The sequence below is a fragment of the Cupressus sempervirens genome, chromosome 1, assembly GCF_028749045.1.
Source record: "Cupressus sempervirens isolate cs-2001-9-10 chromosome 1, ASM2874904v1, whole genome shotgun sequence".
Lineage (NCBI taxonomy): Eukaryota > Viridiplantae > Streptophyta > Pinopsida > Cupressales > Cupressaceae > Cupressus > Cupressus sempervirens.
Genome location: NC_143118.1, coordinates 511,821,331 through 511,893,419, shown reverse-complemented (window position 1 = coordinate 511,893,419; position 72,089 = coordinate 511,821,331).

The following is a 72,089-nucleotide window of genomic DNA, read 5'->3' as shown; positions in this document are numbered from 1 at the left end:
CTAAGTAGTGGGTTGAATTAGATTTTAATTGCAACAAACTATTTCATTAAGTGGGTTGAGGCAATCCCAACCAAAATATCTACCAGCAATTTTTTGATTAAGTAAAAATAGGTTTTGAAAGGACCCAAAACCTTTTACAAAGAGTGAAGCAAAGTATCAATAAATTTCTAAGAGAAATTGTGCATTAGCACCAAATCAATAAACTAGATAGAACAAAAAGCCCTACAATAGTAGATAGATAATAAAGGTAGAGAAAAATAGTAAAAGGATAACAACAGGACAACTATAAAGTCTTCAGTAGGTCAGCAACCTGATCAGCCAAAATTTTCATGTTCACAATAGAAGCCCTCATCTCGTCAATCTCTTTATCATCCATGACCTCTATCTTCTTCAAATTTTCCCTTGTGCATTTACTAGGTCCATGATCCTCCTTCATCTCCTTTGTTCCTTGGTTTTTTTCTCCCCTGGTCTAGCTTATCCAGTAGAACCTTGATATTTTCAGAAATAGCTTTAATATGGAATAGCACTAGTCAGTAATCTTTTTTAAAACATTCTTAGTATTGTAAACTCTGTTATCCAAAATATCAATCTTCTTCTACATATCCTTAACCATTTGATCAACAACTCTGGTTTTAACTTTAAGAGGTGTGACTCTCTTCATCATGTTAGTGACCTCTTCAACATTCCCAATCACATCCGAGAAGTTATCCAGATGCTGGCCTAAAGTCTTCTCACCCTTACTATTTTTTTTTTTAGATGATCAAATTCCTTTCTAAGATCATGCATTTTCTCCTTCATAGTGTTAATGTCCCTCTTCATCACACCCAAGTTTCCAAAGACTCCATTCATATACCCATGTTCATTTGGGACAAAGCTCTAATTTAGGTTATCCTCATCTAGGTCTAGTTTACCTTTCTCTGCATCAACATCATTATTATCTTTGTCCTTAGCATCCCCTTGAGGTGTAATCTTCTTGCATCTCATATCCTTCTCCTTCTTTTGAGTTAGGGGATCCTCATCCGAAGGGATGTTCATGCATCTCTCAGTTTTTTGCATTTTATTGCCCTTACTCTTCTTCCCCCTTTCCCCCTCAGTCTCTTCATTAGTCCTATCCTCCATCTCGTAGTCCCTCTTATTTATTTTCCTACTCTTAGAAAATGAACCCCTATGGATTATCTTCTTTCTCTTTTTCTCCACCAACTTAGCTTCTTCCTCCTCAGTTTCCTCTTCATAAGCCTCTTCCAATTCACTCCCCTTAATTTCCCATTCCAAGGTCTTTTTACTTAAATGGGATCTATATACTTTCTTTGATTTTAATAGACTCATAATTAGAACCATTAGTCCTTCATGACAAGCACAATCCCCTTCTAGGTCATTTTGAAGGGATAAATGGTACTATACAAAGATTTTTGAAGATGAAAGAGGAAGTTTATCCTAGCCCCATACCTAAAGTGATTAACCAACATGAAATTGTGGCCATAAATCTTGGTAAAGTAGTCATAAAGGGTTATATATTCAATCAAAACAAAGAGAATAAACCTCTAAGCTCTAGCAATAGAAGTAGGGAAAAAGTAGGAATTGCTAATTTTAACCAACCTATTTCTCTCTTTGGCTAACTTTGCAAATTTATCCACAGCTCTATCAAACATCTTCCTATCCCTATAGTAGTTAATCCCTCCCATGTCCATGTCATTAGCTTCAACAATGATTTTCTCCATGACCTTCATTCTTTTATTTCCAACCAGAATGCTACCATTTTTCCAAGTTTTGATAAACTACCTAGTTATGGACGGCTCACTTCCCTTTAGTTTCTCCAAATAACCCATAAAATTTCCCTGATCCAACATGTCCCATATCTCTAGTTTTTGCTTACATTCCTTACAATTCCTAGGCTTACACCTCTTTCTCCTACCTCCCATGTTCCTAGTTTTGCAAAAAAAAATTGATCCTCCCAAAAATCTCGAGTAGGTTTAAGCTCTCAACTTTGAATTTACAGTGGGCTTTTCTTTTTCTCAGAAACACCCAAAATCTATGTGCAAATAAGTGAGTAGTAGCATCATACTTAATCATAATCCACAAACCCCTTCTCCATCACATCTCATAATTACTCCTCAATGTCATTACCTTCATTATTAAAATAAATTTTTCTACTTCCAATCCTATCATACTCCATCAGAGATAGCTTGTCAATTGGGATGTCATTTCCATTATTCCATATCATCTTCATGTTAATTTTACAAGCCATGTTTGCTGCCTAGTCAGCCACTTTATTATTTTCTCTGTAATTATGACTAACAACACATTCAGTGAAGGTGTTGATCAAATTTATAGCTTTCCATATAATATTATGTATATGTAGTGACTTTGTTAAGACAATCTATGATATTTAAAATAATCCCCTTCTAGCCATATTTTCTCCATAGTCATACTCTTAGCATATAAAATTCCATAAAGGGTAGTACTAGTTTCTGCTATGTAATTAGTTTTCTTTCCAATAGGGATTTCCATTGCACCATTAATATACCCATTTTCATTTCCGATAGTAATACCACAACCCACATTCCCTGGGTTTCCCTTTGAGGACCCATCAAAATTTACCTTATACCATCGCTTGGGTGGGTAGTTCCATCTAGAATACCTTCTAAGACTTTTCTCAATTTGAGGATAACTAGCCCCTTCCACATTCCACTTCTTAATGACTTTGGTTTCCCACTCATCTTTAGGCTCTTGGAATTTACCACTTAGCCTAACATTTTCAAACACCATCCTCTTAATCTTATGAAAGATCTAATTGGAATTTGACTCCTTACCCCTAAAGGCCCTATCATTCCTTTCCTTCCAAACACCCCAACATAAATAAGGTAAAATGTAATTCCACAAGTTGCATGTTAATCAAGGCATCACAAGATGAAAACTTCCATGTTAAGAAAAAATCTTGAATATTGTAAGAGAAAACTCACTCCATTTCCAATAATCTAAAGATCCTTTCCCACAAGTTTCTAGTGTAGGAACAATGTATCGTCAAGTGATTGACCAACTCCTACTTGTCCTTGCAGAGATAACATCTACTAACAAGACAAAGTCCCTTTTTTCTTTAAGTTGTCAATAGTGAGAATTTTATCCTATAATAAGATACATGAAAAGATGTTAAATTTTATCCTATAATAAGATCCAAGAAAAGATGTCAACTTTAGGAGTCATGCCCTTGAACCAAGCTTTAGCCTAACAGGGTTCATGGTAGTCATCAAAGGTATTACCATATAGAGAAGAGTTAGAAAATGGTCCATTAGGATTAAACTTCTAAATGAGAGAGTTTTCCTCATTGACTAAAAAGATTACATTCAACATTTTGTTAAGGTCATTCAAAGAGTCGTCCACTCTAGTAAGATTCACCCAATTTTGTCCCTCCGTTTTCATGGGAGGGATGGGCACGGTGAGAGAGAGGGATGGAGCGGGCACGAACTGCAATTTGAATCATGTTGTTTTGAATCTGGAGAAAGGTGGGAGATAGGAGAGCACGTCTGCAGGAGGGCATGCAGCAAGGCATGCAGCAAGCACAGGGCAGGAAACGAAGGGGAAAGATGAGGATGCCTCAAAGGATGGGGACCCACGGGTTATGATGCCCCATCCAGGTGAGAAGATTCCCCCTCCCCCCCATGTGGGAAGTGGGCTGTCTGGGGCATGGGGACGCTGGTCGAATCTATTCGGGATAAAACCATCAGGTAAATCATCTTTCCCAAAAGTCATTGACAAATCTGATAAGGAGAAAGGTATTTTTGCTCTGGAAATCCCTAGGGAAATTATTGACCACAATATCCTAAGCATGGCGAACACTCTAGTAGGAAAATTTGTAGGGCCAAGACCTAATATTGATGTAGTGAGGACATTTATGTAGTGAGGACATTTACCAGGAGAAAATGGGACCTTAAAGGGCATGTAGAAGTGACTGCTATGGCCAAAGGCTTCATGTCTTTCGAGTTCTCTTGCTCGGAAGATTTTTCCCATATACTATGTGCTGGGAACTGGTCTTTGGGCAGATCCAACCTAATATTACAAAAATGGACATCCAACTTGGATTTGAACAATGATTTCCAATCTTAGGTTCCAGTTTGGTTAAGACTTCCAGAACTTCCTTTGGAATATTGGCATGAGGATGTCTTTGATGGCATAGCCAGGACCTTTGGAGAGCTCCTCTCCATTGACCCTGTCACAGCAGCTAAGAAAAGATTGAACTACGCAAGAATCTGTGTAGGAGTCATCGAAGGCCAGGACATGCCTCAAGTTTTAGAACTACAATCTCGTCTGGGAAACAGATCTCAAAAGATTGACTATGAAAGTGTTCCTTTTTCTTGTTTCCATTGTAAGAAGGCTGGCCACAAGGCTGGATCATACCCACTTTTCAAAGGGAAGAGTACGGTGGGAAAGGCTTGTCCACAAGGGGGGATAAAAGATTCTCTAGATCCCAAAAAAGAATGGAGGAAAAAAGCATCGCAAGTCAAGGCAAATGGAGAGGCAGAAGGAAAAACAAATACTGCTCCTAATGCACCCCAAGAGGAATCAGGGCCTCCTCGGGTGACTGGAAACGTAGGAGGGGGAGAAGAGAAAGGAGTGAAAGATGATTCAACACCTCTCCCCAATGCGAAGGAATCTGAGAAGAAACCTGAGGAGACAGGTGAAAATATGACTCTTCCCCCTCTGGATTCTCAGGAGGATGACTTGAAACTATCCTTTGTCCCGAACTCCATGGAAGAACTAAAGGAGGGGGAACCCATGTCCTAGGACCCTAACCTGGTGTGTTGTCCCCCCCCTTCAATAGTAAACAAAATCATAGAGAGGCTGTCTGCATCGACAATGGAAGATTTGGCGAAAATTGATGCTTGGCTGGACAAAGGACTAGAGGGAGAAGAGAATCCCTGGACAGAAGTCAGGAGTAGAAAGAAGAAGAATAGCAGGGACCCTTCTCCAGTATCTCCCCCTTCTACTAGAAGCATGGCCAAGGCTGATCTCGGCCACAAATCTAACCTAGTGGGAAGGAAAAACAAGAATGAAATTAGAAAAGAGGAAGCCAGAAGAAACATTAAGGATGGTACGTAGCACACCATCCAGGAAGCATGTTCAGTAGTTAAATCATGAAGATCTTATCTTGGAATATTTGTGGACTCAATGGAATCCACAAGCAAGAAGTTATTAGAAATATGATAAGGGACCAAAGGCCTGATGTGTTTCTAATCTAGGAAACTAAAATGAAGAAGGAAAGGATGGAAAATATTAAGTTCAACAATAGCATGAAGGGCATAGCCTCTAACTCTGAAGGAGTGTCTGGAGGACTGCTGTTACTTTTCAATGATAATTATTTCAATATAGTAGCTGAGTATGATGAAGATAACATTCTTTTCCGCAGAGTTCAACATTTGCACACCAATGATTCCTGGTTTTTAGTGAATATTTATGCCCCCAATAATAAGAGAGATAGAAAAAACTTCTGGACCAAAGTTGGTAATATGGTGCAAGATTGTGACATTAAGAAAGGTATAATCATGGGAGACTTTAACACACTGCTAGAAGATAAAGAGAAAAAGGGAGGTATGCCCCCGGATTGGGAAAGTAAACAGGATCTTTCTAACTTCATAAATAATCTGGCCCTTATGGACGTAGAGCTTAAGGGCGGATCCTTTACCTGGTCAAACAAGAGAAAAGGCCATGATTGCATTCAGGTTAGGTTGGATAGAGCTCTAATATCTTTGGACTGGCTTCAATCCTTTAGCTGTAGACTATCTCTGCTTCCCAGAATTGGTTTGGACCACTCTTCCATTTCTCTTTTAGTTTCCCCTCTGGTACACAGGAGATACCATCCTTTCAGGTTTGAGAAAATGTGGACCTCTCACCCTGACCTCCTGGATAATATCAAGAAATGGTGGGGGATAGAGGTGGAGGGCTCAGCCATGTTCAGAGTCACCAGAAAACTTAGCAATGTGAAGAGGATGATTAAAATTTGGAACAAGTCTGATTTTGGTCATATCTTCCATGAAAAGAAAGAGTTATTTGATAATCTAACTATTATCCAAGATTGCATTCAGAAGGAAGGTTACACTAAGACCAACAGGGTTTTGGAGCTCAAGACCCTGTCTGAAATTCATAACATTATTAATAAGGAAGAAAAATTTTGGAGGCAAAGATCGAGGATCACCTGGCTAAAGGAAGGAGATCGGAACACTAAGTTTTTTCACCTAACCACCCTCAAGCACCGTGCTAGTAACAGGATCTTTGGTATCAGAAAGGGGCAGGAGTTGTTAACTGAAGAATCTGCCATCTCGAAAGAAGCTATTTCCTTTTTCTCTAGCCTTCTCTCTGAGGACCCAATGCTTTCCAATTTGGACCAGGAGGATTTGTTACACTGTATCCCTCAGCTCATTCAACCTATACATAATAAACAGCTCTGTGCTATTCCTAATGCTTCGGAAGTTAGAGAGGCTCTCTTTTCTCTGCCTGTTGACAAGGCTCCAGGCTCGGATGGTTTTCCCACTTTTTTCTTCCAAAGGTTCTGGCCGGTGATCATGGGAGAGGTTGTTCAGGCTGTCTAGGAATTCTTTGGAGCCAAATCTATTCTCAAGAAGCTAAACTCGACTTTTGTGGTTCTCATTCCTAAATCCCCTAGGGCGGACTCGTATGACAACTTTAGACCTATTAGTCTGTGCAACTCACTCTACAAGATCATCTCTAAAGTTCTCACTTTAAGAATGCTCAAGATCTTGCCCATGATAATCTCGCAGCATCAATCGGGTTTTGTTCCAGGGAGACAAATTTTGGATTCTGTCCAGATGGTGCACGAAGTCATCCACTCTCTTGTGGCATCCAAATGGGAAGGTATGTTTCTCAAACTAGATCTTTCTAAAGCTTATGACAGGGTGGACTAGTCTCTCCTTGGGAAGGTCCTCTCGACTTTTGGCTTTGACAGTAAAGTTTGCAAAATTATCTCTCAATTGGTGTCCACCTCCTCCTTGGCTGTTCTGGTTAATGGAGTCCCTTCTAATTTTTTCAAACCTTCCAGAGGCCTCAGACAAGGAGACCCCCTTTCGCCCATTTTGTTCATCATTTTAGCTGAATGCTTAGGAAGGATTATAGACTATAGAAAGTGTGAGGCTTGTATCAAAGGGATCCTTCCCTCCTCTAATTGCATTCCCTTCACTCATCAGCAATTTGTTGACGATACTATCTTGGGGGGGGAAGCTTCTGTCAAAGAGGCTAGAGCCCTGAAGAAGATTCTTGATACTTACTCCAGTGGGACGGGTCAGCTGATTAATTGGAACAAAAGCTCACTCTTTTTCATCAACACCTCTGAGGTTAGACAAAGAAAAATTGCCAGGATTCTGGGTTGTGGGGTAGGCTCTTTCCCCTCTACCTATCTTGGTCTCCCTTTGGGATCCTCACCCCCGGAGTCTTTTTGGAATGGTATTTTGGACAGATTCAATAGGAAGATGGCTCATTGGAAAGGGGTCTCTCTTAGTCAAGCGTGGAAATGCCTCTTAGTCAAATCTTCTCTTCAAAATCTGCCGATCTACGCCCTGAGCCTCTTCGAAATTCTGGGGAAAATAGCTGAAAGAACGGAGAAAATCCAAAGAGACTTCCTTTGGAATGGTAATGAAGAGAAGAAAAGATACCCTCTTGTTGCTTGGGAGAAGGTTTTCCTCCCTAAGAGGTACGGAGGTCTGGGCATTAGAAAGATCACCCACCTCAATAAGGCTCTCCTAGCTAAACAAATATGGTGGATCTTCAGTAGCACCGGTGAATGGAGGGACACCCTGGTAAACAAGTACCTTAGAAGACCCTCTCTTCTTTTCACCCTTTTTAATGAAGATATCCCAAAAGGATCGAACATTTGGAATGGGATCATGAAAGCCAGGGACCTGGCTAAGGCCAGGATATCATGGAAATTGGGAAATGGGAAGGACATCCAGTTCTGGTCGGATAGATGGCTTTCCCAAGATCCACTTATCAATAACCCTATTTTTGAGAGATGGATGCAAGCTTGTACTGATCAAATTGGGTCCAAAGTTTGTGATTATTGGAATGGCCAGGAATGGAGTGACCTATCCCTCATCTCTGAGGACTTGACTCCTATAATGCTTATGCTCAATTCCATGATTCCTATCAATTTGGGGGATGAGCTGGTCTGGAGGGATAATCCCAATGGAAGATACTCTGTTGCCTCAAGCTATAATTCCCTTTAGAGCTTAAAAGAGAAGGCCCCTTGGGTGGAGGCTTGGATTTTGGGTCTCACTCCAAAGATCAACATTTTTTACTGGCTGGCTCTTCAGAACAAAATCCTTACTCATGACAATCTCATGAAGCGAGGACATGTTATGCCCAGTAGATGTCCCTTGTGTAAGAATCAGGCTGAGACCGGAAATCACATTTTCATCTTATGTGACTATGCCAGGGAGGTGTGGAATGTCATCACACATGATAATGAAACCCTCTAGTGCAAACCGGATAATCTCATGGATTTTTTCCATCAGTGGAAAGGTCTTTGTAAGATTGCTGATCGGCAGGATCACTCGGACTGGATTTTACCCCATTTTTGCTGGGGAATTTGGAAGGAAAGGAATAATAGAATATTTAGAGATAGAGAGGAGCCGGCTATAATCCTTGGCAGGAAGGTCTCGAAGAATATAAAGGAAAATCTCCAAGTGCTGAAGGAGGAAGAAGAAGAAGAAGGGGACAGAAAGATAGCTAAAGAAAAAGACAGGAACCTCAAAAGGCAGGATGCTAGCTGGCTTCTCCCCCCAGATGGTTGGTCAAAAGCCAACTTTGATGGGGCTTCTAAGGGTAACCCAGGCCCTTCAGGTTGCGGTGGAATCATAAGAAATAGCTATGGGGAGGGAATAACTGCCTTTGCTTCCCCGCTGGGAATCCAGACTATTCATCTGGCTGAAGCAAGAGCTGCGAGTAAGGTGGTCAAGTTGGCTTTTGAATCCGGGATTACTAAACTCTGGCTTGAGGGGGACTCCAAAAACATTATTAATACCATTAATGGTATTTCCCCTCCCTCATGGATGATTGCAAACATAATTGCTGAGACTTGCGCCACTCTCACAAAGTTCGATAAGGTCCACGTCACTCATGTTTACAGAGAGGCAAACCCAGTCGCTGATTGGTTTGCTAATAAAGGGGTTAACGCCACCAATAATCTGACCTAGCATGCCAAAAAAGATTTTCCGGCGGAGGCAAAGTTTCTTATCGACCAAGATAAAATCTTGGGAAGGATGGCTCAAATCCAATGCAATTATGGATAATAAAGATTGCTTAATAAATGGTAAGTGCCATTATTGGCATCGTGATTTTCACCAGCAAAAGGGGTTTCCTCTAACATTTCGACATGTTCGAAAGGATGATACCATTATTTTCAAAAAGGGGTATATTCACGGGTATCATAAAAGAAACATCACCATTTTTTCGAATGCAAATAACTTGCACAGTTCAGAGTTCATGAGAATTGTGGAAGTTTATCAGGTAAACATGACGGGTGAGAGGAGCAAAAAGGAGCCAGTGGGGGAAGTTCTGAAGTGGAAGAACAAGGCCAAAGTTTGGAGAGAGCTGGAAAAGGGTGGGGTTACTAATTTCTTTGAGAAACTTCATGGCTTGGATCCTGAGATCACTAACAGCATGGTGAATTCGTGGAATAATGGTAAGGTTAAGGTGAACGGGGTCTACTTTCAAATTACTGAGGATGTGGTTGCTGAAGTCATGGGGATTCCAATGGAGGGGCATAAATTCTTCAGAGACAAGAAGATGTCTTCTAATGCAATCAAGGATTTTGTGAAAAACACTGAAGAGCTGAACAAGCTGGGCAAGAAAGAGACATTTTTTGTAACGGATACTATAAAGAAGCTCTGGAGGTATGTTCTCTACGTTGTCATTGAACATATAACCCTAGACCCTAGGTTTGATAGGGTTAGGACTCACCATTTTGTGATTCTGAATCATTTTCGCCATGGTAGTAAGATCTCCTTCCCGTATTATCTTTTTAACTCGATGAACAAGGCCATTTCTAGTTTTAAAAAGAAAGCTACCGTCAACCCGGCCCTGCATGAGGGTCTTCTACTTCTGATTCATGAGCATTTCCATGCTCAAACCATTAGCAAAAACCCTATCCAAGGGGCGGATGTTGACAAGAGCAGCTCCAGTTTTTCCTCAGATTCTGACGATGTTGAGAGCATCAGCTCTGATGAGGTTTTTGAGCATTCAGGTAAGAAGACTAAAAGCCATAAGAAGGATTACCCCTCTATCAAATTACCCAGCAGAAAGAGCCCTAGAGGTCATACCCCAGCTAAAACTGGCTCTGCTGAGGTGGAGGAGGAAATGGATACTGATGATTCTGACAAGGTTTCAAAGGAGGAGCTGGATGAGGAGAAACTGAGAAAAAGACAGAAGAGGGAGGGAGAGAGCATGGAGCGCTCCAGTAGTTAGAGAAAGGATTCTCTGCCCATTCCCCTCTCCCCTATACATCCTCAGCCTCCTTTGGAGGAAAATGACAACTCTGGATAGATTGAGGGGGAAGTGCAAGTTAATAACAGAAGGAAGGCTTGGAAGAACTTCAATGTGAGAACGGCCACTATGGGAATCTACAAAGAGGCGATGAACCCCCAACTCCTAGTGGACAACCTCGAGAAGCCTAGACTCAATGAGCTAATTAACCCGGCTATGGTGGCTATTTTTGATAATGCAAGAGAAACGGGCATGAATCTGTTGAACAATGTCTGCAATAGCATGATCGACAACTTCAGATCAATTAAATGGCTTTTCCATGAGCTTGAGGATGTCAAAGATAGGGTTTCCCAAATGGAAAAAATCAAGAGCAAGACAGGTGCAGAAAGCCAAGGTGACCGGAACAGCTGGGAGACTCTGATGGAGAGGAGAGTAAAAAATATTGAGAACTACAATCACAACCTGGCAAGTCAAATGATCTCCCTCCTCGCTTTGATCAACGACAACATCCTCTCTCTCTTGGAAAATCTCAAAGACAGGAACCAGATGGAGGAAGATGATAAACAGAACAGAGACAAAGATAGGCTGGATGTGGATAAAGCCAAGGACAGCACTATGGAGCAGGATTTGACGAACGCCCAGGATCATAAGGCAGAAGAGCAACAAGAGTGCACTGAAGCTGCCCAGACCATGCTCGAGATGGAGAAGTAGTCTGCTAGGTTGGGTCTCTGTCCTTTGGTTTTTGTTTCTCCTGGCTTTGGCTTTTTGTCTGGTCTCTGTTTTTCTGGTTGGTTCTCTGGCCTTTTTAGTGGGTAGTTGTTTCGGGCTGGGCCTTTGGGCTTATTTTCAGCCGTAAGGCTTATGTTTTGGCTGGGCATTTTTTCGCTTATTTTCAGCCTTTCTTGTTGTTAAACTTATGGGTTTCAGGACCCCTTAAAACCTGTTTACCTTATCAAAAACAATAGATAACCCAGAGGTAGGCTTGAATTACATCATAAATCCATTCCACTATTGATCAGAACTAAGGGCATGATCAAGAACCTAAATATCATGCCAAAATTAAATAGTCCTACCATTACCCACCTTCCATCTCACCCCTTTATTGATAATCTACTTCTTTTTTAAGCGTGTTTCCAAATAGATGAACCACCTTGAACATTATCAATGTTAAGGAAATAGTGGAAGCTTTTTTTCTCTATATTATATTTGTTATTCTACATGTCTTTCCATTCTCCAATATCATTATAGATTCTCAAAATGAGCTGAAAAATTAAGAAATCATTCATATTATTTATCTTTCTTAACCCCAAACCACCTTTTTTAATGGGTTTGCAAACCTTATCCCAAGAGATTAGGGCCATTCTTTTTTTTCCATACCAATCCATAAGAAGTTTCACTGGATTCTTTCTATGGTCATAGCATATTTTATAGGTATCTTAAAAATACTCAAACCATATAGAGCAATGTTTTGAATGGTAGATTTTAGCACAATTATCTTAGCAACTTGGCTAAGGAGGGAGCCTTTCCATCTAGCCAACTTGGTATGGATTTTACCAATCAAAGAACTCCAAAAAGACTTAGGAGGGTCAAGGAAAATAGGTAAGCTAAGATAAGACCCCAAAAGGCTACCCACTTCACACCCCATAAGTCTTTGGATTTCCTCTTATCTTTTCACATTAACATTAATGAGTTAAATAGAGATTTTAATCCAATTTATAATCTATCTTGTGGCCTACCCATAATCTTCATGTGCCTTCTTGATATTCCTAGCATTTTTAACTAAGGCTTCTCCCATCACAATTGAGTCATCCACAAATTATTGGTGTGAGAAATTTTGTTCCTTTGATGAAGGTCTTAACCCCAGAAAATCCCCTTTTTGAGCCATTCTCTCCACATATCTTCCCAAACATTCAACCATTAAAATAAATAAGACAGGGGATACAGGGTCCCCTTGTCTTAAGCCTTGAGAAGCATAGAAAAAAGGATTTGATGACCCATTAACCAAGATAGAAAAAGTGGTAGAGGAAACCAACATGTGAACAATATCCAAAAATCTATTATTGAAACCAAAGGCTTCTAGTCCACCCCTCAAAAATTCCCAATCCACCTTGTCATAGGCCTTAGACAAATCAAGCTTCAATTAAAAACCCTTCTTTGTTTGATTTGGTAAGGGAGTGAATATTTGTATGGAGTGAGATAATAGAGTCCAGGGTTTTCCTTCCCAAAAAAAAACTATTCTACTATCTCAAAATCAAAGAAGGTTAAAAATTCAAAATCCTACGAGTGAGGACTTTGGAAATGATCTTATAAAAAGATTTATATAAACTAATGGGTCTAAACTGATCCATACTATTTGCCCCATCTTTTTGGGAACTAGGGAAATAAAAGTACCCTTCAGTTCTTTTAGAAGTTTTCTAGAACCAAAGAACTCTTTAACCCCTTTGATAACATCCTCTTGTATGATGTGCCAATAAGTTTGGAAAAAAAGAAAGAGGAAACCATCTGGGCTAGGTCCCTTGTCTCCATCAAAGGAAAAGACAACCTTTGTAATATCCTCTTTAGAAGGAATAGCATTGAGACCTTTGTTCTAATCTTTAGTAATGCTCTTGGGAATACAGTGCAAGAACTCCTTTTGTTTCTCCTTATCAAGTTGAGGTTCTCTACCCAAAAGACCATTGAAAAACATAATATCTTCTCTTTTGATATCCTCATCATCCTCAATAATACCAGCATTTACTTTTAATCTAGAAATTTTGTTAACCATCCTATGTTTCATAGTGGTCATATATAAATACTTTGTGTTCCTATCCCCTTCTTTGATTAAATATTTTCTAGATCATTGCCTCTAGTAAATCTCCTCCTTAGTGATAATATCATGTAATTAAATCAACTTAGAAACCTCCTCCTCTCTAGAAATTTCTCATATCCCTCAACCTGAATGTTGTCTTGTATCAATTTCAATTCCTCAATGATCTTTCTTTTGCTTTCAAAGATATTCTCAAAAGTTTCTCTATGCCATATTTTAATGTTATCCTTCACATTTCTCATCTTATTTACAAATAAATACATTTTAGTTCCCTCAACTTTAACCCTCCACCATTATTTAATAAGGTTTTCAAGCCTAGGGTGTAAAATCCACATTTTTTCAAAATGGAAAGTGTCATTCTTTTTAATAGAGACATGGTCAGCCAAAAGAGAAATGGGATAATGATTAGATTCTTCTCTAACATGAGTCATTAAAGATAAATTATAACTTTGAAACCAATCATTACTAATAAGTGTCCTATCAAGTCTAACTTGTATAAGATCCTTACCCATTCTTATGTTCCTCCAAGGATAGTCTATACCTTGCAAGTCCATGTCATGAAGAATATGTTTGTCAATGAACTCCATCAAGTCCATTATGCTATCCAAATTGGGTTGACTTCCCCCCATCTTCTCATTTTCCTTTAAAGGTGTGTTGAAATCCCTCATAATTACTCAGTCCTTATCCACAAATTTCCTCCTATGGTTAGCAATTTTCATCCAACAAGATTTTTTTCCCCATTTGGTATTGGGCACATAGACATTAGTTTGCACCCAAGAGGTATTGTCCTTAGTATTCAAAAATTTGATGTTGATCATATTCCTACTCTGAGCTATAAGTTCCCCATGCATATTTTTACCATTCCATATAACTTCCATACCACTAGAGGCCTCATTTGCATCCCCACCTAAGATCTTACCATTACTAAAGAAAAGAAAAAAATTCTACTTTATCCTTAGGCATCTTAGTTTCTTGAAGAAGCACAATATCTAATTTATTATCTCTCATCATATTCCTTACCATTTCTTGCTTATGAGGATTATTTAATCCTCTGATATTCCATGAGATGATCTTCATTGCTTATGGAATTCTTTTGAGTCCAAGATAGTCCTTTAACTACCATCTGATATACTTCTTCTTTCCTCCATAAATATCTTTCTAATTTGAAGGCCTCCTTGTTGGTGTATGAGTATTACCAACATCCCCTATTTTACTGCTCCTTGTGCTTCGAATAACCATGATTTTATTTTTTATTTTTTTGGTTATACTCCTTTTTCTTATTCTTCACTTTTTTCTTACTCTCCACATCTATCTATTCTTCTCAATTTCCTTCTTCCCTAGCCTATAAGGCCCTATCAATATCTTATGCATTCCTCCATTTGGGTATTCAATCTTCTTTTGGGATTAAGATTCCAACCTTGGGTGGTGCACTCCTATTACCCTTGATGTTCATCTAAGAGCATGTAGATAGACTTGGTCAAAAAATAATACAATCTTGGGCATCTTGATAACTTTGTTTCTATTCTATTTATAGCACTCTTGCTACTAACTCTTGACATTTCTCCTTCAACAATATTGACATCATATATCTCCTTTGACTTTTCCATTTCTATCCTTCTACTCTAGCCTTCCCCCTCATAGGTACCCATTATCACTAAATGCATAGGGATATTAGTTGTGTCCTTTTTTAGAATAGGGATTTGATCCATTAAGCTCCCATTCTCAATCTCCTTTCTATTCTACTCAACAGGCTTAGCCTAAGGATAAATATTATCTTCTTTCCCCTCCTCTATTTGAGCTTGCTCTATAGACTCAAATTCCTTGGTACCTTTTCAAACCCATTCTTTTTTATATTTCTTCAAGATATTAACTTTATTAGGGCATTTTTTGCCCAATGCCCTAACTTTTGACAATGGAAATAAGAAAATGGGATGGATTCATATTTAATCTTTTTTTGTTAGGCTCCCAATTTAGATTGAAGTATAATGGAATCTAGGATTTCAACCCTCTGAATGACTCCAACACAAATTTTGGCATAATTCAATCTCCTTCTTGAAATTTTCACTAGATCCATTGATAGAAGCTCTCCAAAGGTATTGGTTATTCCTTGGAAAACATCTTCTACCCAAAACTCAAGTGGTATTCCTGGTAGTTTAATACAAATAAGGGCTTGAAGGATCGATTCATTCTAACTACTTATGTTAGGGCTCCACTTTTGTAAGATCATGGTATGCCTACCCACTAACCATAGTTTACTACATAATATATTTATATGGTCTTCATCATAAGAGAAGTAGGGAAATGCTACCTTTTGACATAGAAGAAATATCAACATGTCCCTTCAAAACCCATTTCCTTTTAACAAAGGCTCTGAATATCTCAATATTCAGTCTAGCTATCATGAATATCCCCACAAGGGTATGATACATATAGATATGTTCATATCAATAATTTGATCTAAGATTTTAAGAATAATCAAGCCTTGCTTGGTAATAGAGACATTCTTAACTGGAGGGAAAGAAGACTTACTGATTGGCTTGATGCTAAACAAACCTAAACATTTTTTGGTAGGAATTGAGATAGAAACTATAGACCTGGGTCCCCAATTACCCCACCACTATTAGATTCCTTCCCTTTCTATCTTGCATCCACAGTATCCTTGGGTTGACCTTTCTCTTCGGATTTGTCTACACCAATCCTATTTGTAATTTGGATTCCATCTTTCTTCCTCACCACTCCAACTCCCCCTGCTATAGCTCTATCCATTCTAGTTCCACCGCCATATCTAATATTATTATTGTTACATATTTTTCAATGAATAATATATTAACAAGATTTGGTGTTCCAAGAAAGATTATCATTGATAATAAGATGTGTTTCATATTAGAAGAATTCACTTTTTTTTTTACTAAATATGGAATAAATGTGTTATATTTGTCCCCTTACCATCCACAAGGAAATGGTCAAGTTGAATCAACTAATAAGAGTATCCTCAAGATCATAAAAATAATGTTAGATAAAAATAATAGGGAATGGGATTCAAAGTTACATTTGGTTGTCTAGACATATAGGATGATAAGGAAAAAGTCAACTAGATTCTTACCATTTGAGCTTGTATAAAGGAAAGAGGCTAAAATTCTTGAAAACAATTTATTACCAGTATATATATTAATCTAAAATAAACAACTTGAAGATATTGATTTTATGGATGAAAGAATTGCTACTTTGGCAAAGTTAGATGAAAAATGAAAAGATGCTTTGCAGTACAATCTTGAAAGAAAAAAATTTGTAAAATACTTACATTATAAGAAATTCTCATAAAGGAATTTTAATCTAAGAGATTGGGTTTTAAAGTGGAATTTTAAAGACCAAGACAAGGGAAAGCACAAAAAATTTGATCCAATGTGGTTAGGGCTCTATGTTATGTCAGATAAAATTAGAAAGCATTCCTTTCTTCTTCAAGAAATCAATGGGCACATATTAGAATTTCCCATTCATGGACAGTATCTAAAGCCTTTCTTCTCTTAATTGATTATTTCATTATTGCTTAAATTGAATAGGACTGATATTTTTTGTTTTTTTTTTCTTTTTTTTTTTGTCTTAGAGATAACTAGAGTTTTATCATATCACAAAAGTATAAGCATCCCCAGAACGAGCCATTGATGGAACCCCAAAAGAATTGAATTATATTTATAAATTTTGCAAAGTTGGGACCATGTCATAAGTTGCCTTTCGATTCACAATTTTGACAAGGGAGATATTTCTCATCTCTAATTTAAAAATTTTAGAACTATTGTCTTTATGATCTTCAGTTTTGTGATTTTGAGGATGAACTTTCATTTGTCTTCTAATTTTTTGATTTTGATTGAGGAAATGTGCATGATTTTTTATTATGTAATTTTGATACCAAAGGTTCAGTAGCCTTGTGTAATTTGGAGGGTTGCAAAAGGAGCATTTATTCTGTTAATTTTCTGGTAGATGAGATTGTGTCAAGGATTTATTGTGTGCATCCAAATTTCTCTCAACTATAAAATTGATTGAGGATAACTCATGCAAAGGATTTGAAGGAAATAATTTCATTAAATATGTACTACCCTGATCATTATTATAAGGGAATTTGGTAAAATTATTCTATTATAGAGAGAAAAAGATCTTGTGTGACTTTCTAAATTTCTTTTGCAAGATGGATAAATGGGTTTTCCAATTCAGTCATATGACAAGGATGGAGTGCCTCAACCAATCATGCAAGTAGGATTAGAACTATTAGAAGAGGATCAATTTTATGTCATCAACATGTATACAATAGCATGGGACTTACAAATAACTTATGTTCGATACTAGAGTAATTTTCATGACATCTTGATGGAAGAAGAAAAGGGTGAAGTCTTGAACATGCTTGTTGTGGTGTTGGATGAAGAGGTGATTGAGTGGTTGGAGGAAATTCTTGATATGATGAGAGAATTATAAACTCTTTTTGGATTTTTAATTGTAATTAATCTATAACAAGTGCAGTTAGTTTTTAGTTAGTTAGAGTGAACAAGCCTAAATATTTTTTACATCCTTCCATGTTCTATAAGAAAGGATACCATAGCCTAGATAGATATAGCAAGCAATATATAAAGGAGATAGAGATATAGAAGATATAAAAATGCATAGTTGATGTTAGATATTGCAACTTCTTACAACCCAGTTGTACCTTATTTTTTGAATTAATAAAATATATCATGTTCTCTCCTAAAATATAGGAAATTGGTCATTGATTTTATTGAACTTTAATTCTTCTTGGATTTATACTATTTGTAGAACTAAATTAAGGAAAAAAATTTGGAGGAAGAACCCATATGCTTAGGTATGTTTTTCTCAATTGGTCTTTAGTTCAAAGTTAAATTTGATTGCCTAGGGTTTGCTAAAATCTCTCAATTTTATTGTTCATTAGTTGATGGTGGCATGCCCATCTCCAAGGCATAAGGTAAAATTATTAGTAATTATCAAAGTGGACTCTATTCTCCAATTTGGAAGGCAATAGTTATATCAAATTTTAAAAATTAAGAACAACTTTGTTGAAGGTAAACAATCAATATTAACCCACTTCCATGTAATAATTTCATCCTCTCCAATTATTTATTATTCAACCAATTTCTCCTTTAGAACTTTTTCCAACTCAAGGGTATTGTTAAATCTACATTCTTAAGATATCACCACCTAGTTTTTGTAGAGCTTGAAGTATGGAGATTGAATAAAGTTTAGATTCTATCTTCTTCATTGGCTAAAATTGTGTTTACTTTTGTAGCATCAAGTAGGAAATCTCGTAGGATGTTGACCAAGAATTTTATGCACTAAAACTTAGAAAGGGGATATTATAGTGAGATCCCTCTACTCTATCTCCCACTAGATGTAATCATCTACCTCTACGTCCCACGTGTGTATGAGACCCTATGCCAATTAGTCCTCCCTTGTAACTTCCTCCTTCTCAATGTCACTATCAAATATCACTATCTATTGGTTAAAGGGTTAACCAATTATGCTTCTATATTCCCCCAATATTATCAAACCTTGGGGGCATACTTAGGAAATGACACCAACAATATTTATGACAATATTGTAGAGTTTACAATCAAGTATAGAGCTTATGTACTCAATATAGTTTATAATATTATCACATCATTTATAATACTAAATAGAATAAAACACACAAATGGCACAATATATCTTTATTAATTATACCAAAGAGTTTACATCACCACTCTTAGCACATGACTTATCCTAACAACTAGTTAAATTATTTCATTTTACATAATCACCATCTACACCCATAATACCAATTTATATCATTTTCACTAGATATTTATAAATACAAATGTGCATATATAAGATTAAAAACCAAAAATTTTCTCTCTATTTAACTAGAATTTTAATGAGAATGATGACATTGAATCTAATTTTTTGACATCCTTCAAAGCGTGAATGTCATAAATACGTATTTGAAAAAAAATTAAAACATTTAGATTGTTGAATATGATAGTGCATTATCATTGTTTGACATACTTCCTAAAGGATGTTTTGATGTTCATGAAGGGGTATGTGAATTTCTTGCTCAAACTATCATAAATCCATATAGGTATAATGTGGATTGTTTGATAGAAACCATCAAATAAATATTGCCTCATGGAATGCAATATCGTTAATATGTTTAAGTTGGTCAAGTTGGTAGAGCTTAAGTAAAATCACATATTAGTAGCTTCCACACTCTTAGCATTGTCTTCCCTATCACAAAGAAAACTTATCAAGGTTGCTTTCCATTATTTTGATAGAATTCCTTTCAAATAATACGTGACATTCAAGTTGATGTACAATTGCTAAAATGGGAGCTTTGGAAGTGCAGTGTGGAAGTATGTCATCGTAGATGGATATGGAGTTTTTTACTTTGAAGATGTATTTTTAGATAAATATCAACTTGAATGATATTAATTTTTTTAGATGGATATGAAGTCCTTAGTTTCAAGATGTATTTTTTGAAAGGAATCCAAAGTGTGAAAATGCTTCCAAATGCTAAATATAATAGGAGAGATGATGCTAAAAAAATCTTACAAACCCTTAAGTTATTGCAAACTAGATAAACATATGTGAAAGAAAATAGTAAATAAAATCACAACACAAGTTATGCATGGGAAAACCATTGTAGTTAAAAACCCACCCTTCAAAAGTCAGATTCAAGTATATTACTAAAAACAACAACAGTTACAATACAATCCTTTAGCCAATGTTCTTCAAGAGAAGTCACAACAATAGGGAACTCTAGAGAATATCTGGCACATAAATTCTCCTTAGAAGAAATCCAAAATAATCATACAAAATGCACTAAGGGCCTACATATTTATAGATCTCGACATAAGTGGATAGATTCCATGGTTTCCAATACCATCTCCAATACCAAAGAGGTATATGGTGTCAACTTGCTAAACCAATGACACATTGCACATAGAAACTTCCAAAATATCTCAACCATAACAATCACCATTCCATATGAAATACCTACCTCACACCACTTGTCAATAGAAAACTTGACCACCAATGTAAACTGCCAAATATTAACTCTCCATGAGGCTTCTACTAAATAGTAACTACCATAATTATTAAATAGATTTAACATAGCAACTTATGACACTATCTTCTTAAATTTAGGACTTCTAAAATGGGATAAAGGAATTTTTTTTAAAATGAAAAAAAACATGTTTGGACTCAAAGGTTGAGGCATCTTTATCCTATTATTCTCCCAGTTGTCAAAGGCCTTTCAAGAAAAAAAAATTGTCACCTTCTCAAGGCTCCAAGGCCCATAGAACCAACACACCATCTTAACTTCTTGGTGCTCACTAGCTTTGCTAATGCATCTACAACATTCTCCAAAGCACCAACCTTTTCCAACTTTACCTTCAATCTTCCACCATATCACTAACAAAATGATATTGTACATCAATATTGCTTTGTTCTAGAATGGAAACTAGCATCCTTCACTAAAAGAGTAACACGCTAGATATCACAATATAGTAATTTGTCTTGCATCAAAACTAATATCAGAACATGGTCTCTTAAGCTAAATGGCCTCTTCAAAAGCATAAGTATCTACCATATACTCTTCTTACATAATGAACAAAGAAACTATAGCATGTCACTTACTCATCCAACTAATTGCATTGCCAAACATCGTTAAAACATATCCACTAGTGGACCTTCTATTATCAATTTCACCTACCCAATCTAAATCCACACATCCAAAAATACAAACACAATGTCAAGACCATGAAAACATACGCAATACTTAGCTATGCCCCTCAGATACATGAACACTCTCTTAATTGTATCCCAGTGCACCCTTCTAGGATTAGCCATATATCAACTAAGGACTCCCACTTCTTGGGTAATGTATGATCTTATACAAACCATAGCATACATCAACATGCAAAAAATACTTGCATAAGATACTCTAGACATGTTCTCCATCTCAACAGGATTTTTTGGAAAATCTTCCATAGAATGCTTTGATCCCTATAACATTGGAACAACTAACTACCTACAAGTTGTCATGTTGAATTTCTCTAACATAGAGTTAACATACTTCCTTTGGCTCATCCAAACCTTTCTACTAGCTCTACCTCTAATAATATCAATCCCAAGAATATATCTAGCTTCACTTAGACCTTTCATTTCAAACTATATTACTAATTGAGACTTCAATTCTGAAATCATTCTTTTACCATTCTTGATAAATAAAAAATCTTCTACATACAAGACTATGATAAGAATGTGACCATTTTTAGATTTATAATATACACAATTGTCAGATTTAGATCTCAAAAATCCCAAGGACAACACAGAGGTGTCAAAATTTTGATACCAAATTCTAGGAGACTGCTTCAAACCATATAGAGACTTCTTCAACTTTCAAACAATATTTTCTTTACCTTTTTCAATGAAATGCTCTAGCTATGACATGTAAATTTCCTCCTCCAAATCACTATGAAGGAACATTCTCTTCATATCTATTTTCTCAACTTCAAAATCATAATCTACTACATGTGATAACAACAATCAAATGGATTTCAGCTTTTCTACAAGAAAAAATATATCACCATAGTCAATTCCCTCCACTTGTGAATACCCCTTTGCAACCAACTATGCCTTATACTTCTCAATACTCCATTTGGACCCAATTTCTTCTTGAACACCCATTTACATGCAATAGGTTTATGTCCTTTAGGAAAAGGTATGATATTCCATGTAGCATTCTTAAATATTTCCATCTCTTCATTCATGGCTTCTATCCAAGAATTTGCATCATTCATACCCATAGCCTCTCATATAGTTATAGGCTCACTAGTATTAGCAATCAAAGAAAATTTACAACTAGAATCGAAAAAATTATATCCAAACCTTTTAGGTGAATAACCATATCTATCAAGTCACTTCCTATCACAAGTAGACCTCCTAAAAGTTTGAGGTTGAGTTTCTTTCACTCCTTTAGAACTTTTAGAGCTACTTAAGGTCTCCATAATCAGGTCCATCAGAAGTTTGTAGTTCTTCCTCCTTAGGGATAGAAGGAATATGAGCCACTTTTTTTTTCTTTTTATCTTCCTTATCTAGCTATAAATTAATTTTTGAAGATTTCATCTCACAAAATATCACACTTCTACTATAACACACCTTCTCTGCAACTAGATCCCAAAGCTTGTAACCTTTCACACTAATACCATAGCCAATGAAGATATACTTAATCCTTAATCACCTTATTCTCCAATTTTGGTATTTTCTTAGTAGGCACATGATAATATGCCTCACAACCAAAGACTTTGAGATGTCTCAATGAAGGACTCTATCCAAACCATGCCTCCATGGGTGTCTTCTCAATAAGTGTTGAAGTAAGAGACTTGTTAATTAAATAACATGCAGTGGCTACAACTTCAACCCAAAAATTTTGTTCAAGCCAAAAAGCACTCAACATACTCCTAGCCCTCTCCATCAAAATTCTCTTCATCCTCTCTCCAACTTCATTTTTTTGTGGATTTTATGGAGTTGTATTTTATCTCTCAATTCCATGATCCTTACAGAACCTATCAAATTTTGTTGAATAAAACTCACTGCTATTATAGTTCCTCAAATACTCAATTTTTCTACTAGTTTTATTTTCAACCAAGGATTTAAATTCCTTAAATTGACTAAAAACTTAATATTTAATTCTTAGGAAACAAACAAATTTCCTTTTACTATACTCATCTATGACTGAGACAAAGTACATAGATCTAGATATTGGAGGAACATTAACTGGAACAAATACATCTAAATGAATATAATCCAAAACCCTTGAAGAATTCTAAGAACTAGAAGAAGAAAAAAAATAGTGTTGTTTACTATAAGTAAAATGTTCATAGAAGTCAAACTCTAGATTATAATAATCAAGGCCTTCAACAAGGCTAATATTTCTAAGAGCTTTAAGACCTTCTCACGAATGCGACCAAGCCTTTTGGTGCCATAACTTTTCCTTCTTAGTCAAGAGCTTCACTTCCAAAGAATTTATACCCTTAGGTACCTAGAAAGCATGACCCTAGAAACAACATTCTTCTTCTTTTCTTGATCTAATAGTGAGGATGAAGAATTCAAATACCTTTTCTTGGACTTCATAGAAGCACTATTGCACTGAATCATGCATGCATCCAGCCTATACAAGGTGCCAATCCTAACACCCTTAGAAAGAACCATAGAGCCTCTTATAATCTTGCATCCACCACTCAAGAAAATAACCTTCACACCCACATCAACAAGCTTGCTGACTAAAAGTAGATTTTGTTCCAAATGAGGGATATGCAATACACCATCAATCCCCTTCACTCTGCCATCAAGGAATCAAATCTTGACTCTACCATGACCAAAAATACCTAGGTGAGAATTATCACTAAGATACACCTTCCCACCATCAAGCTATTCATACTTTAAAAAACCAATCTATGTAAGATGTCATGTGGATACAAGCACCTAAATCTATCAACCACACATCTTTTAATGCATGTGTTGCCAAGTTTGCAAAAAAAGCATCTACATCATCTTTAGAAGATTTTTCAAATTTAAAATTAGAGAAATCATTTTTACCTTTCTTTTTCATCTCCTCCTTGCACTTTTTTTGGAGATGACCATGTTTTCCACAATTCCAACATTTTTCCTTAGACTTTTTACCAGGAGATTTAGATCTCCCAGGAGACTTGGATTTTCCCTTCTTGTCCTTCTTCTTTCCTTTCTCTATTATTATACCATGAGAAACTAAGACCTCCCTATCCATATCAAAATATTTTCTTTGCATCTCTTTGGATAATAGTGAACCAACCACATCCTCCAATTTGAAAATGGTTGTTGTTCTTATAATAGCCATAACTAGGTGATCCCATGAGTGCAGAAAAGAACATAACATAAACATGAATTTATCTTGATCATCAATCTTATCACCAACATAATTCATTTGGGCAATTATCATATTAAATACATTCAAGTGATCAACAATAGAATCTCCTTCCTCCATCTTCAGGGAATACAACTTATTTCTCAGGATTACATTATTTACCAAGGATTTACCCTAATAAATATCACAAGGCTTCTTCCAAAGATCAAAAGTAGTCTTCTCTTTATTAATATTCAAGAGCACTAAATTAGCTAGATAGAGTCTTATCAACCCCTGGGCTTTTTTATCCATCTTATCCCAGTCATTTTGTGATGTATTTTGAGGTTTCATTAGAGAAATCGCATCCCATAGTTATCTATCTATGAGAATGTCCTCCATTTGAGTTTCCACAACTCAAAATTATTATCATTAAATTTATCCATCTCTAATCTATTGGATGTGCTTGCCATATCTAACTTGCAATAAGATTATGAAAAACTCCTCTGTAACACTCCCATTGAAACTAGATAAACACAAAAAATCTATCTACCCAACAATAATACAAAAGTTGGCCAGGCTCTAATACAAATTAAAAAGAAGAAAAAGTGTGGAAAATCTTCCAAATGCTAAATATAATAGGAGAGATGATTCTAAATTTTTTTTACTAACCCTTAAGTTGTTTCAAACTAGATAAACACATGCAAAAATAGATTTTAGCAAATAAACCCATAACACAAGATATACGTGAGAGAACCCTTGGGGGAAAAACCCCACCCTCCAAAAGCCAAACTCAATTGTATTATCAGCAACAATAATTATTATAATACAATCCTTGAACCATGTTAATCAAGAGAAATTACAGCAGTAGAGAACTCTAGAGAATATCTAGCACATAAATGCTCCTTAGAAGACATCCAAAACAATCATACTTGCTAAATCAATTACACATTGCACGTAGAAACTTTTAGAATATCTCAACCATAATGGTCACCATTCCATATGCAACACCTACCTCACACCACTTGTCAATAGTAAACTCCAGCATAAATATAATATGCCAAATGTTAACTCTCAATGACTCTTCTATCAAACTATTAACTTCCATAATCATTACATACATCAACATAACAACTTATGACATTGGGTCCTTAACTTTAGGACTCCTAAAATGGGATAAAGGAAATAAATAAAATAAAATAAAATGTTTGGACTCAAAGATTGACACACCTTTGTCCTAACATTTTTTAGTTTGAAGTGGAAGCATTGAGAAGGTATGTCAACAATTTGAAAAAATCCTTTGAAAATTTGTGAATAAGTAGATATAGACAATGCAAATGTATTATTTAATGAAATGAATAGTGTGTGTCTAATGTAGAATCCCATACAAAGCACATGAGAATATTTTAGAGGTTTCATTGGGTGGTAGAATGGAGAAATTAATGTGTATCACTACATATTCATTCCTACAAGAGATCAAATATAAATAGGCACAAATGAGTATGAATTAAGAATTTGGTTGCATATACTTTCCAAAAAAATCATTTGACAAAATTCCAAAAGAAATTTCATCTTTGAGATCATAATTATTGTCAACACATCCTCCTCCTATACAAGTAATGAAAGGATTTTTACCCTTTCAACTATAGATAATAGAGAGTAATCTATCTAGTTTGACCTACTTTCCAAAGGATTGATAAATGCACATCTAAGAATGGGGAATGGAGCATATTAGTAGACAAATTGAGGCCCACCCATTGCATGAAAAATAAAATTAGGGAAACCCCAAGATGTGAAGTGACTATAGTTAATGTACAAAAGTGGACATAGCAAGGAAGCTTTCTAAGTCTTTGAATTGAAAACCACATTTTCATTATTTATCAAAATCAAGTTTTTAGCAAGTAGATGTTGACATATGTCAATGATCCAAATGGTGAAGCACAACTACAAATACTCATTATGTTAATAGGAACAAATAAAACTTAGTGTCATGAGGATTTTTTAAGTTGTCAAAGATAAAGAAAGAATAGGTGGGAGGCTACCTTGGAAGGATTAATGATTTGGTCTTTCTTGTTGTAAGGTTTTAATTACTTTCTGTTGAAAAGCGAGATGTTTTACTTATTGTAATTCATAAGGTAAGATTTTGACTTTTATTTTGTTTAGATTAAGATTTCAGATTTTATTTTGTAAATTATTAGAGTTGATTGTAAAATTATGAATAACTACCACACTCTAATTTAATTAGTCACTAATTTAAGAGGCTAGTCACTAGATAGTTATATTTTAGAACCTATAAATACAAAGTCATTTGTAATGTAAATGAAAGAACATTTTGTAGAGGAGAAACTGCAAAATTTTGTAGAGAAATTTGTTTTCATACTTCATAGTTGAGGTTTTTTAATTTTTATATTTATAAAAGAATAACCAAGAGGGCATTGGATTTAAATTTCTTAGATGTATTTTTTAATTATTGTTATCAATTTTTCATATGTTAAATTGATAATTCCTTTGAGTATTTTGGATCATATGACTGATGAAGGATGTCAACACCTTGGTATCTTGACTAGAAAATGTTGAAGCTACTTGTTTCCTCATATGTGGAGATATATTTTCTTCCTTTTATTGATTTCACATATCCATTTCATTTTATTGTTATCAATTTCTCATATGTTAAATTGATAATTCGTTTGAGTATTTTGGATCATGTGACTGATGAAGGATGTCAACACCTTGGTATCTTGACTAGAAAATGTTGAAGCTACTTGTTTCCTCATATGTGGAGATATATTTTCTTCCTTTTATTGATTTCACATATCCATTTAATCTCCTTTTTAAATTCTTATCCTTTATGAATCTCATATGGTATTCATATGTCTACTTTGGGGGTTTCTGTCACCCATTATGTTCTAGTTTTTTTTATTTTCTTCCCTTTATATACTTTCAGATTATAAGAACACAGAAATATAAATACCCTTATCTTATGAGGGAGATACTCAAATATAGAATAATATTCCAATTGAATAGTGATAGAGTTGTAGTCTATCCAATTACTAGAATAATTGTCACTACCAATAGGGAAAATAATATTATTTTCAAGAAGCACTTGCAGTAACAAATCACTATAAAAGAAAACTTTATCTCTTCATTTTCACATCTCATCTCCAGAAATCATGCCAAGCTCTCTATAAATTAACTATTTTACATTCAATGATTTCATGAAAGAAAGTGATCATTCACTCAGGGATTCATTGATTAAGAACTTATGTATTCTCTTCTATAGATGTAGCTTCTTTCTCTATTGGAGACAAAGGATTTTCCCATCAAAAGAAGAGATATATATTCATCCACTCAAGTTTTCCTCTTCGTTTTTTCCTATTTTAAACTTTGATACAAATTATAAGCATCAACTATGTTGGGACTCAAAATTGTAGCCCCGATTTTGAGTACCATTGAAAAAATTAAGCCCTCAAGCACTTATAATGCATGTGTACCCAATTATACTTGTGAGGACTAAGAGGTGTTTAATGTTTCTAACACCTTGCACTCAATATGTCTACTCATTCCATAAAGTTAAACTTTCATTCTGATCCATTCTATGAAGTCCCATTTTGAGCAATAACCAAATCTGCATTTTTGCCAAAGTGTCAAACAGCGATAGAAGGCCTTGTTTGCAATTCAATCTCTTGAACCCAATAACATTTCATGACTCACTAAATTGGGAGTGTTTAGTGTCCATAACAAAGAGCTTTTATTTCTGATTTTGAGTCATTTTGAATCTGTTTGTCTAGGTTTTGAATCCCTCAAAGTTGGTCATTTATTGTTGTCATGCTGATGCAAATTATTTAGAATTCTGGAAGGCCCTATTTTGAATTGTTATAACTTTGACCCAGTTGAGAAAAATACTAAAATTTCTTTTTTATTGAATTCTAGAGGTTAGAGACTTACTATGTTTTAATTTTGAGCTTATGAAGAATTCATTTGGTCAATTTTCAAATGCAATTCTAAATGTAATTTCTAACTTTTTACTGGTGTCAAAAGGTGTAGAGTTGTCAGTACCCTTGTTTGTGATAATATATCTCAAAAAATTTGATAGGTGAGATTGAATGGATAATACCACTATTTTCTCCTTTGAAAATACTTCAAGTGTGCCAATTTTCAAGTCTTAATGAATCTGTCTGCACACTTTCCTAGGTCAATTCCATTTGCAAAAAATGCTTTTATATCAATGTTTCCAGTCTGAAAATTCTAAGTAGCCCACTTTGACCACTTGCCATTTGCATTCTATTATTCATCATGAGCCCTAATCATAGATCCATATTATCCTCATGATAGCGAACTAGCACATGATTTCAAAGCCAAATCTGAACATGATTTATAGTTTTCTTACATGTTTGTTTGTAGACAATTTAGAGAGGGAAACTTTGATAGTCAATATCTTTTGACTAATAATTTGTCATGAGATGAGATTAAATAGTGTAGGAGTATGTATAATAGACAATCAATGTGCTAGATTTTAGAGCCCGATCAAGTGTTTTAATCAGTTTTTAAATCTAGTCAAAGGACCTCCTAGTATTAAATTGGCAATTTTTAGATCAATGGTAAAATGAGTTTCAATTGATTGATCAATGGTCGAACTTGATTCTAATTACTGTGATGGATTCAATGGATCAGTTTGGAGTATCGATTGTTCGAAAATGAAAAAAAAATTAGCTAGACCCACTTTGGGAGCTAATAATGGCAACTTGATAAGATATTTGGGGATTGGTTTCATTTTTAAAGTGCTTTATTAATTTCAATCTGTAGATGTTTGATAGGCAAGAATTGTGCTCCAATGTCAAGCAATATTTCGTCATATGTAGTAAAGAAATAAAAGAGAGAATCGAGCATCAAAGACATTCCATCTCATCAAGTAGCCATTTCTTTGGAACACATGGTTAAGTCATCTATCATAAAGTTATATACCCAACCTTCTCACGAATGCAGCAAGGCATGACATTGATATTGCAAAGTTTAAAATTACATAGGATATATTTGTTGTGGCAGACATTCTTTTTGTCACTAGTTGAAATGTTAGCTTCTTCAAACTATATCAAACTATGAACTTGGCCCCTATATTTGATGGCATCAATTGGCACTTAGTCACCTTGTCTTCATAGCTCAGTGGTAGGGTATCAATCTTGTAAGCTAAAGGAAAATTTTGAAGATACCGAATGTATATGTAATGTATCATTAATTCAAAACATCTCTAACACTGCATATATTTTGGAGATAAAAAAAGGTTTAAAGAGAATAGTAAAGAGCTTTTACATTGGAGGAAGGTAGTGAAAGCTGTGTTAGATTCTTAATTGGAGAGGAGGTGAAGGTTGTTGCTCTTGGTTCATGATAGGTTATAGTAGTAATGAGTCTCAGGTTCCTCAAAATGTTTTCAAAGGGTGGCCTACAAAAATCTATCCTTTGTTTGGATGCACCTATGATTACTATAGTAGGACATGAGAACCTCCTTCTTGTTGCCACACATGCTTCAAGTTTTATTCCATTTGGTGACCAGGTATTGGGAATTGAGGTGTTCAAAGTCTTAGAAAAAACATGTTGTTTATCTGGTCAACTTCCTATAAACCCTCTCTCTTATCTTATATGGCTTGGATTCAATGAAGAAGGGATTTTAAGTTCATATAATTCTGAGGGAAATCAAGAATATGAATAAATATTTATAATCATATTTGACAAGGATGAGATCATTTTACTAAGGAATATGGTGGATGTTGGATACCAATGTTCAATGCTACCAAAGAAAGAAAGTCAGAAAATGAGAATTTTTGGATGGTTGGGCTAAACAATTGCAAATTGCCCAAGATTTATCCACACATGAAATGAAAAGTAGAAGAGGCTATGACCTATGATAGTGAAAATAATAGAGATACTACAATGTTCAATATGGAAGCTACACTTAGTCGATGCTTTCTACATCTCATAGAAAATTGTTGCAATGGAAACAAGTTGGTTAGAGTAATGGAGTTGGTAGTAATGCTATCATTGGAAAAATCTTTACAAGGTGCCATAAAACTTGCCAATGACATGAAGCTCCCCATATTGGAAAAATGATTTAATGCTTTGTTGGATAATAAGATGCTCAAATGAAACTAGGAGCACCCCATGCATAAAAAGAAATCAAGAATAGTGTATCATGCTACTCTTAAACCTTGACTGAGAGATTCAATATGTTGCCATTATCTATTGATTCCAATTTTCTCGTACAATTTAGCTTCATAAATTTTTCTAAAAGATGTTGCTCTATGCCCAATCTAGCCACATCCATACATAGCACAAGTCTTGCTCAATTTTGGCATGGGCAAAGAAGAGAAATCCATAGGGCAGCACATCAAACCACCCAAGGAGAATTCTACATAGGGAGGAGGTCCAAAACCTTTGGGGAGATGGTGCATTCATATTTGTTTCACCATCTGTAACAAGTTAAGGATCTCAAAGGTGCCAAGAAATTTGTAGTCAAAGCAAGGAATGAAGATCACCACAGCAAAGAATGGAGCACCCACGTGTAAAAAGAAGATATATATTGTTCATTAAAGACCATAGTGAAAAATGGGAATTACAATTAAGGAACATAGTCCCACATTTGACAGGAGAAGACTTTTTGAGAGGTTTAAATATAACAACACATACATCATATGTTGTCTTTAAGACACCTCCCTTTTTGGAAAGCTGCTAGGCTCATATGGTGGGACCTATGGTCATTGGCCAGTTGAACAATGATATAAGATGATTTTGAACCACCATGATGATGTGTGATGATGTGGAGATGGATGCATCAGATTATGCCACATGGAAAATCTGACGATGGGCACATTACCACTTCACAAAGATGCATGGCTTTAGACAATGCGAGAATGCACCTGAGTACCATGTGGTAGTGGGCCTGGGCCATTGGTGAGGTGGCATACCTATTTAATGGATGATGTGGTGGCATAGGAAAATTAGAAATGGGCATGTGGCGATGAGGTGTCAAAGTTAGACCAATGATATGGTGTCACGTGGCACACAACTAGCACTCGAGTGGTAGGAAAAGAGTTGAAAATTAATAAACATTTTTTTAAAATATTTTATTATTTTAAGTAAAGTGAGCATGCACATAAAAATCAAAGTTAAAAGTTCTAAAAACCTATAGTTTATACTATAGTGGTTTTTAAAATTTTCAAACATTTACATTTTTATGTCAAAGGCCATTGTTGGAGCCTGATTTTTAGATGCCTACCTAAAGCCCAATTTTAACCTGAAATATAGACTCCAATATATTGTTGGAACTAGGAAGAGATGAGCTATCCATTTCTATAGCTTGTTTTTATAGAGATATTCACCAATTTTCTCTATAAGTAGATTTGTAATTTCCAGGGTATTCTCAATGGAACAGGCAGATTTTGTCATTAAGTATCAAAATCAATTGGAGGGAAAATACTATAGTTTTTTGAAGACTAAATGAATTATGAAAAGTCTTCTTGGCTTCTAGAGGTCATTTTTAACTAATTTTTTTCCTTTTCCTTGATTCCAAATTTTGCATCGAAAGCAGTTATTATTCTATCAAGTTTCTGAGATATTTTTATGCTTTTGGTAGGCCAAATGATAAAGGATTTGATTTACCAATAGCATAGAATGATTGTAAAGATGATTTGCATCTAGAGATGGAAGTTTTCCAAATGGACACATGTCAGATACAGAACAAATTTGGGAATTCTTCCTCATTTATATCTTTCTTTCTCCCATTCATTGTAATGGTTCAAGTTTTGGAGAAAAAAAATATTCACTACTGTGATACCATTTTTGTTCCAATCTTGAGAGTTCTTAGATTTTTGAAACCAAGGTTCCAGTTTTGACATGTTCTTATCATTGTGACATCACATTCTTCAACATATTTATCTTGTATGAATAGTAGTAGTGAAGATAATAGAGAAAGTTTAGATCTATTAGGTGTTTTTATGTTTCAATTCCATACATCTAAATGTATTGTTTCAAATAGATGAATACAAATAATCAAGAAATTAATTAGTTTCATTTTGATTCTCATCTCCTATCTCTGTAATCTATAGTCTTATGTGGTCGAGGAATAAAGGACTGAGACTTATTTGCATCCCTTTAATGTTGTATGTCAGATATGTTTTACTATTGGAAGAAAGGGCCAAGTAAATGCTTGATGTGTTTGATAAGATTGCTCATTATTTTGAGAAGGATACTTCATAAGAATGAGGTCTTTATGAACATTGATCTCTAATTCACAAAGTGATTAGAGAGATTTGATATCTGGTGTATGAAATATGTCCTTCATATCATAGATGTATGTATTTAATACATGGAATTGCCCAATAGATAAGGAACTGATCAGCTACAAGATCATTTGTTCTTACTATTTCATATTTGGGGTTTTGCTAAAATCAACATCATTAATCAAATGTCCTTCTCTTTCATGTTGAAGAGTTGAAAATGACACCCTCACTCAGCTTGTGAATTCCATAGAGTTGCAATTTTCTACGGCATATCTTTGTTATTGCATAAGTATAGGATATTAAGGGTTTTATCTACTTTGTTAGATTTGGGAATATATTTTAGCATTGGTACAATATAAGTTGAATTTGGGGTTTTCCCACCTAGGTTTTGCAAAGCCCAAAGTAGAAGAAGGTGTTGGACACAATTGTCTAATTATGTGTTGTCTTTGATGTTACACAAATGTCATATCAGTTGTCAGTTAGTGCTTGTACACTTGATTTGTGTCACGCTGTAAACCTTTGAATTGTTCATTTTTGTAGGCACATAACATTTTTCAAAAATTCTATCGCATGTCAGTAGTAAATTGTGTCACACTGTGTGTAAGATTCTGTCGTGCTCAGTTCAAATATCTGTCACTTAGACAAAAAGTGTCGTACCCTTGTTGAAATTATGTCGCGCGACACTATTTTTGAACTTATGTCGCCCTCCTTTTGAGAAAGTATTGCCTAGAGTCATTTTGGGTCAAAACAGAGTTTGCAGTTGGATTTATTTGGTCTAAGGAGCATCACGTTCGTCACCCTTGATCCTAGCTACGTATCAATATGTGAAGAATTTGTCCTAGGTTGAAAGATGGGTTTAGTCTATCGAATGTAAGTCTTGAAATGTCTTGATGAATCACTTGTCAAAATTTAGTTGTTATTTTATTCTAGCTATCCGCTATTGAGCTTCTCGCTTGTCTGCTTGGCTCAAGTCACCCGTGCTGTAAGATCTTGAGCACTATTTGACAAATCATCTATCACATTTTGACAAGTGACTAATCCTAATTGTAAAAGCTTCAAATTTGGCTTGCTTTTCTTGTCCTACTAAACAAAGACAACTCTTTACATGCCGGTCACAACTAGATATCAAGTTGGTAACGGTAGCCACACACCTTTTGTTTTCAAGCAATTGGAAAAACCACCCAAACATCCTCACAAACAACCTTATGATAAGAATCTCAAATTTTCTCAAACACAAACGGCCAACGTTTGACACAACCCACTTTATAGTTTTGAAAATCCATTTGGTACACCCTTTGAGACACCCCAGGATACGAGTGGTATAGTCACTATGGTGCACCCTGATGAAATTAAACGTCACTTAGAAGAACAAGCATGTGAAACCCAAAAGACTTTGGAGGCTATATACGCTAGGGAGAGAGAAAATCAACAAGTTGAAACTAACAATCAGGCACACTATGAAGGATATAAAGGAACTTGTCCTCAAAATCCTTTTGAGAATAATGATGGTAATCACATGCCTCCAAGGACTCCTAGAGTTGCCGCTGGTGCATGTCCTTCACCTAAACCATCTCATCATGATAGTAATGAAGAAGTAACTAGCGAAGACGTGAACAAATTTCAACAAGATGGCTTCACCCAAAAACTAATGCTCAGAGCTTTAGAGGAAAATGGAGACCAATACTTCCAATACATGGTAGCTAGGGGATGGAAACTCCCTCAAGGTTTTAATGTTGAACATATTATTCCAAGACAAGAGCCCACTGAGGCTGAAATCTTAAGGGAAGAAATACAGGAACTACGGAAACAATTTGTACAACTGCAAACTTCAAAGGAGCCTCCTAAGACATCATTTGTTGAATCAATTTGTGCTCTTCCATTTGATAGGAGTCTATATATGCTGCCATTTCCTAAGGATATAGAGGTTCCTAAGTATGACAAATACAATGGAAATGGTGACCCTCATGACTATGTGAGACATTTCTATGCTATTAGCATGGACTTTATGCATGAAGACACCTTTCTTATGTGTTTGTTTCCTAGAAGTCTAAGAGGACAAGCTATGGAATGGTTCACAAAATTAAGTCCTCCTCTTAAAACATTTGACAAACTTGTGCAATGCTTCATCTAGAAATATTCATACAACATTCAACATCATGTGACTGTGCTAGACTTATGCAACATCAAACAAAAACCAGGAGAATCTTTTGCAATATACCTTCAACAATGGCAATCTTTATACTCTCGATATCCTTGACAAGTGCCTGAGGCTGAAAAAATTGACATTTTTGTCAATACACTTGTACCCAAATTATACTTTGATCTAAGAAAACATTTATTCACATCCTTCAATGCCATGGTAGAAAGTGCATATCACATTGAGGATGTTGCTATCAAAAGAGGTGACATTGCCATAAACAAGGATAGAGTTAACAATGGAAATGGTAAAGACAAAGGAAAACCTTGGAACAAAAACAAGTATGTTGTCAATGATGGAGTAGTGGACACTCCTAAGACTAAGGAACCTGCGTTTAACCTTTCTAATGCCATCTATGTAGCAAAGCAACAAGAAGGTTCAAAACCACAACCCTTTGACAAAGGCTCTAAATTTGCAAAAAAGCGACGTGTTTACACACCTATTGTCGAACCTTATGAAGTGGTTTTAAAAACCTTAATTGAAAACAAATTGGTTACCTTGCTAGACAACTCACGTCCTTACGATCCACCCGTTAGACATCCATGCTGGAGAGAAGATCATACTTGCAGCTATCACCGAAGTAAAGGACATAACACAAAGAATTGCTTCAAACTCAAAGATGTAATTCAAGACCTCATTGAAACTGGAAAAGTTGTTACAGATGGCCTTGTTAAGAATACTGAGCATAAGGCTTTCCAAAAACCATTACCTAAATATGAAAAGGGTGAGACCCCAAGGGTAGCTGCCAAAAAGAATCATGACGCTAAAATTAGTTATGCTTACACTAACACTAATAATGTTATAAGCATGCTTGAGCCCATTGAATACATATGTATGGCAAGCTCCAACAATGACAACTGGCAAAATTATGACGCTGAAGATGAATGACCAAGAGTGGTCTTAAGGACACAATCCACTCCTCAAGATCATACTGATACTAGACCCAAGGTGGTACTCCGAGTGGCTGAATCTTCATCTTCTCAGGGTGAACCACTTAACACTGTCACTAGGGAGCAATCTAAGGTTGTCCTAAAAGTTGCTAATGATCCTAAAAATGCTTCATCATCTAAACAACCAATTACTTCCAAGATCTCCAACTATGATCTTGTTAGCCAAATGCAATGTACACAAGCACAAATCTCCATTTTCGAATTGCTAGAGTTATCTCCTTTGCACAGGGATATCCTTGAGAAAGCTTTACATTCTGCCAATGTTCCCACTGATATTGATGTGGAACAATTCCAAGCTATGGTGAACCACATCTCCCTGCCTCACTATCTCACCTTTTCTAAAGAAGATGACCAAGCTCTTAGTCATCCCCATAACCTTGCTCTTCATGTCAAAGTTCAAATCTTTCGTACCCGCATCTGTCGAGTCCTGATAGACAATGGTGCAGGGTTAAATATCATTTCGTTCAATGTAATCCAAAAATTGGGTATGTCTGAATTTGCCATCGATCCTAAGCACAAGATCACTATAAAGGCCTATGATGAGGTCGAAAGACCTTCTAAAGGTCTAATTGTACTTCCAATCAGAGTTGGTCCAGTTGAGAAAAATGTCATTTTCCAAGTCTTAGACATACCACTTACATACAACTTGTTGTTGGGACGGCCATGGATTCACAATATGCAAGCAGTACCCTCTACATACCATCAGTGAATTAAGTTCCCTTTTAATGGTACTGAAGTAGTTGTCCCTGGTGACAACTCCATGTCTATAAACACATTATCTGCTACTAAAATGCTAGTCTCGCACAATCGTTCTTCTCATGAGCTAACACCATCTTTCATAGAATGTGAACAAAAACTAAAAATGATGAGCCTTGGTATGGGCGAGTACACTTTGGACTCTATTGCTGCCTTGCCAATTTCCCCTCGGTCCTATGGGAAACCAACTATTGCAAAGAAATCTTTTGCTTCTGGTATGACACATTTTGGTGCTTTTGTGCAATCTTCTATACCACTAGAAGCAGAGAAGGAAGAACAAGCCATTAGGGACTGGATCTACAAAGAAGAGGAAGACGAGGAGGTTACAATGACTACCCCTATTTCTCCCAAAAAATATGGAAAAGGCTATAAATTTTTGACAAAAATGGGCTACCAAGGCCACCGGTCCTTAACTGGTTGTAAGAATGCTCTAGTTGAACCTTTAAGTCACACTCAAGGTTGTGATGCTCAAGACACCGTTGGTCTAGGCTTTGGGCTAAACAATAATATACCAACTTGTGATCGAAGATTGCTCATGTCTAGTGAATCAGAGGATGATGACTCTCCTGTAATTGCTACTACTACACAAGACAAAGACTTTGTTCCTCTCACTTCCCTCCTTTGGGGAGAAGAAATAATGACTGCTAATAATGAAGAAACTTCTACCTCCCAACAACAAGAATAAGAAGGGTCTACTTCTGAGGACATAAATAGAGGACGAATTAGGCAGAATATTGCTCATCTCATAGCTAGGGGTCAAAGTACAGATTCTCATGAGTATGAGTGGGAAAGCCTCTCTAATGCATCTTGCAAGCTAGGGGTGGATGTCATTCATGCCTATGCAACCCAACTCGATGTAGTCAAAAAATCTAATATGGGGTTGGATGAGTTTGACTCACAACATGTCTCAATGGATCATGCTAGTTCCTCCAGGATTATTCCTGAGCTGGACTCCTTTGTGACATTTTCTATAGGCTCAACTTCATAGGTCACCAGAGATGACTCCTTCCATATCAATCACATTGAAACTTCTCCCTCACTCTCACTAATTCACCCAGATCTCATAGATTGGTCTATCCAAAATCAAAGGCCTGAAATATGGTCTTTCCAAAATGACTATGAGATCACTTGTTATTTGAACACAATTGAACCTGTCAGTTCTTCCACCAGTGAACCCACAGTTGACATGATAGAATTAGATATCAAGTACCTCGGTCAAAAAATTAAAAGGAAAAATAAGTGATCAGATGGTGAAAACCACATTGTGGCCACAAAAAAGTAAAAATAAAGGCGTATCTAATGGTGAAAACCTCTTTGAGGCACCTGCGAATGAGGTACTTGGTGGTCTGCCAAGCTATTTCTAGGATAGATCTTTGATTCTCATTGAACCTACACAGCCTATCAACTTGGGAATAGAAGAATGTCCTTAGATTATCCATGTAGCTCAATCTTTGTCAAATGAAGAAAAGACACAGTTTGCTCAATTCTTTCAAGACAAGAAGGTCAACTTCGCATGGACATACTCTGACATGCCAGGGCTTGATACAGATCTTATCATGCATCACTTATCAATCTCACCAAATGTCAAGCCTATCAAATAGAAGTTGAGAAAAATGCATCCACATGTGGCCCTATTGGTCAAGACAGAGTTAGAAAAACTATTGAATGCAAACTTCATTCGGTCCATTGATTATGCTGAGTGGATTTCCAACATTGTACCTATCTCCAAGCATGACAAATCCATATGAGTTTGTACTGATTTTAGAGATCTCAATAAAGTGTGCCCCAAGGATGATTTTCCACTACCAAAGATCGATATGATAGTGGACATGACTGCGGTTATGAGATGTACTCGCTCATGGATGGATTTTCTGGGTACAACCAAATAAAGATAGCTCTAGCAGACCAAGAAAAGATAGCTTTTACATGTGCATGGGGTACCTTTTGCTAGAATGTCATGCCTTTTGGGCTCAAAAATGCTGGCGCTACATATCAAAGAGCAACGACAACCATCTTTCATGATATGATGCATAAAAACATGGAAGACTATGTTGACGACACATTGGCAAAATCAAAGAAACAAGACACACATCTCAAAGACCTTAGTTTGATATTGGACCGTATGGAACAATTCCAACTTAGGTTGAATCCAAAAAAATGTGCCTTTGGTGTCACTTGTGGAAAATTGCTAGGTTATATCATTTTAGCAAAAGGCATTGAGGTTGACCCTAAAAAGGTCCAAGCTATCATGGATATGCCTCCACCAAAGACTATCAGTCAGCTTAGAGGTCTGCAAGGATAGCTACAATCCATAAGAAGATTTATCTCTCAATTAGTTGATAAGGCTCAACCTTTCAATAAAAATTTGCATAAAGGATCTACCCATATTTGGAACAGTGACTGTCAACAAAGTTTAGATCAAATCAAAGGCTACTTGGCAAAACCTCCAATTTTGATGCCACCTATTCTGGGAAAACCTTTGATCTTGTACATTTTAGTTACGGATTCTTCTCTGGGAGCACTCTTAGCCCAAAGTGATGAGATGGGTAAAGAAAGACCCATATACTATATCAGTCAGACTTTGGTGGCTTATGAACTAAACTATACAAGTATAGAGAATGCATGCCTTGCTGTATTTTTTGCCTCCCAAAAACTCTGGCATTATATGTTGACCCATATAGTTCACTTGATTGCCAAGATAGACCCTTTGAAATATTTATTAAGTAAAGCGGCACTTACTGGTCACCTTGCTAAATGGATGATGATTCTTTCTGAATTTGACATTCAGTATGTTGAATGTAAGGCAATCAAAGGACAGGTCATAGCTGACCAGTTGGCTGACTTCCCACTTGAAGATGTAGCACCTATGCAAATTGAGTTTCCAGATACCTCGATCATGTACATTACTGACAAAACATGGAAGATGTTTTTTGATAGATCCCAGACACATAATGGAGCTAGAGCAGGGATTTTTTTTGTTTCCCCTCATGGTTATACAATTCCAAAGTCCTAAAAACTATTGTTCCCATGTACAAAAAATATTGCAGAGTATGAAGCATTAACAAATGGGATCAAAATGGCCCTTGAATGGTGAATAAATTGAGCTACACATCTATGGATATTCTCAACTAGTTGTAAACCAAGTGAATAATGAATATCAAACAAAGGATGACAAGTTGATCCCTTATAAAAAGTTGATAGATGCTCTAAGGAATTATTTTACTTTTGTAACATTCCAACAGATTCCTAGAGCAAAAAATAAGCTTGCTGATGCTATGGCCACCTTAGCATCTATCCTCCAATTACAAGAACATGAATCGCGATTTGAGTTCCTGGTGGAAGAATTGCGTCATCCAGCCTATGATTCCTCAGATAACCAAGTGATCTACACTGTTGTGGGTCATGATTCCTCTTGCTATGTGGCTATTTTCTCCTACCTACATGATCAGGTTATTCTCAAAACCCTCACGTGCAACCAAAAATGCCAACTCCTTCGTAATGCCTCACACTACACTTTGCTCTTTGGTGACTTGTATAGGAAAGGTCTAGATGGAACGTTGCTTAGGTGTTTAGAGCTAGAAGAGTCTAAGAAGGCACTTGCCAAAGTCCATGATGGCATTTGTAGGGCACATTCTAATGGCCTTGCACTTGGCCAAAAACTGCTTAGGATGGGTTATTACTGGCCCACCATGCAAGCTAATGTTGTGCGCTATGCAAAGTCCTGTCAAAAATGTCAGATCCATGGCAACTTGATACATGCTCCTAGGCGAGAGTTAATCCCTTCTATGACATATTGGTCATTTCAACAAGGGCCTTTGACTTGGTAGGAAAGATTCATCCAAGTTCATCCAACGGTCATAAATTCATCATCACAGTAACGGAGTATTTCACTAAATGGGTTGAAGCTGTACCATTATCTGCTGCTACAGGCAAACATGTTGCCCTGTTTATACTAAATCACATCATTTGCTGATATGGTATCCCATCCTCTATTATTATGGATAATGGAGGGTAGTTCAAGAATAAGGACTTAAAACAGCTATGCAAAAAGTTTTGAATTAAGAAACACTGGTCCTCCATTTACTATCCCCAAGGGAATGGCCAAGCTGAGGCCTCTAATAAAACACTGCTAAAAATCCTACACCGTACAGTTCACAAGTTTGGGAAATATTGGCACTTACAAATAAATTTGTCACTTTGGGCCTATAGAACCTCTATTCGTACTCTTATAGGGGCTACACCCTTTTCTCTAGTCTATGACTCTGAGGCTATTCTCCTATTAGAAGTCGAGATACCTTCCTTGCGCATCTCCTTACATGGGTTAATAACCGATGAAGATAATAGAGCTATGCGAGTACAGGAATTAGAGACTCTTGATGAATGTCATAAGGCTTCTTTTAATCACATGAGGGCTTATCAGATGCACATGTCTACACAATATAACAAGAAGGTTCACCCCCGTGAGTTCTAGGTTGGTGAACTCATGCTTAGGGAGAATCCAAAAAATCAACAACATTAAGAGCAGAAAGGGAAATTTGAACCTAATTGGTTGGGTCCTTACATTATCACAGCAGCATTTGGGTTTGGTGCTTATCACTTGTCTACCTCAGAGGGGGAAGAACTTGCAGAGCCTATCAACATCCTACACTTGAAGAAGTTATATACTTATAGAGGCTTGTCACTCAGCTATCTTGTATATATCTATGATCCTGAAAAAATCCTAAAAATCAAAAAATGTCCTGAAAAAAGATCATCTTAGTAAAAACCTAGCAATAGGCACTTTGATGTATCACAAAAAAAAAAAAAAAAAAAGAGAGAGAGAAAGGTCCTAAAAAAGTGGTGAAAACTTGGAAATAGGCACTACTTGAAACCCTTGCACCTATGTCTCTCAGTCTCAATCACCTACTTTGCTACACATTTCCTAGCTTGGAATTGTTTCTTGTCCTCATCTCAGGGGCATAACTACTTAGCCTTTTTGAAGTATTCTTGTGCATTAGGGTTTCTTTGACAACTCACAAAATAGTGTTTCTCAACACTACCCCCACCCACTTTGACATCAAGTGTTTCTCAACACTTTTAAGATAGTTTACCTACAGTCTCCGATGTCGCAATAGTTCTCACTATTAGAATCAAGTCTTGAAGAAATGGCTAAGTGACATACACACACACACTTTACCAATTAAACAACTGAGCTGTGCTGATCTTTATCTACTTTGTGTATTGTCTATGATAATTTCTTTGTCATGTGTTCCCTCCCTAATAGTTTTTTCGAGGATGTCATTGACTAGAAGACTGGGGGCATGGTACATATTTTCTTGATTTCTGCTTGTGTGTATACTTTTTTTGTCTATAGTGTTGTAAGCATTTATGCTGGTCCTAATCAACACATTGACTTACAAATGTATCATCCTTGACTGTTTTGCAAGACCACACTCAGGGTTTATCTTGGCACTTATGCCTTAATATAGGTGTAATCTTGCTAAATTAAACTTAGGGAATCTAATCATGTAGTTATCTTGACTTACATGTCTATGATGCTTATATTGGATTTCCACATACCTATCTAATATCGATCATATTCATATCCTCATGGTTATACTAGTGATGGTTGTATGATCTCATGATGTCCCTAGTAAACACTCAATGATGAAATTAAGAGTCTAAATGTTATGAGTTTCTTGCTGGTAAACCACTTTGCATAGTAGCTTGCATTTTAGGTTCATGTCATTTTTTTCTAGTTGCACATTCCTACATGTAGGAAGAGCTCTCTCTCTTCATCTTTTTTATGGACATATCAGCTAGCTGCTTTTATCTTTCACTTCTGCTTGTCTTTTCACCTTCTTAATCTTTCACTACATTTCTTTGCTAACTTGTCATCACAAGGGTTAATCCAAAAATCATCACATACAATCTATCCAAGTGTTACATTTTCACAAAAACATTTAAGTCTATACCACCCATATGAGAGATCAAAATCAATACACATAAGCATATACACATACATGAGCTGAAAACAAAAATTGAAACATCACATGAAAGTTGAAACATACATTTTGAGACAAGTACACAAGAATATCAATAAACCCAGTATCTCATATATATATCAAATGTGTCATGGTACATATACAAATGTGAGATCCAAAATCTGGATATATGTCTCAAAAATACATGAGGTACAAATCAAAACACAATGTCATGTCTAACTACCACCCTCTGCAGCTGGTGTTGGCCTTGGTGGAGGAGCATGTCTCCTATCCAGTGCCTGCACTGCACCCTCTAATCTTCTCGCTCACTCTGAATAATTAGGAAGACCCTGTCTTGGTGGTACCACACTTCTATAGGCGGCATAATAGTATGCAGCTTGGGCACCATGATGTGCTACCTCTCGCCTCGCAGTATCTCGCTCTCGGCGCAGCTCATCTGCTCGTGCTCGCTCATCCATCAGCTATTGATCCCATACTACAATGGTCACCCGAGATGCCTATAGCTCTGCCTCCAAGGTATGGATCCTTGCACCCTACTCCTCTCCTCCTATTGGCTGCTTTGTAGGTGCCTCTACCCTCACCGCTCATCGTCTCCTCAAGGGCACCTCCTCCTCTCCACCATCATCACCATCAAACTTTGAGGACTCCTCTGCCACCTGCATCGCCTGCGCTCGCATCCTCCTCTTCCCTTCTTGGGAACTCTCCCCCTCCATCTACCATAAGAAATTTTTCCTTGTCTACCAAGCATTCCTAAAAATTACTCTACAAAGATAGTATCTACTGAGCTCACATAGGCATCGAAGGAATTCTGGTAGGAAATAATATTAACTGAGTTCACATGGTTAGCAAAGGAAAGTTGGACAAAGTTAGTGTTCACTAGGTTCACTCAATTTCCAAAAGATATTTTTGTAAGTTCGTAGTGTTAACCAAGCTTCTATTAGTTAACATAAGAAATCATCTCATAACTAGTGTTTACCAAGCAAGGTCAGCCAATGAAGGATTTTTTTGTTTTGGCATAAGAAGCTTAATTATTTTAAGTATTGTTTCCAATTGACTATGGTGATGACTATTAATTATTATTTGAGCCGACCTGGTAGTCTAGATGGTATAAATGAAAGGTCAAGTTGAGATTTTTAGTGTGTATGCAAGTATGCTAATTGAAATAAGAAGGAAAGAGTGAGAGCAAACTTGAAGGATAAGTAGGTATCCTTATGGAGCAAAAAAGCGTTATTCAATCAAGAAGGATCAAGTATGAATCAAAATAGAGATATGTAATCAGCAATTTAGTTGAATCACAATCAGGTCATTTCATTGTTACTCTCTTAACATTGTAGCAGTGATCTAAAATCTCTTAACAGAGTTGGTTTAATTACCAGTTGTAAATCCTCTAACAAGGTGACAGTTCTATTGAATTGTCTTAAGACCTCTTGCAAGGCCACTCATTATAGGGTGATTAAATCCTCTAAAAGGTCACACCTAAAAATGTGTTTTGTAACCTTTAATCGGGTTGGGTCCTAAAAAGGCTCACTTCAGAAGATTGAAAAACAATAACTAGTTACATTGGTCATTTTTTCCATATTGGGTTTCCACGTTAAATCTGGGTGTCTCATGATTTCATGTTATTTCTCTTATGCTTGCAAATTAAATCACTATAAATGTTGAAGATCACCTAAAAGTAATTCATAATCTATATTTACTGAGTTACAAAATTTTTTGTGTGTATACCGAATAACAGCAACAATCAAACTTCTCAATTTAAATTTTATTGTTGACATCTAAGTGATCTAGGATATATTTTAGTGGTAACTAATTCACCCCCCTCTCAATTACTCCTCCTATATTTTCAACAATTGGTATCAGAGCTTTTGGTGCTTGCAGGAAAGGTTTCAAAGACCTAAGCTAAAGATTAGGATGTCTTATAAGAGAGAGATTCCAAAGCTAAACAGAGACAACTTTTTAGCATGGCAAGGACTCATGAGACTTCATTTGGCCTCCATTAGTGATTCAAGCTTGAAATACCTTGATGAAGAATACACAACCCCTATTGGTACATTATCTATTAGAATTATTGCTAAGAAAAAGAATCATAACATCATGATGATTGATATTTCATCTGCTCTTAGCTATGATGAATTTGATGAGATCAAGGACTATAAAAAAAAAATTGATATGTGGAACAAGCTAAAGGACATCTATGGCAGTGATGACAATGTGAGGAGAGCCAAAGCAAAAAGCCTTAGAGGACAGTTTGATCAAATGAGAATGAGAGAGGATGAAAATGTTGCCAAGTATGTGGAAAGAGTCAAAGCTAGTGTTAGTGCAATTAGAGCCTTTGGATGAGAAATCAAGGAAGAAATTTTTTTAAGTAAAGCTCTCAAAACATTGCTTCCTATATATGCAATTAGAGTATCTACTATACAAGAAAAGAGGTGTGAGCCAAATCACAAGATAAGTTTGGATACCTTAGTAGGAAGATTGACAACTTTTGAGCTAGACAACTATGAAAATTATGTTCCACCTTCCAAGAATATTGAATCTCCATTTGAGGTCAAACTTTGACTCAAAGAGAAAGGTAATAAAATAAAGGACATTCAATCAAACAATGAAGAGGAATCAGAGGAAATTTTTTATAGTGATCTTGAAGTTGTTGAAGCTTTGCTTGCAAAGAAATATTTTAGAAGCAAATGAAAATACAAAGGTAAAGTTCCCCTAATCTATTTTTCATGTGAAGAAATTGGTCATATTGTTGCCCGATGCCCAAACAAAGAAACCAAGGATGAGAAGAAAAGTCACAAGCACAATGGCAAAAAGGATTTCAGAAATCACAAATCACTCAATGACAAAGGTAAGAGACTTGTTTTATGGCTAAAGATTCTGATAACAGTCAAGACAAAATAGTATGCATTGTTGTAAAAGATTAATCTGATGGAGAAGAAGATAAGATGGCAGTTATCTCTCATATCAATAAAAATGACACATGGATCATAGACAATGGATGTTCACATCATATGACTAGAGATGAAATGAATTTTGAACACTATGATGGAAGTAGTGTAAGGTTTGCAAACAATGAACCTTGTTGCATAAAAGGGAAAGGTCGAATCTCATTAACTAAAGAACTTGTATGTGATAATGCCTATTGGTTTGAAGGACTAAAACATAATCTATTGAGTGTGGCATAGCTAATCAATATTGGATTCAAGGTAGAATTCATGCATGGTAAGGCAAGACTGCTGGATGAAAAAGGTAATATGATTGGATCATGCAAACAAACAAGAGGTAACCTATTTTATCTTGATCTTGGTAATTAGTCATGTTTTATTGCTCAAATGGAAGAAACTTGGTTATGGCATAGAAGATTATGTCATGTAAATTTTGATAATATGATCAAGATAAGTAAATTCAGAAAAGTAAGAGGTATTTCTAGTTTGAAGAAACCAAATGTTGGATTATGCAAGAATTGTTAGATTGGCAAAATGGAAAAGACTAGTTTTAAGAGAAAAATCGATCAGTCTAAAGATGTCTTGGAAATTGTGCATACTAACCTATGTGGACCCATTGGAATAGAAAGCTATAGTGGAGAAAAATTATTTATTCTTTTTGTTAACAACTATTCTAGAATGATGATTGTTATGTATCTTAGAGAAAAGTCAAAAGCATTTGATAAATTCAAATGGTATCTAGCAAGAATAGAGAAGGAAATAGGGAAAAGATTGAAATGCTTAAGATTGGATAGAGGAGGTGAATTCATCTCCAATGAATTCAATAAATTTTTTATTGAAAGAGGAATTAAAAGATAGGTATCAGCCCCTGGTGCTCCTGAGCAGAATGGAATAGCTAAAAGAAGAAACAGATCTATCATGGATTGTGCAAGGAATCTAATGATTGAAAAGAATGTTCCTATCAAATAATGGAAGGAAGTCATTAGCACTCCAATTCATGCTTTGAACTTAGTACAGTTGAAGAAGGACTCATATAAAACTCCCTATGAATTATGGTATGGCTACAAACCCAATGTAAGTTAATTGAAAGTATTTAGAAGTAAATGTTATATCTTGAAAGAGTCTAGAAAAGGAAAGTTTGATGTGAAAGGTGATGAAGATATATTCTTAGGATATTCTTACAGAAGTAAGGCATATAGATGTTTGAATTTGTCTACTCATAAAATCATAGAAAGTGCACATGTGTGAATTGATGAGTTTGCAGAAAGGACTAAAGAAGAAAGCAAAAAGGAACCAAAAGATCATAGAAGATTTGTTTACTTCAAACTTGATACATTGCCAGACACATCTATCAATAAGGAGACTTCACCTACCAAGTCCTCCTTAGTTATCAAGTTGCAAGAAGTTCAAACTAAGTCACAAGGACCCGAGTCACATTTTGAAGCTACCAAGCCAATGCTTACCAAATCTAAGCAACTTGAGCTAGAAGTTAAAATTCAAAATAAAGACAGTGCAATTAATTCAAAAGGCAAAGAACCTATATTGGTCAAGTATGTCAAAAGGCATCATGCATGTCATCAGAATATAGGAGATAAATTAGAAGGTACTATGACAAGAAGCAAGCTAAAAGGTACATGCTTACTTGTTGATTTTGAATCTAGAAGTGTTAAAGATGCATTGGAAAATGAAATTTGGATTGAGGCTATGAATGAAGAAATAGAACAAATAAAGAAGAACAAAACTTGGACCCTTCTTCATAGGCCTAAAGATAAAAATGTGACTAGAACAAAATGGGTATTTAGAAATAAGCTGAATGAAGATGGATAAGTATCAAGAAACAAAGCAAGACTAGTGTGTAAAGGCTACTCTCAAGAAGAAAAGGAATTGATTATGGTGAGACTTTTTCTCCTATTACAGGATTAGAAGGTGTTAGGACTCTTCTTGCATATGTTACTCTCAAAGGATTCAAAGTATATCAAATGGATCTTAAATCTACATTTCTCAATGGTATTCTTGATGAAGAAGTCTACATTGAACAACCAAAAGGTTTTGTTGATCCAGAAAAAAGAGACATGGTCTGCAAATTACATAAGGCATTGTATGGTCTAAAACAAGCTCCTAGAGCATGGTATGAAAGGTTACACAACTACCTTATAAAGATTAGTTTTCAAAGAACTAATGATAATAGTAGTGTGTATATCAAGGAAAGACCAAATAACAAGATTGTATTGGTAGAAATATTTGTGGATGACACTTTATTTATAGGGAATGATGATCCATGCAAAGAATTTTTTTAACAAATGAGATAAAAAAAAAAGTGTTGGATTACAGATATAGCAAAGCAAGAATGGTATCTACATTACTCAATCTAAGTATATCAAAGAGATACTCAAGAAATTTGGAGTGGAAGATTCTAAAATAGTTGGAACCCCCATGTGTACTAGACTAAAGCTTACCAAAGATGATGATTCAAAAGAGGTAGATTAGACCTTATATAGATCAATGATTGGAAAATTATAGCATGTAGTTCATAAAAGGCCTAATATTGCTTTAATAGTTGAGATAGTGGCAAGATTCTCAACTAAACCCAGAGAAGATCATATGATGGCAATCAAAAGAATTTTGAGATATCTGAAAGGTACTAAAGACTATGGTTTATGGTACAAACTTGGAAGAAACTTAGACCTAAAGGTATTCACTAATGCTGACTGGCCAGGAAATCTTGATGACAAAAAAATTACAAGTGGTGGATCATTATTTCTTGGAAAAAGGTTGGTATCTTGGACAAGCAAGAAGCAAAACTACACACCCCAATCTACAGCATAAGCAAAATATGTTGTAGTAGCAATAATTTGTTCTAACATTGTTTGGTTTAAATAGTTGTTGGAAGGTATGAAGGTTGAGATCAAAGAACCAGTTTTCATGTATTGTGATAACACCAGGGCAATTAACATATCAAAGAACCCAGTGATGCATTCCAAAACTAAGCACATTGCCATAAAATATCATTTTTTCATAGAACTGGTGTAGGACAAAGAAATTAGATTCGAATATGCACACACAAAAGAATAGATTACAGACATATTCACCAAGCCATTACCTAAGGATACATTCTCGTATCTAAGAGGTAAGTTAGGGGTCATTCTCCTATTTGAAACTCACTAAATAAAGTTTTAGTGATGCATCAATAGGAACCATGTTGAAGATCAATCAGTTGATGCAACATAGTCAAAGGGAATATTGCAAATGAATCAATACTCAAAGTACATTGATACTAATTTGGTATGTGTTGTCTTTGGCATGTGTTGTCAAAGAGGGAGAATGTTACTATCATATCTTTGTAAAATTTGTTTATATCTTTCTGCAGGAGAGGTATACTATCATAGAAGTTATGTAATTCCTTCACAAAGGGAGATTACTACATGAAAGAGAAGAATTTTTTGGTAAAAATCTAAGAGGGAGAAATTTTCTATCAGAGAAAGTCTTGCTCTCAAATTTCATTGTGCTATGGCATGTTGTGTTGCCATCAATGCCATAGAGGGAGATTGTTGGATACAATTATCTAATTATGTGTTGCCCTTGATGTTACACAAATATCATATTAGTTTTTAGTTAGTGCTTATCAAGCTCACTTGGTCAGCAAGATCATTTTCCTTATCTACTAAGAATTCCTGAAGATTACTCTAAGAAGATAGTGTCTACCAAGCTCACTTGGGCGTCGAAGAAATTTAGGTAGGAAATAGTGTTAATCAAGTTCAAATGGTTAGCAAGGGAAAATTGGATAGAGTTAGTGTTCACCAAGTTCACTTGGTTGCCAAAAGATATTTTTGTAATTTCATAGTGTTAACCAAGCTTCTATTGGTTAACACAGGAAATCATCTTAGAGCCAGTGTTTATTGAGCAGGGTCAGCCAATGAAGGATTTTTTTTTTTTGGCATAAGAAGCTTAATTATTTTAAGTATTTTTTCTAGTTGACTATGGTGATGATTATTGGTTATTATTTGAGCTGACTTGACAACTTGGATAGTATAAATGAAAGGTCAAGTTGATATTTTTAGTGTGTATGAAAGTATGTTGATTGAATTGAGAAGGAAAGAGTGAAAGAAAACTTGAAGGATAAGTAGGTATCCTTATGGAGAGAAAAAAGTGGTATTTGATCAAGAAGGATCAAGTATGAAGCAGAATAGAGATCTATAATCAGAAATTTAGTTGCATCACAATTAGGTCATTTCATTGTTACTCTCTTACCATTGTAGCAGTGATCTAAAATCTCTTAACAAAGGTTGTTTAACTGCTAGTTGTAAATCCTCTAACAAGTTGACAGTTCTATTGAATTATCTTAAGACCTCTTGCAAGGCCACTCCTTATAGGGTGATTAAATCCTCTAACAATGTCACACCTAACAGTGTGTTTTGTAACCTTTAACTAGGTGGCTCCTAACAGGACTCACTTTAGAAGAGTGAAAAATAGTAACTAGTTACATTGGTGGTTTTTCCCATATTGGGTTTCCATGTTAAATCTGGGTGTCTCATGTGTTCATGTTATTTCTCTTATGTTTGTAAATTAAATCACTGTAAATTTTGAAGATCAGTTAAAATTAAATCATACTCTACATTTACTAAGTTATAGCATTTTTTGTGTATTTATCAAATAATAGCAGCAATCAAATTTCTTAGTTTAAATTTTATTGTTGACATCTAAGGGATCTGGGATATATTTTAGTGGTAATTGATTCATCCCCCTATTAGTTACTCCTATATTTACAATAGAAGGGTCTAGCCTTATAGTTTTCCTGGTGTTTGAAATGGTATGTTGAAAATGGGAGTTAGTTGTCCCTAGATGTATCTAATTCTCATTAGGGTAATTTAGAACTATTCTTATTTCAAAACACCAAAAAACTACATGATATTTTATCTTGCATGATTTCCTTTTTGATTGGGCCAAAGCTATTGCATCAATATACTTAATCACATACTAAGTATGATTATATTTACATAGTATGATATACTTCATTCTTGTTTAATATCTACTACACGATAAAAATTCTTTTATTTCAATTCAAGCTTGATTCCTAAACATTGAATTCACCAAGGAAAGCCCCCTCCCACCAATAATTTACCCTTCTCTTTGGTGTGCAAGTGTAGATTCTTGAATTTTTAGATTTGTATATGAAGATCTAGAAGTATAGTTATAGTCATAATCTTAAGACCTTTGGGTTCAAACCTTCTAGGTATAGGTAAAAAAAATTGACCTATATTGGTATATGTAAATCCAAATTTTACTTATTCCTCTAGCACTTATTTTTTTGCAACCTAAATATTCAACCTTTAGGTCTTTGAATCACAATCTATTTCTTGTTCTAGTATAGTTTAATAAGGTTTCTAGATTTCTGAAGTTGCTAGCACTCAAGTTGAGTACATTTTATTTCTCTCTCTTCCAGAGGACTTGCTTTTGTGCTTAGATCTAATAGCTTATTGTTCATCATTTCATAAGTGTATGATTTACTTTCCTCACATACACATCAAAAAATCCCCATACTCCTTTACATTAAATAGAATATGGATCGTAGAATCAACATTTCAAAAGGAACTAGATCTTGCATTAGCACCCCGTTATCTACTTGGGTTGTCAAAATCATATTTAAGTCCTCCATAGGGACACATTTTAGGATTCCCTTCCCAATGTATGGTGGTGAAGTTGGAATCTACAATTGATAACTATTTTCCATTATACATTGTGGTGAGCTTGACTTATTACATTTCTTCTTTTGATATTCATTTTAGATCCTCCTTTACATTATTGTATTTTTAGGTTCACCTTATAAATTTTGGTGAAACCACCTCTATCATACTTTATACTTTTTGGTTGGGTAATTATATCTTCTTTCTTGATCTCCTTTGCATATTAACATTGTTAAATTTCTATTTTGAGTCCTAGTTGTGTATTTTTTTACATGAAACTCTCTAAAATGGAGTGGTGTATAATCACCTATGTCATCACCTCTCTTCTTAAATCTCATCCAAACCCTTGGAGTATATAATATTTTATTTTATTTTATTTTATTTTTCTTCCTTCATGGTATTCTTACATATGGAATAACAAGGATGGCTAACATAATATTTCCCTATGAAGGAATATTTTAAGACCATTATCAAAATTTCATGTTTTTTCTTCTTCACATTTTAATGAGATGCATAGAACATATAGATTAAATATGGGTATTTATAAATGATCATATTACCAATACTCCTAATCATATTCCCCCTACTCAAGTTCAACCTCCTTGATATTCTCACAATGATTCTTTTCAAGGTCTTCAAAACATTATCCATGATCCATATGTTAAACATTTTTTAGATAACTTATCTTCTATACATTTGGATAATTATTCTTCTCTATCACCTTAAAAGGGTGAGAATATTAATATTCCTAAAGAGAAAATTAATCCTTATACCACACATTCTCATATATCTCAAGATTAATCACCTTCTCCTTATACATTAAAGGCTACTTACAGTGCAAGTTATGATATCAAAAATCAACAAGGATATATAGCTTTAATGCTTGGTGTTAATGAACAATTTATTAAGTTGGTTCCTATTCGTCCAACTCAAGCTCATAAAGGTGGTTTATCTTTCTTCTAGTCTCATTATCCTTCTCAAGACCCACTTCCCATGGATCATGTAATGGAAAGACCTAGAACTCCTCAATCTACTATCATTCATAGTTTCCAAGAAGTTACTAGTTCCTTTGATAAATATCATCAATTTGATTTTTTCTTCACCCATAATAGAATATTTACCTCTATCCTTACTTCATTCTCCTAAGGTACATGATGTCCCTCATGTTGATTGATGTTTTTCTTCTTCATCCCAACCAAAAATATTCCCTTTGTATTATTTTTCCTTCTCCATCTCTTGATATATCTCATTTTGGTGACCATTTAGCATTGAAAAATGTATCTATTAGAGTTTCAAGTACAATCCTAAGATGGTCTTCCTTCATAGAAACTTCTCTAAAAATCAAGGACCTATTATGATGACAGGCCACACCACCCGTACCAACTCACAACCAAAAATGAAATAATATGGAGACAAGAGAGATGACAAAATGCTTCATAAAACTTCCATTAAAACTTGAAATTCATTACAATATTCTTCCAAATGGAAAAAACTCCAAATTCTTACAATATAAGAGATATTTTCTCTCTAAGAGCTTCTACAAGAAATTACATCCAAAGAGCTTCTACTTGAAGAGCTTCTATTTCTCCAACTTCCATTAGAAGAGCTTCCATTTCTCAAACTTCCTTACAAATGATAATAGGCCTTTCTTAAATAGGAACTTACCACCCAAGGCATGATTTATCCACAACATTCTAGAATCTCCACAACCTTCTACAATATCTACAACCTTCTAGAATTTCCACCTAAATACAACTAAGCACCACTATGTGGCCCAATTAGAAAATTACATTTCTTTTGTGGATCACAACAAATATTAAATGCATGATGCCACCTACACACCTCAATTAATGGAATAACATCTATTTTTATTATTTTTCTATGCATGATGCCACCTACACACCTCAATTAATGGAATAACAGCTATTTTTATTATTTTTCTATGCATGATGCCACCTACACACCTCAATTAATGGAATAACAACTATTTTTATTATTTTTCTATTTATGCCACCTATGCATCTTGAAAATAGAAATTCCTCTTTTCTCCTTTTTCCCTTATTTTATTTTTAAATTATTTTTCCTTCTATTTTCATCACTTTCTCTCTCCTCCACAATTTTTTTTTTTTTTTTTTTTTTCTAATAATTTAATTTTCCCATGCAAGATGCTCCTGCATCAGACTCCCTTGGTAGATAGAAAAGTGTGTCCCACACTTTGATGTCAAAAGAAAGATATAGAACCATTTTCATCTTCACCACAAGCTTCCACCTCAATAGGGACAAGAAAACCAACATGCAAATCTTCCACATTTTTTCTGCCACAGCATCATATTAAGGGTAAATTCTTGTGTTTTTTATCATCTTAGCAACAACCACTTACTTTGTGATTGTATTCAATTTAGACAATTTCTTTAAGATTGCATTGATAAAAATCTTATTCATTCAAACCTAGATATTACATGTTTTTTGCAAACAAGGTTTATTATTATCATTTCTTACCTCTATTATTTTTTTCTCCATTATGCCTTATGTGATGAGCATTAGGGAAAAGAAATGGTTCTTTCCCCATTCCTTCTTAGCTAGGGGAAAAGGCTCTTCACTCGTGTCTTCTTTTGGGGATCTATTTTTTCCCTTTATTAGCATATTTATTTATACAATGATATCCTTCTTAGTATAAATTTGACATTTTGACTAGGTCACAACCTTGTGTTGTCTAAGAAGTGTATATCTTGCATGTATAAAATACTATTTTTGGGACCTTAAATGTGTTATCCCTTTCTTTTTCTTTTCTATTAGCATCCAATATCTCTTGTGTGCATGTATATTTTGTTGTCTAATGTTCTTTATTGCATGCATTTATTTTTTATCACATGGATATTTATTTCTCAAGCCTCAATCTTATGCTTTCTTAAAAGTGTTTGTCTATTATTAAATATATATCACTTAGGGCATGTATTGTCTCTTCTTTATCATCCTTTCTCTGAAGAATTCATTATTTATTTATATTGATTTCAATTATATCATGATATCCTCTCATGTGAGTAATATCTTTTTAGGTTCTCCTTGATGAGATTAATATTCTATTTATGATTTCATCCTTACTCTAGAGAGAATATCTTATGCAACTGAGATAACTACGAAGATGATATAATGTTGCATCCGTCCTCTTTCTTTTCATATGGTTAACATTATTTTATGATACAATCATTTTTGACATAAGATACTTTTTTGTATGCAAGATTATAGGGTCTCTTCTTAGTAATCATTTCCATGTCTATCATTTAATATTCATTTTCTTTCTTTCTGTTCTAAATTTCTTTAAATGTGATGTTGTTTCTAGCATATTTTTCTTTGTTACGTTATGAGTTCTCTATGTTTCACAACTTTTTTTATTGGAATTGTGTATCCATTATAGGAAAGCTATCACTCAAGATGATCATATATTTTATATTTCCTTCACACTTGGGAAGAAACATTATGTGTTCATCATTCATTTTCTTTGTCCATAGGTCAAATTTTTTGAGTACAGTAAAATTTTTTTAGAATTATTTAGAATAACTGAGAGGGGGGGTGAATCAGTTATTCAAGGTCTAATGATGTCCAATAAAACTTTTTCTACAAATCCTTAATGGCACATAACTGAAATTATCATGCATGTAATTAAATATTAAAAAACCATGAAAATTAAACATGCATCACACCATAACACTAAAGATTTGATAACCCAGAAACCCTCCAAGAATAAGAAGGTAAAACTGGAGTGGGGATGATACCCACAAAATAACTGTGTAATTGATTTCAAACACTTCTAATGGTATACCCTATTAAGGGCCTGCCCTGTTAAAGGCTACAACACATTGTTAAATGTGACCTTGTTAAAGGATTTAAGAACATTCAACTTGGAATGTCACCCTGTTAAAAGATTTACATAGAGTTGTTAGGCTCACCCAAGTCTTATGAGATTTGCAGTCACCTTCTCAAAAGAATCTTTCATCCCTCTCTAAGGATCTCCTATCCTCCTCCTAAGGATCCCTCAGGATCTCTTTATCCTTCTCCTAGGGATCTTTTATTCTTTTTGTGAGGCTTATCCACCTAGTTGTTAAGCTAACCTAGCAATGTAGGGTTTTCAATATCTAATACAATGCTAAGAAAGTACTAGAAGGGTTTTGACCTGATATAGATTGCAACCCTAACTATGTAGATTTCATATCACTCTTCAATTCCTTTCTTTTCTTGGCTTCTCTTCCTTGCAGTGGTAACAACTTGTTCACCCTTCAAGATCTGTCTCCTTGAATTCTTCCACTTGTTATGCCAATGCAATCTCTAGTCACTTGATCAACTTAGAGTCTTGATGCTTTGTTCTTACTCCTCTTGGCTTCTCTTCCTGATCACACTTATGACCAATTCCCTCTCTTGCACGCACACTTGATCTCTAACCTGTAACTCCTCATAAATAATTTTTGTTCTTCATTTAATGCTCAAATCTTAATTTTGTCTTGAGAAAATAGCATTGTTTTTCCCTCCAAATTGTTTTTTCTAGAAACTTCAGGATAAATCCATTAGCATTCACCTTGGATTGGTTTGCATGGATTACATAGAATTCTGTGGCATCTACTCATCATTCATAACTTCCAACTACTTCACAAAATTTGATGTAACAACCTTATCACTACTAATTTGGTGAATCTTGTCTTAACAAATAATGCAGCAACTTGGCATTATTGGTTTACTGATGCTCGGCACCTTCTATGTTACTCAGCGTCTTAATGTTATTTACTAGTGCTTGTCACTTGAAGCATTTTGGCTTTGCTCGACACTTGAAAACTTACTCGACATCCATTATCTTTTTCTACTGCTCGACACCTAAAGTTGAACTTGCTCAACTTCAACTGAGAATCTGTTCAGCTCTAACTAGCTTGCTCTGCTCTTTCTAATTAACTTAGTTAATCCTTATATCTTTGATGTATCTTAGTGTGTCCATCCTCTTAGAGTATGTTATCAATACATTATTTTATTAATGGCTTAGCTTATCCTTATACTTCATTACATCATCATAACTTCAATCTTTCTCTAGGTACTCTAGTTACATCTTATTGATTGCCACCTCCTTGTCAATCAACCAATTAATAGTATTTGGATCACTAAAGCAATTTTCATTCCTACAAGTAGCAAGTTTGACATCAATGACAAAAAAATGATTGAAAACATTCTTTACCAGCTCCATTATCCTTCATTCATGATCTTTTCAATTATTTTCAACAATCTCCCTCTTTGGCATTGATGGCAAACTAAACTGATCAAATGATTAAGTTGATCAACTTAGTTACCACCAAAATTACATACGTTTCCTGCTTGATATATAACTGATAAAAATTGAATCCTTTGTTCTACTTCTCCCTCTATATTGCTACATCCTTACTCTGTATTCATGATCCTTCATAGCTACTTGTTGAATCTTATTACTTCTAAATCTCCCTCTTTCTTATACATCTTTCATGTATATCTCCCTCTTACTTTATATTGATCAATTTCTCATATATATCCCTCTTTGACATAAATGCTAAAGATGTAGCATCTTCAACATGCTAAATATAAGCTTTGCTTCTTCAATTTTTCTCCTTCTATCACCATGCTTGTGACTGATCTAGAATTTATGTTCCTGTTGTCATCCTCTGCATCATTCTTCTGATATTTCAATGATCTACTGTTGTTGATGCAGGGCAGCTTCTATGTTGCTTTAGACTACTTGAGTTAGGGGCATTACCCCTAACTTGCCTCTAAGATATTCATATGCATCCTTGGGCAATGGTTTGGTGAAGATATCTATAGTTTGTTCCTTTGTGTGAATGTACTCCATCTTCACTTGTTTGTCTTCCACCAATTCTCTAACATAGTGATACTTGATTGCAATATGCTTGATTTTTGCATGCATTACTGGATTCTTGGATATGTTTATAGCACTTGTATTATCACAATACAGTGTCATAGGTTTAGTTACCTCTTCTTTCATTCCTTTCAATAGATGTTTAAGCCACACAATGTTTGTGGAATTGACTGGTGCTACCACATATTATGCTTCTGTAGTGGACTGAGATGTGCATGTTTGTTTCTTACTAGTCCAAGTAGCTAGCCTTTTTTTTAAGAATAATGCTCCTCCACTTGTGTTTTTTCTGTCATCAATGTTTCCTCCCAATCTGCGTCTGTGTATGCATTGAGCTCAAACTTCTCATTCTTTTTGTAATATAGGCCAAAATCATCAGTTCCTTTGAGATACCTCATTATCCTCTTTATTGCCATCACATGATTTTCTCTAAGATTGGCAGAGAATCTAGCCACTATACCAACTGTTAGTGCTATTTCTGGTATGCTATGTACAACATATTTTAGTTTTCCAATCATGGATCTGTACATTGTTTGATTGACTTCAGCTGATTCATCATTTTTAGATAGCTTATGTCCTGTTGCCATTGGTGTGCTAGCTAGTTTGGAGTCTTCCAATCCAAACTTCTTGAGTATCTCCTTGATGTATTTTGATTTTATCACAAATATACCATGTTTTATTTGATGTACTTGCAATCCTACAAAGAATTTGATTTCTCCAAACATAGACATTTCAAACTCATGTTTCATTTTGTCAACAAAAATTTTGCACAGTACTTCCTTTCCTCCAAAAACTATATCATCCACAAATATTTTAGATACAATAATATCCTTACCTTATTCTTATTTGATGTACATGTTTCTATTATCATCAGTTCTTTCAAATCCTATTTGCACCAAATACTTGTGAAGTCTCTCATACCAAGCTCTAGGGGCTTGCTTTAATCCATATAGAGGCTTATGCAGTTTGCATACCTTATTTTTGTTCTTTTCATCAACAAAACCTTCCGATTGCTCTATGTAGACTTCCTCTTCAAATATACCATTCAAAAATGTAGACTTAACATCCATCTGATAGACTTTAAATCCTTTGAAGGCTGCATATGCCAGTAAGGTCCTTACTCCTTCCATTCTGGCAACTGGAGCAAAAGTTTCTCCATAATCTAGTCCTTCTTCTTGTGCATACCCTTTACAAACTAGTCTTTCCTTGTTCCTTGTGATTTCACCATTTTCATCTAACTTTTTTCTAAACACCCACTTGGTTCCAATCACATTCTTGTAAGTTGGTCTTGAGATTAAGGTCCATGTCTTGTTCTTCTCAATTTGTTCTATTTCTTCTTTCATAGCATTATACCAGTCATCATCTGTTATGGCTTCACTTACTATTTTTGGTTCCATTTTGCTGAGCAGACATGTTTGATTTCTGATTCTATTCCTTTTCATTAGTCTTGCCTCTTTATTTCCAATAATTTGATCTGCAGGATGATTTCTTCTTACATACTTTGCCAATACTGGTTCTTTCCTTGTTTGCATATTGTATCTTTCAGAATCTGAATCTTCATGCATATTTTCTTTAGGTATTTTTTCATTTTCTTCATGTTGGTTGTTCTCAAAGTCTGAATGAACATTTTTTGTATTCTGCGGCTTAGCTTCTGAATGTGTCTGTTGTTCGGCATTCACTGTCTATGACTTGGCAGATACTAGATTTTTTTGCTGATGGTCATTCTAAGTTGCAACTTCACCATCATTTGGTATACCTTCATAAAATTATACAAAGGTCTTGTATTCCTCTACTTACTTGGTGTTTTCAATACTTTGAACTTCTACAAGCTCATCAAATTTCACATTTGTGCTTTCTACTACTTTGTTAGTGTTAACATTCAAGCACTTATAAGCTTTGCTTCTAGTAGAATAACCAAGAAATGTGCCTTCCTCACTCTTTGCATCAAACTTTCCATTTCTAGACTCTTTATATATACAACATTTGCATCCAAATATTTTGAAATGTTTTACATTAGGAGAATTCCCATACCATAATTCAAAAAGTGTTGCATTTGTACCTTTCTTGACTTGAACTCTATATAGCGTGTAGACTGCAGTATTTACAACTTCTCTCCAATACTTGAGTGCAATATTTTTCTCCATCATTAAGGTCCGAGCATAGTCACTAACTGATCTATTCCTTCTCTTTGCTATACCATTCTGAGGTGGAGTCCTAGGTGCTGATGTTTTCCTTTTGATTCCTCTTTCATTGTAGAGCTCTTCAAATTCTCTTGATGTGAATTCACCTCCTCTATAATATCTAAGACATTTTAGGCTCTTTCCATTTTCTTTCTCAACTCTGGCCAAGTACCATTTGAACATTTGGAATGCATCTAAATTTTTGTTTCAAGAACATGATTGTCTTCATCCTTGAATAGTCATCTACAAATAGCATTATGTATCTATCACCTTTGTAGCTTTGTACTTCTGTAGGACCACACAAGTCAGTATGAACTAGCTCTAATACTTCATTAGAAGTATAAGTCTTGCTTTTGAAAGTTGACTTGGTCATCTTCCCTAGTTGGCATTGTTTGCACATGATGTTATTAGGTTTCTTCAACTTTGGTAGTCCTCTGACTTTCTTCATCTTGCTGATGCTTATCAAATTGTCAAAATTTACATGACATAGCCTTTTGTGCCATAACCATACATCATTAGTTTGAACAATAAGACAAGAAGCATCTTCCATGTCTAAATAAAACAAGTTACTCCTAGTCTAATCACCTTTTCCTATTAGACTTCCTTAAGAATCATAAATCTTAGCAATTTCTTTTTCAAATTCAACCTTACATCCTATGTTACCTAACTGTGAGACACTTAACAAGTTATAATTTAGGCCTTCAACATAGTATGCATTATCACATGATATCTTTTCAATAAGCTTGATACTACCTTTCCCTTTGATCTGACATGGTGCATTGTTACCAAATCTAACACTATTTCCTTCATATTGAGTAAAGGAAATGAAGTTAATTTTATCTCTAGTCATGTGATGAGAGCATCCGTTGTCTATGATCCATATATCATTCTTGTTCATGCAAGTTACCAGGGCAGTTGCTTCTTCTTCATCTAATTCATCCTTCATAGCCACATAGACTACTTCATCATCATTTTCTTCAGAGTCTTCTTCAACAATGTAGCATCTTTTGCCTTTACCTTTGTAGTCCTTATTTTCCTCTTTCTTGTTCTTAAAGTTGTCTCCATCCTTGTAATTTTTCTTTTGTGTGCATATGGCTGCAATGTGACCAACTTCATTACAATTGAAACAAATGATTGATAGCTTACCTTTGAATTTGCCTCTTCCTCTGTGAAATCTTCTTGCTAGTAATGCCTCCAATTGGTCTACATCATCTTTATCAATGCTACTGTCACTAGATACATACCTTTCTTTTCCATTCTTTTTCTTTGTTTGCACCTCATGATTTTCTTTTATCATCATCTTAGCTTTTAATGTAGATTCAAAGTTTTTTGGCTTGTAGTTGTCAAAGTTGGATAACTCAAAGGCAATGAGTCTTCCAATTATTCCTTCAAATGTCACTGTGTTTCCTAGTACACACCTTAGCTCTTGGATGGCTGATACTCTTATATCATAGATGGGAAGCAAAGTTCTCAAGTATTTGTTGCATACTATTTCTTCTGCTAACTGTCCTCCTAGGCTTCTTATGGCACTAACTACTTCCTTCATCCTTGCACCATATTGAGCAGCATTCTCTCCTTCTTCCATTTTCATATCATCAAATTTTCCTCTTAGGCTTTCTCTTTTCGCTCTCTTGACATTGTCATCTCCTCCATAGATTCTTGACAATGTATTCCACATCTAATGTGAAGTATCACATCCTTTGATGTCATCATACTTGGCATAGCTTAGTGTTGAAGAAATATCTAAAATTGCTTGATTGTGCTCCTTCTTCTTGCTCATATTATTTGAAGTGAGGGGTCCTACAGGGTCTACATGATCAACTGTAATTGAGGTCTATGCATAGTCACCTACTGATTCAAGGTATAGCTTCATCAAACTTTTCCATGCAAAAATGTTGTCTTTGTTTAGCTTGAGAACTTTTCTCTTGGACATCTTGATCTTCCTACTGCTAGTACCTTGAAACAAATCAGCAGTGAGCTCTGATACCAATTGTTAGAATTATTTAGAATAACTGAGAGGGGGGGTGAATTAGTTATTCAAGGTCCAATGATGTCCAATAAAACTTTTTCTACAAATCCTTAATGGCACATAACTGAAATTATCATGCATGCAATTAAACATTAAACAACCATGAAAAGTAAACATGCATCACACCATAACACTAAGGATTTGATAACCTAGAAACCCTCCAAGAATAAGAAGGTAAAACTGGAGTGAGGATGATACCCACAAAATAATTATGCAATTGATTTTAACCACTTCTAATGGTCTTCCCTATTCAAGGCTACAACACCTTGTTAAATTTGGCCTTATTAAAGGATTTAAGAACATTCAACTTAGAATGTCACCCTGTTAAAGGATTTACATAGAGTTGTTAGGCTCACCCAAGTCTTATGGGATTTGCAGTCACCTTCTCAAAAGAATCTTTCATCCCTCTCTAAGGATCTATTATCCTCCTCCTAAGGATCTCTTATCCTTCTCCTAAGGATCTCTTTATCCTTCTCCTTAGGATCTCTTTATCCTTCTCCTAGGGATCTTCTATTCTTTTCCTGAGGCTTATCCACCTAGCTGTTAAGCTAACCTAGCAATGTAGGGTTTTCAATATCTAATACAATGCTAAGAAAGTATTAGAAGGGTTTTGACCTAATACAAATTGCAACCCTAACTATGCAGATTTCATATCACTCTTCAATTTCTTTCTTTTCTTGGCTTCTCTTCCTTGCAGTGTTGATAGCTTGTTCACCCTTCAAGATCTATCTCCTTGAGTTCTTCCACTCATTATGCCAATGCAATCTCTAGTCACTTGATCAACTCAGAGTCTTAATGCTCTGTTATTACTCCTCATGGCTTCTTCACCTGATCACACTTATGACCAATTCCCTCTCTTGCACGCACACTTGATCTCTAACCTGTATCTCCTTATAAATAAGTTTTGTTCTTCATTTCTTGCTCAAATCTTAATTTTCTCTTGAGAAAATGGTATTGTTTTTCCCTCCAAATTGTTTCTTCTAGAAATGATAAATCCATTAGCATTCACCTTAGATTGGTTTGCATGGATTACATAGAATTCTATGACATCTACTCATCATTCATAACTTCCAACTACTTCACAAAATTTGATGTAACAACCTTATCACTGCTGATCTGGAGAATCTTGTCTTAACAAATAATGCAGCAACTCGGCGTTATTGGTTTACTGATGTTCGGCACCTTCTGTGTTACTCGACTTCTTAATGTTATTTACTGGCACTCGGCACCTAAAGAATTTTGTCTTTTCTTGGCACTTGAAAACTTACTCGACATCCATTATCTTTTTCTGCTACTCAACACCTGAAGTTGAACTTGCTCAGCTTCAACTGAGAATTTGTTCGGCTCTAACTAGCTTGCTCGGCTCTTTCTAATGAACTTAGTTAATCCTTACATCTTTGATGTATCTCAGTGTGTCCATCCTCTTAGAGTATGTCATCAATACATTATGTTATCAATGGCTTAGTTGATCCTTATACTTCATTACATCATCATAACTTCAACCTTTCTCTTGGTACTCTAGTTACATCTTATTGATTGCCACCTCCTTGTCAATCAACCAATTAATAGTATTTGGATCACTAAAGCAATTGTCATTCTTACAAGTAGCAAGTTTGACATCAATGACAAAAAAATGATTGAAAACATTCTTTACCAATTCCATTATCCTTCATTCATGATCTTTTCAATCATTTTCAACAATTTTTTTATCACATGACATTATTTTCCTTTAAGAAATTGTTACTTTTACTAGGATTCTCTCTTGTATACGAGGAGTGTATCCATGATCATAAAATTTTCTTTATTTCCAAAACCATGTTCATTATAAACACGTTCCTTTAATTTTGATTTCAAAAAAAATCATCCTTCATCATAAATCCCTATTTCACCTAGCGTCTGGGACTAAATGGGTGAATTATTATTCTCATACCCATCTTTTTCTTGAAGGTGCTAGCTAAGTAGGTGTTTCTTTGAAAGATATTCATAGTCCATGTATCCATTACACATTTATTTCACATCATATAATTAGGATTTTCTATCATAGGTAGATCTCTTACTGCATTTGAATTACAAATCCTTACCATATTATAAAAGTTCATATGATACAATATCTTGTGTTACTACCAAATGTCATCAATATTTACAATAAAAAATAACTTAAGAAGGGTTTAACTGAAATACATTACATATGGCCTTTTTACTAAATGAAATACTGATTCTTGATTGATGTTTGATATTACTCTTCCATCATTTAATTATAAACTATAATCCTTTCCTAAAAGATAACTAACACTCAACAAGTAATTATTTAATCCATCAAAAAATACAATATCATCAGTGTTAATTTTTCCATCAAGAGTAATAGAACATTTTCTTATAATCAAACAAGGAGTGTTATTACCAAATCTAAAAACTCCACCATCATAAATATTGAATTGCACAAACTTATCCTTTTCACATGTTATATGGTGTCAAAAGCCACTATCTATTATCCATTCAATTCCCAAGATAAGAGAAGGTACATTTTTTATAGCTGATTTTGAACTTAGAATAGTAAAAGCTATATTGGATTATGAATGTTAGGTTAATCTTATGAATGAGGAGATTGATCAAATTGAGGACAATACTTGGACACTTGTACCAAGATCTACTAACAAGAATGTTATTGGAACAAAGTGGATTTTCATAAACAAGCTAAATGAGAATGAAGAAGTGGCAATAAATAAGGATACATTGGTTTGCAAAGGTTATGCACAAGAAGAAGTAATTGACTATGGAAAAAAATTTGCACCTCTTGCAAGATTGGAAGGTTTAGGAACATTATTGGCTTATGTTACATATAAGAATCTCAAGGTATATCAAATGGATGTAAAATATGAATTTATAAATGGAATACTTGAAGAGGAAATCTACATTGAATATCCTAAAGGATTCATTGAACTTGAAAAGAAGAACATGGTTTGCAAGCTGAAAAAATCACTATATGGATCGAAATAAGCCCCGAGAGCATGGTATGAAAGATTACATGCTTCTTTGATGAAGATTTGATTTTATAGAACAAGTGAAAATATTAATCTATATTTGAAGAATAAATGTTGAGATATGGAGTTGATTTTTCATGAAATATTTGTTGATAACATAATATTTTGTGGAAATGATACATTGAGTAAAACATTTGCTAAAAAAATGAGTACTAAATTTGAAATGTCAATGTTTGGAGAGAAATGTTTTTTATTGGATTACAAGTCTACCAAACAAAGAGTATCTATGTCACTCAATCCAAGTATATGAATGAAATCTTGAAATTTTTTGGGATAGATGAGTCTAAACTAGTTGGTACACCTAAAGTGACTAGAGTAAAATTGTCAAATGAAGACATTATTGGTGAAGTTGATCAAACACAATACAACTCTATGATAGGAAAGCTACAATATGTTGTACATAGTACTAGATATTTTCCAAAATTTTTAGCTAATCAATGGAAACGCAAATGACTGCTTTAAAAAGGATAATTAGATATCTCAAGAGGATTGTAGATTATGGCCTATTGTATAAACAAGAGGATGACTTTAATCTTAAATTCTACATTGATGTTGATTGGGCTAGTAATGTTGATAATAGAAAAAGCACAAGTAGTGGATCTTTCTTTTTAAGAGAAAGGTTGATTACATGGATAAGAAAGAAAGAAATTTGTATTTCACAATCTACTATTGAAGATGAATATGTTGATGTTGTTGTCAATTGTTCAAATATTCTATGGATCAAATAATTGTTGGAAGGAATTCAAGAGAAGGTAACTGAGCTAGTCACTATTTACTATAATAATACAAGTGATATAAATATTTCAAAAAAACTTGGTAATTCATGCAAGGAAAAAGTACATATCAATCAAGTACCATTACTTAAGGGAGAAAGTTCAAAAGAAACAAGTAAGGCTTGAATATATAAAGTCTAAGGAGAAAATTATTGATATATTTACCAAGATACTATCTAAGGATTATTTTGAGTATCTAGGAGGTAAATTGGGGGTCGTACCCCTATCAAAAATTCACTAGGTGAAGATGCATGCTGCATCAATTCATGGGTGAATTGTGATATCTTTTGGAGTTGATGCAAAAGTGTTAACACTTTAGGAGTATTTTTGAAATTATGAAGTTGACTTTGATGAAACTTATGTAATTTTTACATCCAAGGCACAAGGTTAACTACAAGGTGTTATAAGTTTCATGTTGAAGTTTATAATGACCTGTGGCATTTTTGTCAAAGGGGGTGAATTTGGATTTCCAAGGATCTGTTGGCACTCTATGAGGACTCATTCAGTAGAGGATCCTTAGATAGGAAAATCAATAAAGGCATGATCAAGTTAATCCCAAAAAATGGTGATAAATATGAAATCAAGAACTAAAGGCTGATAACATTATGGAATATCTCTTCTAAGATCATTTCAAAGTTGTGAGTTAAAAGAATTGAGGACTTTCTTGATAGGTTTATTTCAGTCACACAAATAGGTTTCATTAAGGGTAGATATATATTGGATAATTTAATAAAAATTTGGGAAGCAATGCATTGGGCTAAGAATAACCATTAGAATGTGGTTATGATTCTACTTGATTTTTAAAAATTCTATGATAGAATTGAGTGCCTTTTATTATTATAATGTTGAAAGCTATTTGATTTCTTGAATATATTTGCAAGTGCATAAAGGTGGATTTTAAAGATTCTTTCATAGTCATAGATGTGAATGGAAATCTTACCAATCCTATTCCTCTTGGGAGATCAATCAAACAGGGTTGCCCCATTGCCTCTTCCCTCTGTGATAGAATTTGATGCTTTATTTTATTTTCTTAGAGCTCCCTCCCTTGATCCCCCTAGTCTCCTCCTCCCTAATGAAGATACTTTACTAAATTTATAACTACATTGTTCCTAGAACTTAAGTAGATGAATTTTCATAATACCTTGGATAGACTTGACTTTTTCTATTTAGCCTCAAGTGCCAAAGTTGTTCCACATAAATCCTTAGTTTTAGGGTGGTCTAACTCTCCCCTTAATTGGTTATAGTTGATGTGTTGAGAATGGAAAGGTCCTAATAAAAAATTTCGGTACCTTGGTATCCCTTGTGGTATTAATCCTTCAATTAAAGTTATGTAGGAGTGGGTTTTTGATTAAATTCAAAAGAAGGTCCAAGGGATTTAGCTTAGTTGGTTGAAGCAATGAGTTCTCATTATGGAGACCCTAGTTAAAATCACAAGAGGTACATCTTTGTGGAATTCTAAGTTGTAACTTTTGGTCTTCTATTGGTTGTATTTGTCTTATTGTAAAATGTGGATTCTAAGTTGTGACTATTGATCTCCCAAATGTTGTTTCTAGTGTGGTTTATCAAAAGGAGTTTGAATAAGTTTTTAATTATCATGGTGTTGCTTGAATGAGCACAATATTTGTAAATGATTTCAATATAAAATTCAAGAGAAGCATACTAAATGGAAAACTCACTATCTTTCTTTAGCAAGGAGGGTTCATGTTGTTCATAAAGTTTTATCTTCTCATCAACTCTACTTTACATCTACTTGGTTGATGACAAATAATCAAATGGATAAGATTGAAAAGATATTGTGAGATATTTTGTGGTTTGATGGGATGGGTAAAAAAGAAAAGACATTATGTAAATTGGTAGTGGTGTTGTAAACCCAAACAATATGGTGGATTCAGATTGAAGGATCTAAAAAAATGTTATTGCTCTTTCTTCTAAGTGGATTCTAAAGTCTATACATGGTAATGAACCTTGCAAAGTTATAATTAGACATAAAATTCAATGCTCTACCATTTCCCAATGTAAAAACAAGAGAAATATTCCATTATGTGAAATGTTATTAGGTGAATTTAAAATCAAGATTTATGGATCTAATGTATTTGCTACCCTATGGAAGGCTTGGACCCATTCAAGAATAATCCTACCAATTAGAAAAAAAATTGGTTCTTCTCCATCTTATGTTGTTTCAAATAGACCAATATGGTGGGGGTTGTATCTAAATGGAAAACCATTGATACTTTCACAAAGTTTCATAGCAAAATATTGAACTGTGTTGGGTATTTCTTTTATCAGTGATCTAATGATTGGTAACCAAATGGGCATGTGGGATGAAATAAGAACCATTAAAGTAATTAGATATTTCTTAATTAACTCTAGTTTTCTTAAGATAAAATTAAGTATCTAATAATTAATTATTTTATTAATTATTATGATGCAACCTAGGTTAGACCTTTTTAGGGTTTCAATCTCCTTTATAAGGATGATCTCTCATTGTAAACATTCATTCAACTTTGATAATAGCAATCTCTTTTTTTCTCATCAAGAATGTCTCATTTATGGATCTAGGAAATCTAGCCTCCATAGATTTTTCTTCTCTCTTTCTGTGATAGGTGTTTTCATGTAGGTGATTCTTGACATCTGTGGAGTTGATCTTTCATCAACTTCAACATGGTATTAGAGCTCCAAATCTCCATGCTTCTATTCTGTTCTAGAGAGATTTGGTATCAGTTTTCAAATATGTAGCTTTTAAAGGATTTTGTATTAGATTTGGGGGGACCTTATTTTCGTAGCACGTTGAGCCCAAAAAGACATCACCATTGAGCTTAGAGTGCTCAAAAACCCCCCATTTCTTTCAAATACATGGCATATACTTATTGGCCGCTAGATTTCTTTCTCTGGCACTAGCTCTTTTATTGGCAATAGTAATTTTATGATATCTTTGTCTTGTTTCTAGCAACCAAATATTTTTCTAATAGGGGTCATTTTCTGGCATTTTTTTTGATAGCCATTTGACCATCAATTTTATGCTTGTCACATGCTGACATCATCTTTGCATCAACATTCTTGTTTTCCCTTCAAGCCTTGTTTGGACCTACCTTTAGTTTTTTGCTCATATCTCAAGCCTACAAACTCTATTTTTTTCCAATGAGATATTGTCTAAAATCTAGTTTCAAGCCCACCATAGTGATATAAGTATTTTTCTATTTTGATTCTTTTTTTATGGCCTTTTTTGTTGTTAAATTTAGGGGTATAATTGTGCACTTTGGGAGACATATCTTGAGCATTTGATCTCTGATTTGGAAATTCTTTATATCATTGGAAAGGTCTTTAATGGCTCTTTTTAGTGATGTTGGTTATTTTTCCAAATTATACTCTACGCACATTCTATTTATTTTTTTACATTCTAGTGGATATCTTGGTTATTTTAGGTTTGAGGATCAATTTTGTTGCTTCAGATGATTTGACATGGGTTGTACTATCTATAGCATCAACCTTATGTCTCTTCTGGTCTTTGTAAACATCTATGTTGGAAATATAGAAGGAGTAACTAAGAGAGGGGGTGAATCAGTTACCACTAAAATAAATCCCAGATCCCTTAGATGTCAACAATAAAATTTGGACTAAGAAAATTGATTGGTGTTGTTACTCAGTACACACACAGAAACTATTGTAACACAATAAATGTTGAGTGTGAATTACTTTTAGCATATCATAAAACATTGACAGTAATTAATTTGCAATCATAAGAGAAATAATATGAAAACATGAGACACTAGGATTTAACGTGGAAAACCAATATGGGAAAAACCACCAATGTAACTAGTTACTATTTTTCACTCTTCTAAAGAGACACCTGTTAGGAGCCAACCTGGTTAAAGGTTACAAAACACATTGTTAGGTGTGATCTTTTTAGAGGATTTAATCACCCTATTAGGAGTGGCCTTGTTAGAGGTCTTAAACAATTCAATGGAACTATCACCTTATTAGAGGATTTACAACTAGCTATTAAACCAATTCTATTAAGAGATTTTAGATCACTACTACAATGGTTAGAGAGTAAAAATGAAATGACCTGATTGTGATGCAACTAAATTGTTGAATCAAGATCTTTGTTCTGCTTAAACTTGATCCTTCCTGATTGAATATTAATTTTTTGCTCTACAAGGATATTTGCTTATCCTTCAAGTTTTCTCTCACTCTTTCCTTCTTAATTCAATCAACACACTTGCACACACTTGAAAATCACAAATTGATTTTATATTTATATCATCCAGATTGTCAAGTCAGCTCAATACAAATTAGAATGACCACTAATCATTACCATAGTTTAGAACCAATACTTAAAATAATTAAGCTTCTTATGCCAAAACAACAAAAATCCTTTATAAGCCAACTCTACTTGGTAAACATTGGTTCTGAGACAATTTCCTATGTTAACCAACAAAAGCTCAGTTAACACTGTAAACATGCAAAAATCCTACGGTAACCGAGTGAACTTAGTTAGCACTAACTCTGTCCAATTTTCCTTTGTTAACCATGTGAACTCAATTAACACTATTTTCTACCATAATTTCCTTCGATGCTTGAGTGAGCTTGGTAGACACTATATTCATAGAGTAAACTTAAGGAACACTTAGTAGACAAGAAAATTTTCTTGCTAACCAAGTGAGCTCAGCAAGCACTAACTAATAACTAATATGACATTTGTGTGACATCAAAACAACACACAATTAGATAATTGTATCCAACAATCTCCCTCTTTGGCATTGATGGCAACATAACATGTCATATTTCAATGAAATTTGAGAACAATACTTTCTCTAATAGAAAGTTTCTCCCTCTTAGTTTTTTTACAAAAAAAAAATTCTTCTTTCATGTAGTAATCTCCCTCTATGAAGGAACTACATAACTTCTCCCTCTTGAAATGAAAAAAAAAATTCAAAAAGATATGATAGTAATCTTCTCCCTCTTTGATAAGACATTCCAAAGACAACACATACCAAATTAGTATTAGTTTACCTTGAGTACTAATTCATATGCAATATTCTTTTGACTATGCTGCATCAGCTAATTGATCTTTAACTTGGTTCATGTTGATGCATCACTAAAAATTCATTTAGTGAGCTTAAAATAGGGGAATGACCCCTAGCTTACCTCTTAGATATAGAAATGCATCCTTAGGTAATGGCTTGGTGAATATGTCTACAATCTGTTCTTTTGTATGAACATGTTCCAATTTAATTTCTTTGTCCTACACCAATTCTTTGACAAAATGATATTTTATAGCAATGTGCTTAGTTTTGAAATGCATCACTGGGCTCTTAGATATTTTAATTACGTTGGTGTTATCACAAAACATGATAACTAGTTCTTTGATCTCAACCTTCATGCCTTCCAACAATCATTTAAACTAAACAATGTTAGAACAATTCACTACTGCTATAACATATTATGCTTCTACCATAGATTGGGATGTGTAGTTTTGCTTCTTGCTTGTCCAAGATACCAACCTTTTACCAAGAAAGAATGCTCCAGCACTTGTGCTTTTTCATTCATCAAGATTTCCTTCCTAATCAACATTAGTGAATACCTTTAGGTCTAAGTTTCCTCCAAGTTTGTACGATAAATCATAGTCTTCAGTACCTTTCAAATATCTCAAAAAAATTTGATTGCCATCATGTGATTTACTCTAAGTTTTGCCGAGAATCTTGCCACTATCCCAACTGCTAAGGAAATGTCAAGTCTTGTATGAACAACATACTGTAATTTCTCAATCATTGATTTGTATAAGGTCTAATCTACCTCTTTGGAGTCATCATCTTTGGTAATCTTGAGCCCAGTACACATAGGGGTACCAACTAGTTTAGAATCTTCTATACCAAGCTTGAGTATCTCTTTTACATACTTGGATGGGGTGATATAGATACCATTCTTGTTCTATTGTATCGACAATCCAATAACAAATTTTTTTCACCAAACATGGACATCTCAAACTCTTTGTTTAATTGTTCTAAAAAAATTTTGCATAGATCATCATTTCCTATAAATAGAGTATCATCCACAAATATCTTCGCCAACACAATTTTGTTTTTTGGTTCTTCCTTGATATACAAACTATTGTCATCATTTGTTCTTTGAACACCAATCTTTATAAGGCACTTATGTAACCTTTCATACCATGCTCTAGGAGTTTGTTTCAGACCATATAGTGCTTTGTGTAATTTGTAGACCATGTCCCTTTTGTCAAGATGAGAAAAACCTTCTAGCTATTCAATGTAGACTTCTTCATCAAAAATTCCATTTAGAAATGTAGATTTAACATCCATTTGATATACTTTGAATCCTTTATGAGCTGCATATATAAGTAGGGTCCTAACACCTTCTAATCTTGCAATAGGAGAAAAAGTCTCACCATAATCAATTCCTTCTTCTTGAGAATACCCTTTACATACTAATATGGCTTTGTTTCTTGATACTTGTCCATCTTCATTTAGCTTATTTCTAAATACCCATTTTGTTTCAATCACATTTTTATATTTAGCCCTAGGAACAATAGTCCAAGTGTTGTTCTCTTCTATTTGTTCTATTTCATCATTCATTTCCTGAATCCAACTTTCATTTTCTATAGCATCCTTAACACTTCTAGGTTCAAAATTAGCAAGTAAACATGTACCTTTCAATTTGCTTCTTGTCATAGTAACTTCTAATTTATCTCCAATAATATGATCGGATGCATGATGCCTTCTGACATGCTTGGCCAATACAAGTTCTTTTCCTTTTGAATGAATTATACTTTCTTCATTTTGAATTTCAACTTCAGGCTCAAGTCATTCAGACTTGGTAGGCATTGACTCGGTAGCTTTAGAATGTGACTTAGGTCCCTATGACTTAGTTTGTACTTCTTGCAACTTAGTAGCTATGAAAGACTCAAGAGGTGAAGTCTCCTTATTGTTAGATGTGCCTACCAATATAATTAGGTTCAAAATAAACAAATCTTTTGTGATCTTTTGGTTCTCTTTTGTCTTCTTCTTCAATCCTTTCTGCAAACTCATTAATTCTCACATGTGCACTTTTTATGATTTTATGAGTAGATAAGTTCAAACATTTATATGCCTTAATTTTGCAAGAATATCCTAATAATACACCTTCGTCACCTTTCACATCAAATTTTCCTTTTCTAGAATCTTTCAAGATATAACATT